The sequence below is a fragment of the Euphorbia lathyris genome, chromosome 2, assembly GCF_963576675.1.
Source record: "Euphorbia lathyris chromosome 2, ddEupLath1.1, whole genome shotgun sequence".
Taxonomy (NCBI): domain Eukaryota; kingdom Viridiplantae; phylum Streptophyta; class Magnoliopsida; order Malpighiales; family Euphorbiaceae; genus Euphorbia; species Euphorbia lathyris.
Window position 1 is genome coordinate 16,842,571 of NC_088911.1, and position 72,089 is coordinate 16,914,659.

Below are 72,089 nucleotides of genomic sequence, written 5' to 3' on the forward strand. Positions count from 1 at the left end.
GTTGAGTGCACTAAGAAGTTGAGTTCAGGAATAGACTCTAAGTGCTATCTCCTGACTCAAGTAAAGAAGCAGACTTAGTCACAAGTTGACTAAGCTTGTGTCTTAGAACTACTTAGCGCCGCTGTGTAAACCTTTTCTTAAGAAAAGAAGTCAGCCTAAACGGACAAAATTTTAAATAGTTCCTATCCCCCCTTGGAACTAAACTTGTCACGTTATAAGGGACCAACAAGTGGTATCAAAGCTTAACAGCTCACTGAGCAAGATATAACTATCTTGAGCTGATCCCCACTATGGCTGAGAACAGCACTCGTTTCCTCCCAGGAAATCAGACAACTCAGATTTTACCTGAGGGACTGTCCATTACTCGGCCTCCTCTGTTCTTCGGGTCTAACTATACCTTTTGGAAGAATAGAATGAAAAATTTCATTCAGGCAACAAATATGAGTGCATGGCTTTCTATAGTCCAAGGCCCATTTGTTCCTGTTGAAACTATTGACGGCCAAACGGTTGTTAAAGCTGAGACTAAATGGACAGAGGATGATCTCAAGAAGCTACAAAATCATGCTTCGGCTATAAACATGCTTCACTGTGCGTTAGATGCTGCAGAGTACAATAAAATTTCAGGTTGTGAGTCAGCGCAGGAGATCTGGAGGAAGCTGGAGGTCACATACGAAGGAACCAACAAAGTGAAGGAGTCCAAGGTGAACCAGCACATGAGGTTGTACGAGCTTTTTGAAATGAATGATGATGAAGGAATCTCTGAGATGAACGCAAGGTTCACAAACATTATCAACGAGCTCAAGAGACTTAGCAAGATCTTTACTGAGGAAGAGCAAGTCAAGAAGATACTGAGGAGTCTTCCTAAAAGCTGGCAAGCCAAGAAAACTGTTATTGAGGAAGCTCAAGACTTAACCACCTACAAGTATGATGAACTCATTGGCTCACTGCTGACCCATGAGATCTCAATGAAGAATTTTGAGGTGAAGGAGAAGTCTGAAGACAAGAAACAAAAGTCTCTTATCATGAAAGCTGACTCCACTGATGGGAGCTCAACAGACGATGAAGAAATGGCAATGTTCACTAGAAAGATGAAAAGGTTGTTCAGAAAGAATGATAAATATTCCAAGAAGCCTTACAAGAAGTTTGATAAGTACAAAGCTGAGTCAAGCGACAACAAGTACAAGAAGGACAACTCAAAGCCCATTACATGATTTGAATGTCATCAAACTGGCCATATCAAATCAAACTGTCCTACCTTGAAGAAGGAAAGGAAGAACGGCAAAAAGGCAATGGTGGCAACCTGGAGTGATAGTGATGAGTCATCATCATCAGGAGACGATGCCACTGAGTCAGCAAAGATCTGCTTCATGGCAGATGAGCTTGCTGAGCCTTGTGTTTCTAAGCATGCTGACCCCTCCATTGCATCTGACGATGAGGAACACTCAACTGAGGTAATATCACTAGCCTTGCTCAGAAATGAAATGGTTAATGCCCTGAGTGACCTCTACACACTTGTCAAAAAGTGTAACAAAAAGGTTAGAGCACTCAGCAGGCGATGTGACGAGATTGAGGAGGTCAAGCTGAGTGACCTTTGATATCTTCTCTAGGACAACTCAACTTTGCATAGTAATGTAGAAATTATGCAAAAGTTTCTCTCTGAGGTCCAATCAGATTCTAAGAAACTGAAAAAGGATATCACATTTATTCAGAACCAACTTAAGGTTCCGAATAAAAGAAATATTCCTCTGAACACTCAGTACTAAAGTACTAGTCAACAGAGATGGAATCCTCAGCGGAATGTCTAGTGTGACTTCTGTGGGAAGAAAGGACACACCACAAAGGTGTGCTGGCATGCTCAGCACTAGGGTGCTGACCAGTCAGTGAGATATCCTAAACGGAAGGTCAGCTGTGACTTCTGTGGGAAAAATGGACACACTGTCCAAGTGTGTCATCATAAAATGAAATATGATGCTTTACCTGTTGAATCTAACAAACAAGGACCCAAAAAGAATTGGGTACCTAAAAGCAACTAGCTATATTGCAGGTAAGCCTGAGGTGTGCTGAGAAGTCAAATATGTGGTACATTGACAGTGCATGCTCGAGGCATATGACTGGTGATGAAACTCAGTTCATCACATTTGTGCGTAAACAAGGTGGAAGTGTAAGTTTTGGAGACAACAAAAAGGGTAAGATAGTAGGGTCAGGAACCGTTGGTGGTAATCCTACTATTGAATCAGTCTCCCTAGTCAGCGGACTCAAATATAACTTACTCAGCATAGCTCAGCTATGTGACAATGGGAGAAAAGTTATATTTGATAACACTAGATGTAAAATATTTGAGGGTAAAACAAATGAATTGATTTTAACTGCCCCTCGTATTGATAATGTCTTTATGCTGAACTTAGAAAAGAAGTTTTCAAAAACTGTATGTTTAGTGTCAAAGGAAGAAAATTCATGGCTATGGCACATGAGACTTGGTCATGTAAGCATGGACCTCCTGGCCAAATTAGCAAGAAAGCAATTAGTTGAGGGACTGCCAGAACTTAAGTTTGAAAAAGATCAACTATGCCACGCTTGTCAAGCTGGAAAACAAACCAAACAATCTTTTCATAGTAAAAACATTGTCTCAACTAAGCGTCCATTAGAGTTTCTACACTTGGATTTCTTCGGTCCAGTCCAGCTGCTGAGCTTGGGTGGTAGAAGATTTTCCTTGGTTATTGTAGATGACTTTTCTCGGTACACTTGGATCATCTTGCTGAGTAGCAAGGGTGAAACCTTTGAGACGTTTTCAACTTTAGTAAGAAAACTTGAAAATGATAAAGACCTTAAGTTAGCTCACATCCGAAGTGATAATGGTGGAGAATTCAAGAACCAACAGTTTGTTGAATTCTGTGAAGCCAACGACATTGGCCATAATTTTTCTGCTCCTAGAACGCCTCAACAAAATGGGGTTGTTGAAAGGAAGAACAGAACCTTGGTTGAAATAGACAGGACAATGCTGAGTGAGCATATGCTTCCAAAGTACTTTTGGGGAGAAGCTGTCAACACAGCGTGCTACATACTTAATAGGGCTCTAGTTAGACCCATATTAAAGAAGACCCCCTACGAACTTTGGAAAGGACGAAAGCCCAACATTGGATACTTTCATGCCTTCGGTTGTAAATGTTTTATCTTAAATACCAAAGACAGTCTAGCTAAGTTTGACTCAAAAGCTGATGAAGCTATCTTTTTAGGCTACTCAACAAACAGCAAAGCATACAGAGTTTTCAATAAACGAACTCAGGTCTTATAAGAGTCAGTACACATTGAGTTCGATGAAACTAACCCTGCAGGAAGAAACATGCAGCTGACTGAGGATGATCCCCACTCAGCTCCCGCTGACCAAGAAACAACCGCTGAGTCATTGCCTCAAGGGCTGACCAAAGGTAAAAGCGAAACTCAAATTGTTTTCACTAACCAATCTACACCTGCAAAGATTATTGAAACACAACCAGCATAAGACATCAATCTACCAAAAGAGATCAGAATACCAAGAGGACACTCAGAGAGTGCCATTCTTGATGCCGCTGAGAACACCCTGATGACAAGGAATCAACTCAGGAGATACCTCAGCAACGTAGCATTCGTCTCAATTCAGGAACCAAAGAACTTCACTGAGGCTGAGTATGATGAGTTCTGGATGAATACAATGCAAGAAGAACTTGATCAGTTCAAGAGAAATGAAGTATGGGACTTAGTGCCAAAACGAAAGAGTCAGAAGACCATAGGAACAAGATGGGTCTTCTGCAACAAACTGGATAAACAAGGGAACGTGGTCAGAAACAAAGCAAGACTTGTAGCTCAGGGCTACAGTCAGCAAGAAGGTATTGACTACGGTGAGACCTTCGCCCCAGTGGCAAGGCTAGAGGCTATAAGAATTTTATGTTCTTATGCAAGTTATATGAACTTTAAACTGTTTCAAATGGATGTTAAGAGTGCATTCCTTAATGGAGTTATAAACGAGGAAGTCTATGTTAATCAGCCTCGAGGGTTTGAGGATCCCAAGTTCCCAAACCACGTTTATAAACTCAAAAAGGCTCTGTATGGTCTCAAGCAAGCACCACGTGCTTGGTATGAGAGGCTAACCAGTTTCCTGCTGACTAGAAATTATGTCAGAGGTAAATCTGATACAACCTTATTCATTAAGAGAAAGGGTAAAGATACCCTATTGGCTCAGATATATGTTGATGACATTATTTTTGGTGCCACTAACGAGTCAATGTGCAAGGAATTTAGTAAGCAGATTCAGACTGAGTTTGAAATGTCAATGATGGGAGAACTCACCTTCTTCCTTGGACTTCAAATCAAACAAGGGAAAAATGTCATCTTCATCAGTCAAACTAAGTATGCTAAGGAGATATTGAAGAAGTATGAACTTGAAAATTGCAAGCCAATATCTACCCCTATTGGCACTGACACTGTCCTCTGCGCTGACGAAAGTGGTAAGTCAGTAGACAACAGATTGTACCGAGGTATGATTGGTTCTCTACTTTACTTAACTGCTAGTAGGCCGGACATTCAGTTCTCAGTATATTATTGTGCTAGATATCAATCTAACCCTAAGGAATCTCATTATATAGCTCTAAAAAGAATCCTTAGATATTTGCAAGGCTCAGTGAATGCAGGTTTGTGGTATCCCAATACTCATGATTTTACACTCCTTGGATACACTGACGCTGACTACGGACGAGACAAGCTTGAACGAAAAAGCACCTCGGGAGGATGCCACTTCCTTGGAAGCTGTCTTGTGTCCTGGTTCAGCAAGAAGCAGGCGTTAGTAGCCCTGTCAACCACTGAAGCTGAGTACATTGCTGCTGGAAGCTGTGTTGCTCAAGTCCTATGGATTAAGCAACAGCTTGAAGATTATGGCGTTCGGACTAAAACAATTGAAGTCAAATGTGACAATAAGAGTGCCATTGACTTATCAAAGAACCCAATCCAGCACAGTAGGATAAAGCATGTCAGCATAAGACATCACTTCATCAGAGATCATGTACTCAAGAAAGAGATCAAGCTGACCTATGTCCCAACGGATGAGCAGCTTGCTGATATCTTCACAAAGCCACTGGCTCGTGAGCAATTCAACATACTTAGAGAAGCCATTGGTATGTTTAATCCTCTTCAATAAATTCCAAGTATAATATGTGATATGTGCATGCTGAGTGAATTACCATGCTGAATATTTTGTGTTGTCACATGCTGAGTAGATATACATGCTGAGTTTTTATCTTAAGCTGAGCCATTAAGCATACGAATTACTTCTTTGCGTAACACTGACTTCTCAGAACCTTAAACGTTTGGAATTCTTAACACTGAGTAAACATCCGTTGCAAAACTTAATGCAAAACACGTGAATTAAATAGCCACCTAGGATGATGTAAGCGCAATAATTAGAAAATACACGCGCCGAATGTGTCATAAATGCCAGAATATTTGTCGATTGAGTATCTCGAGGTCAAACGGCCACCTCAAAGCGTAGGATCAATTCGACACCTCTATAAATAGTGGATGATTTCCCACTTTTATCTCTTTACGCTTAGAAATTTCTGGTATTCTCATATTCTCTCTAAAATCTCCTAAACATCTCAAAACTTCTCTAAGAATCATGACGAAAGATTCTCAGAATGTCTCCGGTGCCGTTAATCGCTCCGATGAAAATCCTTCATCTCCTGCCCAGCGTGACCACTCTAAGGTCACTACGCCGAGCAAGCAAACCAAAGCTGACCAAGCTGCCTCCTCAAGAGGAAAACAATAGAAGGATAAGGCAAAGAAGCCTGTGGAACGCACCTACACTCAAGTTTACGAGAGTGTGAGGGGGTATAAGGTAGACCATTCCAGATGGTTCTCACAGGGTTTTGTGGAAGCTGAGCAACCCTTTTGTGACTGGATAAAGAACAACGGCTGGACCGAGCTGTTCTCTGTTCGTGAAGAAACCTACCCAGAGTTAGTTAAAGAGTTCTACGCTAACCTAAAAGTCGCGGATGATGACCGGGACTACATGGTTACCAAGGTTAAAGGGAAGGACATCTTCATTAACCCTATTTACCTGGCCTTGCTACTCAAGCTGAAAAACGAAGGAGCAATTCTTCGTAAATCTGGTGACCAAGACAAAACCAACTACTCCGCTGAGTTATATAAACCTCCTGGTCATGTAGGAGAAATTTCGAGTACCTCCATGGGTCGGAATCAAAAGATGGCCCACTACATACTGACCAATTTTCTTTACCCCAAAATCAACTGCACCAACTCAGCGACAAATTTTGAGCAGTGCTTTATCTGGCGCATGCTGACCTATACGCCAATAAACATGCCTATCTTCATAATCGGTGGATTCCAAAGAAGTACCGAAACCCTTAGGCTGGGCTCCATCATCACCAAAATCCTTAAGGATCACAGGGTGAGCTTAGTTGAGGAAATCCACACAATAGGGACAGAGATCACTGCTGTGGCACTGTTTGGTCTATTCTACGATCGACCAATAGTGCCCAAGAAAGGGAAAGGGGCCGCTGTCCAAGAAGCTGAGGGGAAGGTAACTCGAAAGGGAAGGACGGAAAGAAAGAGGAAAGTTGTTCAAAGCATCTCCAAAGAAGCTGTCTCTGCACCAAAGAAGCTTAAATTTGTATCCAGAGGAATTAAGCCTCAACCTCAACAAGGTCAGGATGGACCTAGGTCAGCTGAGAAAAGACCAAGGCAAGCTGAGCCTGAGGTAGAAGAAAGAGAGAATAACGGTAAACTACACCAATGGTACCTGAACTTTACATAGTTTACACTTTGGTACTTAGATTACATTTTGTCCCAAAAATATACCTGGAGTAACGATGATCGGACAATTTAGTATATTTTTACCGGTTATGACCGGTCAACGTGAGTTTCATGAGTTAATTACATTAATGGTACCCAAACTTTACCATAATTCACACTTCGGTACCTGAATTTTATTTTATCCTAAAAATATAACACAAGTAAAGGTGACTGAAAGGTTTAGTTCATTTGATCGATTAGTGACCGGGTAACATGAACTAAACATTAGGACTCGCCATACACCCAATTAACGTAAAATTATAATATTGTCATTTATGAGCTAAATGAAAATATTATAATTTTATGTTAATTGAGTATATGATTGTCTCAATTTTTAATTTAAAATGGTCAAACTCGGGTTGATCAATCACTAATCGGTCAAATATACTAAATACTGAGTCATCTTTACTTGAAGTGTATTTTTTGGACAAAATGAAATCTAGGTACCAAAATATGAATTCGGGTAAAGTTCAGGTACCATCAGTGTAATTTACTCGTCAAAATCGCATTGACCGGCCATTAACCGGTAAAATATACTTAATTGTCCGGTCATCGTTACTTTGGGTATATTTTTGAGACAAAATGTAATCTAGGTACCAAAGTGTGAATTAGGGTAAAGTTCAGGTACCATTGGTGTAATTTACTCGATATTGATGAGCAACCATCAACAAAGCAGAAGAAGATCTCTTCTGAATTAAGTCCTATCGATGCCCTTCCAACTGACGTCGTCATTCCTCCTAACTCACATTATGTACAAAGTCAAGACATTGACCCTGAACAACAGTCAGATGAAGAGGAAGAACAAGACCAATTGGATGGTCAGTTTGAAGAAGAGGAAGAACAAGACCAATTGGGTGGTCAGTTTGAAGAAGAAGAAGAACTGGGTGGTCAGGTTGACACTGAGGAGACAGCTGATGATGAGCTGGTTGACGAAGAAGACGATGAGCAAACGGCAAATCATCCCGCTGTTCAAAGGGAACTTTCACCTACCGACTCTATTGAGTCCATTCCTGCTGACCCTACTCCTCCAAAGCTAAAGAGACTAAGAAGACTTAAGAAGAAGGCATATCGAGCCCCCATCATTGACCTCATGGGTGACTCACCTCTGAGGGATGAGATCACTGACCTAACAGAAGTACACCTAAAGTTCTTCTCTAATCCTCATGAGTTTCAACCAGAGCAACAGGAAAAGCAATCCTCTGTTTCTCAGCCTAAGGAACATGCCGACTTATCTGCTTCCTTAAACCAAGAAGATCCTGAGCAAGTGCTCGAAGTTCATGCTCCTCATCATGTTGAGCATTCTAAGAAAATACCTGCTCAGGACGATACTGAAGTTCCTCAGCTTCCCAAATCAAGTCAGCTTCAGCCTGACCCTGAGCAAGTAACACATTCTACCGATCCTCCTCTTCCACAAATCCAAATGCAGAATTTAATCCAGTCAGCTTCTACTGAAAATCTTAATTCAAGACCAACCGCTGATCATGTTGGCACTTCTAATGTTGAGCAGAACCAAACACCGCCTCCATTCGGTTCTACTCCTCTTTCGGTATCTGGGCCAACAAATGATGGATCCTTCAGTTATCTCACTGCCTCTGAGTCTGGTCGAAGAATCATTGACTCAGCTCAAGCCCTTCTCCAGGACCTTCATCAAACAAACGCCGATGCCGCTGGGTCTATTAATGTTGAGCCAACTCAGCTTTCATCTGTCACTCAGCTTCTTACTGAGATCAAAGGTCTGAAGGATCTTCTGAGTGTCATGACTTCATTACAATCTCAACACCCCAGGTAGGACTCTATTACAAAGCTGGCCGAACTCCAGCTGACCATGGTTGATCACATGAACTCTCTACAGGGTCAACTTCATCAATTGTCAGCTGCGAACACAATGTATGCAACTTCTGCCGAAGTTCATCAACTATTCAACCAGCTTCACACTGAGCAGGAGAAAACCAATCACCAACTCTCTTCCTCCTCCCAATGCTCCATTGAGCAAATTAGTGAGGCTGTGCGTCTGCTAAACTTAAGCAAGGAAGAGATGGAAACTGACCAGCTCAAAACCAACAAAATCCTGAAGTACTATCGAGTTACTTTCAACCACGTGCGACACACCAATGCTCAGCGTCAGTATTTTGATTTATCTTTGCTAAAGATGTTTCATCAAGCTTTTTCAATGCTCACTGACAGCATACACTGGGTTGGCAAGTCTCAAGCATATGTTCTGAGTATGCTGAGTGCTGCAGCTATCGGTATTCCACATCCTATTCTGGATGATGGTGTTCCAATTTTCGACGGTATAAATACAAGCACACGAAAACTAAAGGCATTCTCTAAACGCCTAACTCAAGCTGCCATTGAAGACACCTTCATTCCTCCTCCTGCCGATGGTGGCAAAAAGGGGGAGAAAGAACAAGTACAAAGAACTCAGCATTCAGAGGAAGCTTCAGGTAGTCAGTAAAAATACAAGGGAAAGGGTAAAGCTAAAGAGCATGAAGCCCAACTTAACTACAAGAAGAAATAGCTTGACTAGGATTGACTAGATTCAATTTTCTTTATTAAACTTGTAGTCTTTCCCTTATGTTTTTTTTGTTATGCTGGCCTGAATACAAAACTATGCATGCATCTATCTTTCCAACATTGACCAATCTTATGTGATGCTTACTTAAGTTTTGTGCTGAATAGTTAAACGCATCTTCACTAAATCAACTGTGTTATTTGTCTACATTGCTTTATGATTGTATGCTGTGTTGATCTATAAGTTGACCTATTTTATATGTCTTCTTAAACACATTGAACAAAGAAATACTCAGCGCTCTCTGATATCTAAACCTTCCGCATAAACTGAGTTAAAAAGAATATGACTTATAAGCTGACCTATTTCTGAAAACTGACCTTAGACTTACTTGATTAAACCTTGAAATGTTTAAAGTAAAACTAAGTCAGTGGCTCAACCCTTACGAGGGAGTATACTGAGTAATATAAGGTCAACTATCATGGGGGAGCTCAACACTGAGTTCTTCAACTAAATATTTTTGCCAACATCAAAATGGGGGAGTTTGTTGAAACACTTTTCCACATGATTTTGATTTGACAAAATTATTTAAGTAAATTGATAAAAAATATTCTAACACATTAAATTTAAATGCTTTGATTTATTTATACTAATGTGTTTGTTCAATGTTGAGTTTATTTATCTATAAGACATTAAGATATAAAGTCTAAAAGCCCATGAGTGGAAGTCAAGCCCAAGTCAACATAATCAAGACCTCACGGCCCAAGAAGACGAAACGAAGTCGTATCAAGCAAAACGACGAATCAGCATGAAGAAGGATCGAGAAGCCTTCTAGCAAAAGCTTCAAGAGGAAGCTGTTGAGTTAAGCGACAAGCAGTCAGGACAGCGGCAGACAAGAACCAACTTGTAGACAAAGTATTTCTACTTTGGGTAAAGTTCAGAAGGCGCAGGAAGCTGTCTGGAAGACTTTGCCAAAAATGTGGAAACATTCTGTTTGCCAGATGAAAAGTTACCGAGCACTGCCGTGGACAGAAGATGCAAGAATCTCATTGGCCAACGACACTGAGCGCGTACTGAGTGACAACGACAGGAAGCCGTTTCCCTCCAACGGTTATTTCGAAATTCGAAATTACCGGTGTCTCAAGTGTCACTATAAATAGGCCTCTCATTTGCTTCAATCTATGCAGATCTTCAATTAGCCGAAACGCTATCCAAATTCATACTTGAAGTTCTGTGAGAAAAGCAAAGCAAAAACCTTACACCAATTTCCAAATTATTGTGTAAAAGTCTAGAGTGATTTTCAATCATCTAAAGTGTCTTAGCAATTGTTGTTTAGGACAAACACCTTATCATTTCTAGAAGAATAGAAAGGAGAGGCTGAGTACTCGGTTATAGTACTCAGCGGTAGATATAGGAGTGAGTAGAGGTATAGAGGAAGGTACTCTTATATACCCAGCTTCTATTGTAAAAGGTTTCGTGCTCTACCTTTAAAGAGCTCATTAGAGAATTCAAAAAGCTCGAACGAGTTCCGGGGACTGGACGTAGGTGGAGAGGCCGAACCAGGATATGTCTGCTGAGTAACATATTTCTAACCCTTAAACTCCTTTATATATTGCTTGCTATAAAACTGACTAAGTAACGAACTCACGCTGAGTTGAGTGCACTAAGAAGCTGAGTTCAGGAATAGACTCTAAGTGATATCTCCTAACTCAAGGAAAGAAACAGACTTAGTCACAAGTTGACTAAGCTTGTGTCTTAGAACTATTTAGCGTCGCTGTGTAAACCTTTTCTTAAGAAAAGAAGTCAGCCTAAACGGACAAAATTTTAAATAGTTCCTATCCCCCCCTTGGAACTAAACTTGTCACGTTATAAGGGACCAACATACCTTTCATTCGAAGCTCCATTAATGATGTTGTTGCGATTATCTCAGCAAAATGGTTCATTAATGCCTATGGATAAGATGCACCTCCTGACTTCTCCTTACGATCTAGTATACTGTTAAAGTCCCCCAAGATAACCCATGGCATAGTAGTGTTTCTCGCCAAACTCCCAATCAATTCCCAAGATTCTTTGTGTCTATTCCTGTCTGTAAACCCATAATATCCAACCAATCTCCAGTCCCACAAACAGTATCCTTAACTACAGCTTCAAAATGATGGTTTGAGTATGACTGAATGACGATCTGGCTTTTCTACTTCCATAGCATGGCAAGACCCCCGCTGTGTCCTCGTGCTTCTATTATAAAGCCACCTTCAAAAACAAATTTCCTTTGTAAACCTTCCATTCTTGCATTGTTAACCAGAGTTTCAATTAGGAAAACAAAACTCGTGGCGTGAGCTTTCATAAGCTCACCAAGAGCCTGAACTGTCTGGGGGTTGCCCAAGCCCTGATAGTTCCGGCTTAAGCAACTCATGATGCTCGGCGGACTTGATCCTCAGGTCTCGCCGAATTCGTAGTAGGAGGAGCCGAATTATCCAACTTTTGATTAGAAGAATCTGCCCCCGGAGTAACTTTGATTTATTGAAGTACCTTCAACTTTTCCTTATCCTTACTTTGTGTCGTTGTCTTCATTTTCTAAACTCAATTAATTCCATTTCCACCTCCTCATTAAGTTCCATATTTACTGCATTATCTATTTCTGACCCTCCCACAACCTTTGAAGTCATCTGAGTGTCCATTTTCCCTCCCCTGAGCCAATTACCCCCATGTATCAGACATGCTTGTCTGTCCGCCTGAATTACCATACCCATTGTGGTCCCTCAACCACTTTGAGCCACTAGCATCACTGCCTCGCCTAATGGGAGCATGAAGCCAATCTCCCCATTCCCTCGTTATTTCCGTTAAAGGCATGCGAAATAGTTTGTCACAAAATCTATCTGTGTGCCCAAGGTGGCCACAAATATAGCAAAAGTTGTAGAGGCGCTCATATTTAAAATGGATAAAGGACCATTTTGTTGCTAATTTCCAGATCTTCATGCAACGTTTGAGAGGGCTCCTCGTATCAAGGGATACCCGAATGCGCATGAACTGTCTCCTTGGGCCACTATTGATATTCAAATCATATTCTAGAAATGTACCAATAAAATTACCAATATATTTCCCAATTTCTTCAGACATACACCCAATCGGTAGCTCGTGTACCTGACCCAGATGTCGATGTAATGCAGAGCAACCTGTTTAGGGAGTTCTCCCGGCTTCCATCCTATATATAAGTATCAGCATATTGTTGTCAAAGGACCAGGAGCCTCCAGTCAGGACACGATCCCTGTCAATAATGTGGAAGAATTCAAAGGTAAGTTGGTCATAGTGTACTTCAGTAATGGCTATTCCTCGACTAGGTCTATATAGGTCGGCCAATTTGGTTTTCATTGCCACAGAATTCACTGGTCTTTCAGTTAAGAACTTGCCTATCAATGACAGGCCATTTTCGTTTGTTAATCCCTCTTGAATTACCTTCAAGAGGTCGAACAACTCATCCTCCTCAGTTGTTAGGGCCAATCCTGTGAATTCCCTTTCTATTGCAAGCAGAGCATAATTGCAGAAACAGACCACAAAACGTAACATAATAGCACTTACAATAAACACCCACAAGTCATATCAGCCCAACCATAGTCATAATACAGGGCACACTCATAGTAGACAGACCATAAGTCGTGGAAGGAACTAGGGAAAGAAGAAAAATGGTAAAGCACGTGAACAGTGAGAAACAGTAGCAGACAAAATCAGACGATTGAGGCTTAACAATGGTAGATCAGGAGAGCAGTAACAGATAAGAAGCAAAAAGGAATGAAATCCACCGACGATTGGTAAATAACCTCCGGCTCTGCCACACTCTCACACCGATGGGTGAAGAGACACTCTCACTTAAAATAGATTTGCATAATTTTTTAACCAAACAAATTAATATATCTCTTTAAACATATTGTCAACTTAAACTCCTTTTTAAGCATGCAAATTTATGAAGATGATCATAATGTAAATATTTGCTTGTATATAAATTGACAATAAATAAAGAGTGTAGAGTTGGAAATATTAGACTCAGAGCATTTATCAAAGTTTAGTGACTCTCGCTTACATACTCTCTCAAGAGCACCTCTCTTGGGTGTTTTTTCTTGATCTGATTCTTTTATGGGCAAGAATCAAGTTTGTGTAGTCCTTACAATCCCAAACAATTATTCAAGTGAATATCTACTTAGTACTCATTTCTCTTAAGTTTATAAGGTACTTGAGAAACACCCCCTTAACGTTCTACAAGATCTAATTGAGAAACTTATCACACTTTCACACAAGATCAAGTTGGAAACTTATGAATACAAATATTGATTTAAGAAATATTTTTCTTCTTCTTTGCAAACACTTTTCAAGTTTTTCGTCTCTTTTAGCACAAATAGGAAAGCTTCTACATAAGTCTCCAAGCTTTCAAGATGATGAAGATGTTGTATCTATAGTTGAAGGTTTAATTACCATTGAAGAAATTTGGATTGAGTTAATCAATTTAGCTTTGCTTGTCATGTATTGTATTCGTTGGAGATGTCTCTTTCCTTCATTTACATTTCCTCATTTGAATTTCAAATGATGGGAGATAGATAGAGAGAAAAAGAGAAAGAAATCTTAAGTCGTAGCAATATTACAAGATTTAGACATAAATTACAAATAAAGGTGGACGCAAGATTTCCGAATAGGGGGGCTAATTTTAGCCCAACATTAGAAAAAATATGTCAAAACATTATATAGTTCTATAATTAAACAATACCAAACAATATCTCTAAATTATGTTATCCAATTGCACAAAAACAAACAATATGTCAAAACCCCTAAATTAACAAGTTTAATTTAAACCCCTAAATTAACAAATTTAAACCCATAAACTAAATCCCCAAATCAAAACCGTAAATTAAATGCCCAAATTACCTAATTTAACAAGTTTAAACCCCTAAATTAAATCCCCAAATCAAAACCCTAAATTAAATCCCCAAATTACCTAAATTAACAAGTTTAAACCCTAAATTAAATCCTCAAATCAAAACCCTTAATTAATTTCACCTAAATTTACAAGTTTAATTTAAACCCCTAAATTAATTTCATAAATTAAAAACCCTAAATTAAGAACTTAAAAAAAATAAACCTAATTTTAATTTAAAAAAAAAGAAAGAGAACTTACCTATATTGCAGTGGCTCGCGGTAGTTCAAGGAGGAGAAGAGGTGGTGGCTGGCTAGAAATTAGGGGAAGGAGAAACAAAATGAAAAAAAGGAGGGGGCAGGAGCTTCTCTTCTCTGAAGAAGAGAAGAGAAGCAGGGGGAAAAATAAAAGAGAAAGGAATGAGGATCCCAATCTCTTTTATTTTTTTCAAATTACCATAGTTCCAAAGCCACGCTGTTTTGGAACTGGGGTAATTTGGAAAAAAAAGATAAGAGATGATCTCTTTTATTTTTTTAATTTGCCCCGATCCAAAACGACGTTGTTTTGGATCTGGGGCAAATTAAAAACCCTTCTCCACAAGAAGGAGATGATTAAAGGGGGCTAATTTATGAAAACCAAAAATTAGCCCCGCACAGCTCCGGCGTCGGGGGCTGGAGCCCCCCTAGGCGATGGGCTGCGTCCGCCTCTGTAAATAAATATTCTTTTTTGAACTTGCTCACTATGCCAAATTATTGAGTTTCCTCCAATAAGCAATGTTATTTGTCTCCTTTGTGGAAGTAGATTTCAGAACACTATGTTGAGTTGTTTTAGAATTCCTTGAATGACAAGTTTTTCCACATCACTTTTAGATATTTATTTGATCAATATATTGAGTTGTCAAGATAATCTTTCAAAATCTTTTTTTCTCACTATGTTAAGTTGATGAGCTTCCTTAAATCCAAAAAATGTTAGTGGTCTCCTTTGTCTAAGTAGATTTCACGATATTATATTGAGTTGTCTTGCAATGTCTTGAATGATAAAAAAATTCACGTCACTTTTAGATTTTTATTCGATCACTATGTTGAGTTGTAAAGACAGTCTTTCAAATATCTTCACTATGTCAAACTATCTTAAAGTGTCTCATATGGCAAGTTTTGTCACATCATTTTTAGACTATTTAATATTCATTATTTTATTATCTTTTACTTAATCATCATAGTTAACTAATCCATTCATATTAATAGGTTGATTAGAAATGAGATTTCTCTTGATTTCTTCAATTTTTAATGGATAAATATTCATCATATTTTCTCATCTTTTCTTTGTAAGATAAATGGATCCAAATCTACTTCATATGTTTCAATGTTTTTTCCATTTTCTTAAGGTGATCAAGAATAATTAATCATACTCATAAAAAACGTTATTCATGGTTTTTCTTAATTGAAGATCATAAAACATGAATCTGGTATCTAAAAGGTAGGAGGACACTAATTTGATTCGTATTTAATATGTAATTAGCCCCAAAACTAGATTTTGAAGCATGTAAGCCCACAGGAGGCCTAAGCCTCATAGAAACTATCTATTTGAGACTGTCCCTTTACCCGTAGGTCCTAACATAAGGTTAGAATTCTAGCTCTTCCAGAGTGGTATCTCACTAATGGATCGGACCCCCCCAAAAAGGGGCCTTCTTCATCTTCCACATAAGATGCGCAAGAAAGGTCCAAAGCCAATCCCATCATAAAACAAATATATTTTATTTAATTAATCAAAACATGTTTCATCAATCTCCCCTTTTTGATAATCTGCAAAGTAGTTTTGTTTTATTGGAAATACTCCCCTTTATTTTACTCGTTTTAGAAAGCATGGATATTCACAAATACAACTAGTTTGCATATTTTTTTACTTGTTTTAAGTTCGATTTTCACTATATATACTCGTATAAAATAAGTAAAGATCGCTTTAAACCATATTAAATTGTGTATCTTTTTATAATAATTGGTTAAAAAGATGAGTATGATTATTGTTGGAAGTGAAAATTAAGCAAAATGAAAAGTAAGTGCATTTATAATCTTTAAAATTGATATATTTTTTGATTTATTTAGAGAATGTGAAGCAATTTTTTATATATATAAAAAAAACCGTCATGCAAAAAAAGGAGGATACAATTACATTGGGTATGGTGGGTAATTTAGTGTTTTTTTTTCTTTTCCATGGAGGGTAGATTAAGGTTTTTACTCTAAGTTCCTTGGTAAATTCAAATATTCTGCATACCGAACTTTATTTGTTGGAAAATTTATTATATTTTGATTATTTTGAAATTATTTGTAGGATGTGAAACTATTTTAATATCACACTAAAGATTGTAACAATAAGTATTTAAATAAACAACAAGTGGATTTTATATATTAACAAATGAGCCTGAAAAATATAATCAACAAGTGATGTTAAAAAGTAAAATGGCAGATTATATGCATTGATGTATGCAAAATATTGTATATTATTTATAATTAATTTTATCAATGAATTTATTTAGTATTTATAGATTAATGAACAAAAAATGCTAGAGAAATATGTGATAATAGATTGAAATTGATTGATAAACATTTTGAAATAAAACAAATAGTTAAAGCCATAAATGTATTTAATTAGATAGGTAGGCAATTGTGTATATACGTTGTTTCTATAAGTCGCTTGAAATTGATGCTCCATCTTTTTCGAGTTGGTTATTTCAGATGGTGATTCAATTTACTTCTTGAAATAAAAGTTCAAATATCACAAAATTCTTGGTGTTATGACTGACCTCACTGAAGCAAGGACTAAAACTATTTACCGCTCACTGTGCAATGGTCTTAAGAATGAGCACATATAGTAAGTCTAAATTCATGGAGGGAAAAGTGTACCAAAAATGTTGCAGATGACGATCATAAACACAAATTAAAAACAAATTGGGGAAGCTTGGTGCGATTTTGTTCACATTAATATACACACATATATATATATATATATATATATATATATATATGTTTTATACATTAAATACTAGTGAGTAGAGCCTATTGTGTTAGTTTATACTAGTATGAACACCTGTGCAGTGCACAGGATGGAAAATGTGTTATAATTTTCAAATGAAAAAAAAAAAATCAAACAACCATCACTACACCATAGAATGCCTATTGCAACGATGCTGATTCGTTACGTTTGGCACCCAAAATTGTTGCAATTTGGTCAAAAATGGCCAAAGGCAACGATTTCGGTCAATATATTTTTGTTGGTTAATTCACGATTGCCTTTTCTTTCAAAGGCAACGAAAATGTTCTCGAACGTAACGATGAAGATATCGTTGCTTTAGTTTTCAGCATGTGCAATGATCGAAGGATACACTTTAAGGCAACGAAAAATAAACCCTAAAGCAACAATCTTACACTTATTAATCGTTGCCTTTCTAAGTAGTGGCAACACTATTTTAAACCTTAAAGCAACCTTTTAATCCCTAATGTAACACTATTTCGGATCCTAAAGCAACAATATTTTATAGGGAATGCAACAACTTTTTAACTTTAGCAACACGTTTTGTTATACTTATGCAATGACTTTATTTGGCAAAGGCAACAAATATTTTTCTAAATCAATGGTTTTTTTATTAACAAAAGTAACACAGTTCATAGCATAAGCAATGAATTTAATTTATTGCAACAATTTTAGTTTACTAATGCAACAATATTTAATATTAAAGCAAAAGGCAATGATGTATGTAACATAAAGGCAACGATATAATCCAAAAGGCAAATGCCGAAACATCCAAAAGTAACAAAATCCAAAAGTACCTAAAATTAACATCCAAAAGAATCTAAAAATTAACATCCAAAATCCAAAAATACCATCACAATAATAAATAAATCAACCTTCACGTGCATCTAAATGGATGGAGTTGATACCAAAAATTAACAACACCGTCCAAATTTAGATTGAGCAATGGGCTCAAAAGGCTCAATTTTTGTATAAGAAATTGAAAATTAGCTGATTGTTCTCTAATCTCATTGTTCACTTCCTCTATGATTTCCATTTTGAATTGCTCCATTACAACCTATCAGCTTTTGTTTTCTTGACGTGACCTATCCTACCAACTAGCCATTCACACCCATGAGATGATACTTCCCCCATTATTTCATCAATCAGGTCAATGTTTTCCTCCCAGATGACAACTCTTCAATCCTTGCCTATAGAATTAGAAAAATGAAAACATAAAACCATTAATAACTGTGACTGCATGGAAGAAGATGCACATGCATGGGTGTGGACATAAATCTGCACAGTAGTTAAATGAGAATTAAGTGAGAGAGTCTGGCTACCTATAGCAAATAAACTCTGAAGTGAAATGGCTCCAAGGAAGCTCAGAATCACCATCAACATAATAACCTATTTGATTACAAAAGAGGAAGTTATATAAAACAGCAAATAAAATTTAAAAGCAAAAAAGCTACATTCTTTGTTTACAACAGTTCAAGCGATTCCACAGCACACCGAAAAGTTAAAAGCAAATGTTTACTAGGCTGTTACTTATATGATGTAGCTTCTAATATTATAAAACAATGTCATTTTTCCTGTTAAAGTTATTTAAGGTTTCATTGCAGCAAAAGAACTGCATAAATACAAGAAGATTGTTACAAAGAATGGCAAAAACCTTAAACAACATCTAGTCCTTCCCCTTGCAAAGAGATTTTAAAACGTGTACATCATTATTTCACGATGAAGCCATTGAAACGACATATATGTGAGGGCAGAGAGGAGTTATTTTTATTTTGAGGATAAAGTTCTTCAAATTGTGATCACATTTACAAATGTGCACCTCCAATTCTAGCTAAGCGTTATATACTAAGAAATGAATAGCAATTCCTTTCAAGAAACACAAGTTGTATAGAAGCACAAGTCTAACACATCTCAACAATTCCTAACTTAAATAAAAGCTCATACCAGCTAGAATTAACGAAGGATGAAAGCTTTTAGATTAATGTATTAGGATTTGCAGGGAATAAAAGAAGGTGACAGATCTTCAAAAGGCTTCTACATTCGATTTGAAGTCGCTGCCAATATTAAAAAATGCAACCATTGAAGATGAATGAAACTGTAATATAGTTGATTAGTTATCCTTTCAATCATTTTTTGTTGAGCACTCACGAAGAGTGATATATGTGAACTTAAAATGGTTTCTAATCAACTTTTGAGTTGAGAAATTTATTAACTGATTTCTTGATGAAGCTGGAAACTTGAATAGGTTCAATTAAAGACACAACACTAGATTTCATATGTATGTATATGGATATGGCATAAGGAAAAACTTCAACTCATTAGTTGATACTCCATGATGTGACTAAAGCACTGGAACATCACATGCCACAAAAAGTTCCCAACCCGAGCATATGAATTTACGAAATATAATTATGATAAATAAAACTAGGAGAATAAATCTAAAACAAAGACAATCAAAGTGCAAGGATATGAATTTACATTATAATTACTTTTAAAACACAAACTTGGTTAAAGTTGTAATTTTAAGAAAGGATAAGATGCAAAAAGACCCCTAACATTTACATATAGGAGCAATTGTACCCTTAACGTCTAAAATACTGATATTTTGTTCTTTATTCTGCACCAATTGCAAGTAAGTTGATTCTAAAAAAAGATTTCATATTTTTTATGATTTAATAATAGAATTGGAGATTAATATTTTTTAATTCGGCGAAATATTTGAATATTTTTTTTGTACAATGAGTGATAAAATGATGCGCATGTGTACATGACAAAATTCATGATTGAGAGACAATTTGATCAATAATTTCTCTAATTGACCCAACTTGTCAACGTTAGAGGTAAAATTGCTCTTGACTACCAACGTTAGGGGTAAAATTGCTCCTAGGTGTAAACATTAGGGGGTATTTTGCACCTTATTTCTTTAGTAAAAGAGAGAAAATGATTAGATAATAGTTAAGATTTTGATTTATCCAGAAGTAGCAATATGAGGAATTTTATCAGCACATATAATTTATTTTCAAGCTTAGTTTGTAAATTATTCACCACCAAAACTTCACTCATTCACTATACTCTTCTACTATTGTGCACCAAGACTTGATATCAGACAGAATTCAGAAGCAGCACTATTATTTCTGATCCTAGATGCTTTCATTAAATTGTTGGGAAAAATAAATAATTATTTGCATGTTAAAAGACAGATAAGCAAATAGTTGTCTAGGATCAGAAATAATATAAAATGCTAGCAAAATAGTTGCACACATCCTAAAGACCAGTAATTCTATCAAGCAGGCAACTATGATTAGGAGCAGAAAATAATAAGCATACCTCCACTCTTGCATCTCAAAGAACAAACCACGAGCCTAATCAGTGCGATTGTGCCCGACATGCAGCCTGATTATCATATTATACATATCACTACAAGCATAGTAATTCTTTTGATTTTTCATCCAATCGAATGCTAAAATGCTAAGCTCCAACAAGCCCCTTTGCATTATCTCCTGCATTATTTAATCCAACAAATAACAATAAGGCATTCGCTACAGAACATTCTTCCAGTATGGTTCTTGTATCGGAAATTCAAAATGTGAAGTGAAAAATGTTAAACTTTCAGGTTTTAGTTATATAATTATTTTGCTTGGCATTAACTTTTTGACAATACCAATTGACATGGGGAATAAAAGCAATGGAGGATTTATGGCAGGACCTGCAATGTTAACCGTGACAGATAATCTCAATGTAATCCCCATATCATCTGTTTCATGTGTGAATATTTTGAACAAATTGGATGTTCCCTTGAATGATGTCCAGGAGCATGTCGCGCATGTCCAAAACAAAGAGGTAACTTATTCTAACTTATATGATTTGCATCCTTCTTTTTAAGGTAAAAAAAAAAACAATAATAAACACTTTAGTATACTTACTATAGGTTGTCTCTCTCCTGGTAGCCTTATTTGTATATGAATCTGCTCTGACTGATACTTTCTGAAGAAATAGATAAGCCAATAGTATAATTAATTAGTGTGGGAATTGTTGTTCTGTTTCTGGGAAAATTGAGGCTTTGGCGTATCTACTTTTGTGCTACAACCTCTAACTCTATGCATTATTCATGTCCTGTTTTGCTTTTGTATTGAATGTTTTCCATTTACATTTTATATATTCTTTTCCTTGCAGATTCTTATTTCAACTTGACTGTTTTCCATTTACATTATATAGACTTAGTTTCAGTTTCAGACCATCAAGAACTTTCTACATCATTATGGTTCCCAAACACTTCCAAGGAAACCACCAAGAAATCTAAAATATTTAGCCTAGGTTGCAACATCATATATTTTAACTTTTTGAAAACCATACCCTGTAAAATCCACTCAACTTCAGTTGTGTTCTAAATATCTAAAGTGAGGAAGCAATTTTTTACACCCCAATCGTGCTTATGCAGAAACAAATGTGAGTTGAAAATGAGTAGCAAAGGCTATAGTGAAACTAAAACTAGTTAAGAAAAGACTTAAAACTCAATTCACAAAGAGGATGTATTGATGATACCACCATTCAATATATGAAATAGATTTAAAGTACGATAGGGGCATCCGAGAAAATGCTCCAAAAGAAAAGATATATTTCAAGCAAAGTTCTCCACTAGCTTTTGCTGCTAAAGTATGGTAAACATAATCTGCAAGTAAGGAAAAAATGAGAATCCTACCATTGAAGAGTTGGATAAAGTACTCCTATTTCCAAGTGGAAGATGCTTGAGAAGTGTGAACCAGGATCGCACCCCCATAAGAAAACAAGGGAATGAATCTGATGGAGAGTGAGGTTATTAGAAAAAATTACAACTAGTCAAAATTATAGCAATATAAACCCTCAATAATTAAACTAACAAATAGATCAACAATTATCAAAAACACAAAATTAGCAATTAAATTGAAGTCTGGGATAGGGAGAAGAGAGAGTTGTTAAGCTTACTTATTTGCAAGGAATTGGAGGATAGAATCATTGGGAATGCAAGAAGCAAAGAGCTTGTTAATCGAACCAGAGCTTGTGATCAATATTCGAAGTATTTGCTAGAATTTTCTACTCCATTCCTTAGTTTTCATCTAATTATTAAAGGTAAGAACTCTAACCTTTATCAACTCTTTCTTGTGGATTTTTTCTCAACTCTTTCCTATGGATTTTTCTTTGCTCACTGTGAAAGGATATATCAATATTAAAGAAAAAATTAAATAAAATCAGAATCTTTCTCGAATTCATATTTACCTTTCTCAATTATACAAAATGTTTGTTGATTTGAGGATTTTTTAGTTTTCCATTTCTTCCTTTTGGATTCTCACGAGATAAAACAAAAAAAAATAGGCTTTTATCTTTTGGACTTCAATATAAAAGAAAATTATTAAAAAGAAATAGGTGGAAATTGGGATTTCTACCGAAGAAAATTCTACATTCCTCCTTCCACAATTTATTGGTTCTGCAAATTAAGCATCAAGGATCCAATTAATATTTCTACGTCGTACACCACCACCTCCGCCCTCGGCTTCCACCTCTTTAGTCGTTTGTCGTCTCTCTGCCAAGCCGTTCACTCTTCTTTTAGAGGTCTACACTAATCGGATAGCCTAGTTGTGAACTTAAAGAAGAATCAATGGAGAAATCTGAAGGTTGTCGACAATGGTTCAGGTACAACAAAAAAAAGGTTGGAAAAAAAATCAGAGTGCTTATTGGTAAAAACTCACTATGGAAAAGAATTAAGAGGAAGGGATGGAGAAGATGGGTTGTTGTTGGGATTGAGATATATTAAATATTTTTTCTAATTATTAGAATTTTTTTATTAAATGTCAAGTGTCTAAAATCAATTGGGTATGGCATACCACATCACAGTATGATGTGGTATGCCCGACATACTATCTAATTTCTCTTTTTACAAATTCACAAATCACGCCCCCATCTAGAAAAAACCCTATCTTCACCCCCTTGCTCATCTTCTTCACTAACGGCTGCTTTTGCCTCTCACTCATTAACCGACACCGTCAGAGAAAATTAGTTCTTTTCTATAAGATGTTTGAAACCAAATAAAATTGATCCTTCCTACTATTTCTGCTTGGCTAATAGTTGGGTCGATATTTTAGTGGAAATGTTACTATATAGGCTAACTCAAGGATGTTGTAACTAATTATCAGATCAACAAGAAGTTCATCATTGTACTGATATTTTTCTTCTTCTAGAAACTTCCAATTTCAACATAAAGAATAGAAAGTTCAAAATAGTGATGGAGGAAATATGCGATTAGGTAGTACATCAATTCTATAAAGAATTAATGGAGGGAATATGCGATTAGATAGTTCAGAATTGTTTGGAAGTGAATATCAAACTATAAAGAACTAATGCCCAATATGGAAAATTAGATAGTACAACAATTCTATAAAAATGGTTTAGAGTAACTGAATAACCCAAGTAGATAGGTCTTTATATCCAATAATGGAATGGAAAAGCTTTTGGTAAGTTCTCTCCTTCATTTGAATGATGCACTCATGCTTTTCCTATCCTATAACATAATACAAAGCTTTGATCACATTTAATGCATCAGTGAACTGCCTATTTGATTAATTTCAACTCCACTTTGTGCTTGTCATGTGAGATCATTGTGTAGGGCTTTTCCCACTATTACATGTTTCCTACAACAATGGTTTACTTAGGCTCTATAATTAATTAGCTATCCATGATCCCTACAATTTTCTTATCAATTACTGATGTGCTTAGATAACATTTTAATTTTCTTATATTTAGTTGGTTTTTTATGTAATGAACTATCTTCCAAAGATTCATTGCTTTTAATTAGAAGTTATTATTATAACTATTTTAACTAGTTGACTTATGATAAACTAATGCGGATTTTTTATTATCTTCAGATGTCAAGTATCAGAGATAATTCAGGTACAATTACTAATACCAATGAACAGACTAGTACAGAGCCGAAAGCGAGAGAGGAACAAACTAAATCTCCTACACCTTCTACTGTTATGGCGAATAATATTGTTAATGCATCAAAACCACCACATCCAGAAGAAAGGAAGCAAAGATCATAGGTTTGGTCACATTTTAACAAACTTTCTTGTTCAGTTCCTAAAAATCAAAGGGCCACATGTAACTACTGTAAGAGATCTCTTTCATGTCCAACTTCTAGGGGTACAAGTTGTTTAAGTGACCATTTGAGTAGATGCAAGAAATATCACCCCAATATGCATAAGAATAATCAAGGAACATTAGCTTTTAACCTGGAATCAAGTGTTGATGTTAGTTCACTTGTACCTTGGAGATTTGATTAAGATTAAGTGTAGAAAATATCTTGCCTTGATGATCATGCTTGATGAGTTACCTTTTAGGTTTGTTGAACATCAAGGGTTTAGAGATTTTTGTCGTGTAATGCAACCACTTTTTGTTGTCCCTTCACGCACAACAATAGCTAGAGATGTTTACAATTGCTATGAGGGAGAAAAACTGAAATTGAAAGGATATTTAAAGAATTTGTCTTCAAGGGTTTATCTTACTACTGATTCATGGACTTCCAATCAAAATTTATATTATATGTGTCTCACTCTTCATTTTATTGATGATGATTGGAAATTGCATAAAAGAATTATAAATTTTTGTCCAATTTCTGGTCAGAGTGGTGAGGTGATTGGTAAGTCTATTGAGAAATGTTTGCTTGAATGGGGAATTGAGAAAGTCTTGACTATAACTGTTGATAATGCAACTGCAAATGATGTTGGTGTGGGTTACCTGAAAAAGAGATTGAATAGTTGGAAAGGGAGTGTCTTGAATGGTGAATACTTGCATGTGAGATGTGTTGCAGATATTTTGAATTTGATTGTCAAAGATGGTTTGTCTAAAATAGACGATTCTATTGTAAGGATTCGTTCTTGTGTTAAGTATGTGAGATTTTCTCCTGCTAGGTTGCAAAAATTTAAAACTTGTGCACTTCAAGAGAAATTAGATATCATCAAACTTTTATGCTTAGATGTGGAAACTAGATGGAATTCCACTTACTTGATGTTAGAATGTGCATTGAAATTTGAAAAAGCATTTGAATTGTTGATATCTGCTGATGATAAATATGTTAGTGATCTTAGAAGTAAACATGGTATACCTAGTGATAGAGATTGAGAGTATGTCAGAACTTTGTTGCCTTTTCTTGAAATATTTTATAAGAGTACATTGATTGTGTCTAGCTCATCTTATGTGACTAGTAATAAGTACATGACACAAATTTATGGTCTTGGGATGATTCTTTCTTCGATGTGTGAGAACATCGAGTTGGGTTTGAGGTTAATGGCTTCTAAGATGAAGAAGAAATTTGATAAGTATTGGGGTGATGTGAATAATCTGAATATTATGATGTTCATTGTAGTAGTCTTTGATCCTAGACATATGATGGAATTAGTTGATTGGACTATTGATCAATCATATTTTGGTCTAGATGCTATAAGCTTGAAAGAGAAAGTGAAAGTAGTTTTGTCTATAATGTTTGGTTTTTATTGTGAATCAAAGATCACAAACAGTGTTTCAGAAACAAGTGGGACAAGTCAAGTTTGTAGGAATGAACATGTTGAAAAAGTGAAGGATGCTTCTACCTATATAGTAGGTATGTTTAAGAAACAAAAGGTGAATGCTTGGGGGTTAGAAATGAAATCCGAATTGGAGAAGTATTTGTCTGAAGATTTAGAGGAAAATAATCCTAATTTTGACATCTTGAATTGGTGGAAGGTGAATTCCACTAAATATCAAGTTCTTGGTATGATGGCTAAAGATGTATTGGTTATTCCAGTGTCCACTGTTGCTTCTGAGAGTGCATTTAGTGCTGGAGGTCGAGTACTTGGCTATTTTAGGAATTCTCTTACTCCTCATTTTGTGGAAGCACTAATTTGTGGGAAAGATTGGGTGAAGCATCCTACAACTGCATGCAATTTAATGGAGCAAAGTTCAATTGAAGAAGAGATGACTCAAATAGGTATTAATAATTTTGTTACTTCATTTTATTATGTTTTAGTTTTATCACTATTATTTATAAATATTTGATATGGAATATTTATTAACATTAGGGATGTAAACGGGGCGGGGCGGGGATTTGGTTTCCCATCCCCATCCCCGTCCCCACTAGCTAAATAGGGACAAAAACTGTCCCCATCCCCGCTCCATGGGGATCCCCGCGGGTACGGGGAATCCCCATTTACCCATTTGGTACAAAATTACCAATTATAATTTATAGTAAATTCTAAATCACCTAAAAATTAAAATGTTTCATAATTCCATTAAAAAAAAAAATACCAAATCACACCACAATCACCAAAAAATACCAACAAAATTATCCATAATTCATAATTCCATAATTACCTAAAAATACCAACAAAATTATCCATAAGAAATTAGGGTTGTAAAATCTGTGAATCTTATTTTAATTGTTTGAAAATATTTCAACATTATAAATTAATATATTTTACATAATTAATGGTGAACATAAAATGGAACGTGTTCGGATGGTAAGACGTTTGATAGTGTTTGAATTGGTTACAGGTTTGAACCTCCATATCTACATTTTAATTTAAGTAAATGTTTTTGCATTTCACTTATAAACGGGGATTAATCGGGGATCCCAGGTGGGGCTTCACGGGGACCGGGACGGGGATCCCCATGGGGCGGGGATACCATTTCCCATCCCCATCCCGTACCTGCCTATGGGGACCATATTGGTCCGCATCCCCGTCCCAGTTACATCCCTAATTAACATTTGTATATTTCTTATTTTTCAGAATCTTCTTGTGTGACAGACGATCATCCTATAATCTTGATTGATGAATGAGCTGACATGTTAGGTAATTCTATAGTTGTATTAAAGTTACAAGGTTTTTTTATTATATGAACTTTGAATTTGATTCTTAATTTAATATGCAGGTTTGACAAGCTTGGTAGTTTGAACAATGAAGATTTTACCCTATTATGTTATGTTATTTTCATTTTAATTTGAACAATGTGTGTTATTAATATTTTTTTAATTACTATGTCCATTTAAATTTATGAATGTTTGTTTATGAGTCATTTTGATACATTATTTATAACTCAAACCAAAGACGTTGCCTTCACCATGCAATCTTTTAGTCGTTTTTTAATCTTTTTTTCATCATGTTCATTTATTATTTCAATATTTATTTACTAATTGTTAAAAACTGAAATAAAAGGTTAACCGACCGAATAATTAGTTAACCGGTTAATGGTTAACCAAATTTAATGGACTAGTGTATGGTTAGTATATTTAAAAAACTAAAAAAATGGTTAACCGACCAAATTAATCTTAATAGATTGGTTAACTAACCATGTCCACCCCTATTTACAATGTGTAAGGTGATTCGATTGCACCCCATTGCGCATGAGGGAGCATTTCATCAGGTAATTAGTTAAAGGCTTATAAATTCTATTTACTTATAGACTAGTGTAAATTCTCATTTCTTTCCTATGTGGTATGTGAAAGCTTAATTTTCTCTTAAAAACCAGTTCAAGTGGTTCACTTTGATTATCAATTTCTCATTCATCACTTGTCCATTTTAAGCTTATACTATATCGTTAAAAAGATCCCATGTCATAAAATACGTTGACATATTTCAAGTTATTTTAAACTTTATTTATCCGTTATATATTTAAACCTCAAGTTTGACAAAAAAAAAATTAACAAACCAAAATTATTATTTTAACTTCCAACATATACAATCCAAAAATTCTCTCAAGTAACATACACAATAATGTAATCTCATCTCAACATATAAATCAATCAAGATTAATATTGATTCATCTTCCAACTCAAAAGACAAAGAAAATGATCATAATCTAAGTTATAAAAGGAGACTATAGCCAAAATCCAGACAAAACCCAACATTCAGGGTATCAAAAAAATGTAACGTCGTAGTAGGGTTTTGTTGTGCATATCCTAAGTTGGGGTTTGTTTTTTCCGATTTCTTCCTTCCCACTGCTGTTTGGTTGTACTATCATGGTGCTCGATCGATGCCTCTCACCGTCTTACTCTTTTGGTCACTTGATTTCCACTCTCGGTATCATTGGTCATTTTTCTCTTGTCTTTCTGATTTTACCAAATTGTTCTATGGAGGACCTGGCGAACAACTGTCTTCAATTATCACTGGATATCGAGGATGTTGTGCCGATAGTGATCCCAGAGGAAGTTTTGTTACCTGATTATGATTTCCACTTAAGTTGTGTGGGACGGTTTGTGACTTACAAACCTATTAATATTGAGGGTATGAAAATCACGTTGTCTAGCCTTTGGAAACCGGCAAGAGGCATGTCCATTGTGGAGCTGGATGGAGGTCACTACTTGTTCCAATTTAATCATGTCTTCAATGTGAATGCAGTCCTGACTAGTGGTCCTTGGTCGTTTGACAATAAATTGCTGGTTGTAAAAAGGGTGTCTAGTTTGGAGGACATTCGTGTTGTTGAATTGAATGAGGTTGCGTTTTGGGTACAACTACATGGTCTACTTATGGGATTTCATATAGAGAAAATTGCAATGACTTGTGGTATGTTTGTGGGTCTAGTCCTTCGTACGAATCATTGGGATTACTTAGAGTCTTTTCATGGATATGTATGTGTCCAAGTGCAACTGGATATTGGGGTACCCCTCAAGCAAAGAACAAAATTGGGTAAATCAGTAAAAGAATGGGGCTGGATTAACTTTTAGTATGAACGACTCTTTGTTATTAATCACCATATTTTAGAGAGTCTAAAGTGTAGTTTTAACCCTATTTATATGATTTTCTAGCCTTATTACCTTGGTTTATAGTGGCTTCTGCCTATTGCTTATCTAATAAGTGTTTTGAGATGTTTTAGGAACAATCGAGCATGAAACAGAGCAAAATGGGATAACATTAGAAGCACTACTGGTGCTACTCATCCAGTCTACTCGGTGAGCAGAAGTAGGCTAGTAGCAATTCAAATCGCAAAAAGGTGTGCTACTCGTCCGGTCTACTCTGCGAGTAGAAGTCGACTAGTAGCGATTCAAATTCGTTTCTATCATATTTCTATCTTAGGAGTTCCAATTTGAATCAACTCAAACATCATATTCCGATCTAAAGGAGGCTAGAAGACCTAATTAGACCAGAGGATGACCTAAAGCACTATAAATAGGGGCTTTATCTTTGTAATTAATCATCGAAGATTAGAAATCATTAATTAGCTTAGTTCTTAGATTAGCTTAGTCGTAACTTAGTTTTACTTTCTGTTTTTACATACTTCGATTTCTATTCCGTTCTATCTTAGTTTAGATTAATGTTTTTGTTCAATTATTAGTTTAGTTAAGCAAGCTTTGACATTGGTTTATTTTCTCACCTCTTATTCTCAAGTTTAGTTCATTTAATTCGAGTTTTCTCTTCATCTACATTCTCTTCGTCTTTTATTCTTGAATTAATAAACCTAGCTTGTTGAACATGAGTTCATCTTCAATCCATCTCATTATGCCCTCATGTCTTAGCTCAGGCATGAGTTAAGCCACTATAGGCTAGGATGATGGTGAACCGTGTTTAACGAGTATGGATCATTAAATAGGCATTTAGGTTGTGTTGTAGGATTTAACTAGAGAATTAACTAAAAGTATTGCTTACCTCTATCTAAGAAACCTAACCAAGTAATTAGGTAGAGAAGTTGAATTGTGAAACCTAATCAAGTAAATGAGTCAATTTAGCATATTAGTTAATCTTATACCTTAACCGGATAGTGCTACTTCGTGGTCTATGTTACGGCTTAGCCTTGGTTTTCATAAACGTCTAATGACTTCAAGCATTATTAGGGATTTTACCTAACCAAGTATCAGCCTAATAGTGTTTGAAGTAGATCTAGTAAGTTCTTAACCGGAATTACTACTTTCTAATAGAAAATCACCATCTCAAGTTAATCTTTAAATTCACACAACATACACTTATCGATTCATAGGAGTTAGCACGGGGATCCTCAATCCAAGTATTCCATTCATTCATTTAAATATATTAATTGTTCAATTTCTTTGCTAATGTAATTGCTTTATTAGTAGTTAAGGCTACATACTTATCACGTCTAAATCAATCCTTAGATAATACAGAATTCGAGTACGAATAGGGCATTAGATACTAGTCTCTGTAGGATCGATATTGTTCTTTAGAATATTTACTACTTGATACGATAGAGTCCACTTGCTTTCTAGAGTTAGGCATATTTTATCTCTATCAATCCCGCACTTTTGCTTTTTCTATGGATTGCTAGGACATAATGCCAGAGATTGCTCTCTGTTTTGGGCATTGAACGATCTGGACTTGCAAATGATGCATGGCTCATTTCTACGTGCTGCCTTTTGCTGTTTTTCACAGAATATATCCCCTTGGTTGAACAGTTCACCTATGTTGATTTCCCAAATATCCTTAATGGCTGCAGGTCAAGGGTCTCTAATCTTATTGGCACAAACACATGAAAGGTTGAAAGAGCAAGTTGAGAGAGAGGAAGTTGTTCACTTTAGTCGTTGATCTAGAGCATAAACATCGTGTTAAGGAGAGTAGTGACAAAATTGATATGGAAGGCATAATCAATGAAATAGAGATATCGAAAGAACATAGTGCATGGGTTAGCTAGAAGCCATGAAAATCTTAAGTTGGAACTATCGAGGCGTGGGTAACCTTAGGACAGTTCTTAAGCTCAAGGAGCTCGTTTTTACCCACAAACCATCCATCGTATTTTTGATGGAAAGCATGATTAGTAAGGAGGCGGTATTACAAGTTAAAGATGGAATTAGCTTTGATAGGTGCTTTGCAGATTGGGAGTTGCTCTCTTCTAGACGATGGAAGATGGGGAGTTGCTCTCTTCTGGACGATGGAAGTAAATGCGCATTTAGTAAAATTTGGTACTAATTTTATCGATGTGATAGTATCAACTGAGAATCTGCCAAGGTAGAGGTTCACGAGTTTTTATGGATTTTTGGAGAGAAGTAAACGATCATTTTCTTGGCAGTGTATGAAGAACATGTATAGAATTTTGGATCTCCCATGGTTGGTAATGGGAGATTTCAACGACATGTTGTTTTTGTTTGAGAAAAGTGAAGGTCGTGGCCATTTGTTTGCACTATTATTGGGTTTTGCTGAAATGTTAAACTTTTGTGCACTCTTAGAGGTTCTTATGTGTGGACGCCCATTTACTTGGATCCAAAAAAGACGGGTTCATGATGTAATTGAGGAGAAGCTCAATAGGGGTGTAGTGTCTCAGACCTGATAGGATTAATTTCCACTGGCAACAATTCAGAACATCTACACAACCCAATCAGACGATTCTGGCACTATTACTGTTAATATCGAAAACTCAATCTGCATTCGCGGCTCCCTTTCAATATGAGAATTCTTGGGGCTTGAGGAATGATGTCGAGTGGTAATACATCAAGATTGGGAAAACTCAGTTGCTCTTACGTTCACAAACAGGTTAGTGAAGTGCCGCGTGAAGCTTCTGCAGTAAGGGTCAAATCATAAGTGGCAATTTCAGGGCAAGTCGTCCTAATTACGACTTCGACTAGAAGGGCTTTGGGGTTCGAGTAATGTTGCAGAACTTCAACGAGTCAGTGGAGAGTTAGATGATGTGCGACTGACATATGAACATTATTTGAATTAGAGAGCCAAAATTAAATGGCTGCAGGAAAGGGATAACAATTCCCGATATTTTTCATGAAACGTCTAAACTTGAAGGCATAAGAATGATTTTGGTGGACTATACATGGTTGGCAGTCAGCATCTGACATGGTCGACTAGATTAGAAGCGGTGTAGAGTCATTTTTAGGGACTGTTCATGTCGCAAGGTGTAGAAGGACTCGAGGTGATTGAGTCGGTCAGTAGTAGACTGCCGCTGGTACAGAAACAACTCCTTTTGCATGACTTTTTAGAGGAAGAAGTTAAGTAGGCGATTTTCTCAATGCATCTGGATAAAGCTCCGAGACCTGATGGACTTAACCCAGTCTTCTTTCAACAACACTGGCAGAAAATTAGTACTACGGTTTCCTCTTATTGTACTATATGTTTGAATATGGGTACCATTTCGATTCACCTCAATATTACTAATATTGTCCTTATCCTGAAAAAAAAAACTCCATGTGGCAATGATAAATCTTCGGCCTATTGCACTCCGTAATGTTCTAATGAAAGTTATGACTAAGGTGGTGGCCAATAGACTGAAATTGGTACTTGATACTGTGGTTTCTCATGCTCAAAGTGTGTTTGTTCCAAAGTAGTATATTATGGATAATATCATGATAGCTTATGAAGGTGGATATGTATTGTGGTTAGGGAAAGGAGGGAGAAAGGGTTATACGACATTAAAAGTGGATATATCTAAAGCGTATACAGAATCGAGTGGGACTTCCTTCGAATAGCGATGATTCACATGGATTTCTCTATACGGATGGAGTTGATTATGGTATGTGTTTTGTCGGTGAAGTATGAAATAACTAATCGAAATGCATCTTTCGCTCATTTCAAACCTTCAAGAGGGCTCCAGTAGGGTGATCCATTGTCCATCTATTTGTTTATCCTATGCATAGAGGTGCTAACATCACCCTTATAGAAGGCAGAAGAGCTCGATAGTATTCATAAATGTCGTATTTGCAGGGCCCCCCCTTCTATATCTCATATATTATTTACTGATGATAGCTACTTCTTCTTTTGGGCAATGATTTCCGAGTGTGGAGCGATCCAACAGATCTTCCAAGTGTATGAGAGAGCATCCGGATAGAAGATTAATTTTGATAAATCAAAGATCATGTTTAGTGCAAAAAATTTCCACATGATCGTATGGTAGAGCTGGCACAGTTTCTGGGGGTCGAGATTGTAGGCAGCTAGGATACTTACTTGGGATTGCCTTCAGAGGTTGGAAGGAGTCGCACTTCTACATTCTCATATGTAGTGGACCGTTTGAGCAAGAAGTTGAGAGGGTGGCCATGGAAGAAGATTTCACAAGGTGGCAAAGAGGCGCTGATTAAAGTAGTGGCTCAATCACTTTCGTCCTATGTCATGCAAGTATTCTCTCTCCCTAAGTTTATATGCGATAGAATCGAAGTTTTGCTAAATGGATATTGGTGGGCCGAGGGGTGAAATGGAAAGCGTGGAAATATCTCTGCACTCGTAAAGAATACGGGGGATTAGATTTCAAACATTTTCAAGAATTTAAAGTTGCTTTCCTAGGCAAACAGGTTTGGGAATTCCTTACTCGTTCATAGACCTTCGTGTCCCTCATTTTTAAGGCACATTATTTTCCTAATTCGAACTTCAAGGAGGCACATTTTGAATATAATCAAGTGCGATTTGGTCCAGTATATATAAATACTGCGAGTTAGTAATTATGGGTACCCAAAATCGTATTGGAAATGGTCGGGGAACTCGGATATGGCTGGATTTGTGGTTTGATTCGGATGTTGGGGGCCCTAGTAGTTTAGTCGTCCTGGACGAAGAGTGGACGGTTGACAGGTTAATTCACAATGGGCAATGAGATACTGATATTCTTACTGAGTTATTTTCACAGGAAGATCGACAACTCATCTTGCGCATCGCGATATCCTTACATGAGATTGAAGATAAATTGTGTTGGCGGTGGGAGAGGAAAGGTATTTACAGTGTTAAATCATCTTACTATACTTTGGTGTCGTCATACCCGAAGCTGTGAGGAGACGTGTCGAGCTCCTTGGAATAAGTTATGGCAGTTATCTTGTCCCTCCGAAAGTCAAAAACTTCCTCTGGTGTGCAGTTTGGAATATTCTTCCAACAACTGATAATCTTCAATTTCGATACGTTCATGTTGATATCATTTATGCCCTATGTCAGCAGGTTGTAGAGTCAGTATCACACATACTCCTTGACTTTCCGGTCACTACCAGTGTGTGGAATCAGTCGTTAATGGCGGGAAGTCATCAAATTTTGGTTGGGTCGGTGTTTGAGCACTAGTGGCAAGTGTCGGTGGCTAGGAGTTGATCTGAAGCAGCAGACAATTGGACTATGTTACTGTAGTTTGTCTGGCACAGACGTAATAAGCTGGTGTGGGAACGAAGATCTTTCATCCCTTCGGAGGTAGCATCCAGAGCTGTGAGGTTCCTAGAGTCGTGGAGACAAACACAGGTTTGACATGGTGTTAGTGTTATGGATGACACGAAAAATCAGAGAAGGGCGTAGCTTCCACCAGCTTCAGGTATTAAAATCAATTTCGATGCCTCTGTCCGACCTGGAGACGTAAAACCAATATTGGTGTTGTGATACGCGATCCCTATAGGTTGTTTGTGGCTGCTGGGAGTGAGTCGATTGCAAGGGATTTCTCTCCGACTATGGCGGAAGCAATCTCCTGCCAAGAAGCTCTTAGCTGGATTAAGCATCGAGGAGACGATGTAATCTGTGTAGGGGGAGATTTACAATCGATTATCAATGAGTTACTACAAGGTGAAGAGGACGATTTCTTGAGCTTAGGATTAATTTTGGTGGATTGTCGTGATCTAACAAAGCAGATTCCAAGTTGTAGTTTTCATTTTATTCATAGAGGATCAATCATACAGCGGATAAAGCTGCAAGATTGGGGCTCGACGCCTCATTTTTTATTATAACTTCCTTTTCCCCTCTTTCTTTTGTAAACCTGATGATTAATTTATATTCCATCATTGTTATTTTTTTTTTAAAAAAAGTTCTAAAAGTTTGAGAAAAACATGATTCGGGAATAATTTTGGAGATGTTAGAATCTAAATCCAGAATTTTTAGAATTTGTTTTGGTTCCCTCAATCTATTATTGGATATTTGAATTTATTGTAAAGTGGAAGTCTGATCCAATTATTTATTCATGGGCCTAAAAAAAGAGATCAATAAGCTCTGCCTATTGGCTTCCTCAAAAAAACCAGTGTATTCCTAATTTCATGGAAGACTTAAATGGATCAAATTGAAAGATTAGAAACTTAATCTATAAAATTTAAAATATTAGATAAAATGATAAGAATTGGGTAGATTACACTCATGGCAACACTATGACCACTAAACTTCAATTATTAACAATCTGACCCTTAAATTTTACATTTTTTAAACACACGTGGTTACTCAATTTTAACTAACTCTTCACAATAACTGCTAATGACCTCAAAATGTAAATATTCAAGAATTAAAATTGTTCAGAACGAAATTTACCATGAAATCACATTTTCTATTTTCTAAAATCACTTTTTTTTGGGATCTTTATCTCTCTAAAAATTCACCCTCTCTCCTAACCAAACAACACTTAAATAACCTCAAAACGAAAATTGTCAAGTAGCCGCCGATATTAAAAAGTGTAAAGTTCAGCAATCATACTGTTAAAAATTGAAGTTCAGTTCTACCCGGAAAGAAGTCTAGAAGTAGCTATTTTTCTTGTTTTATTCTTAAATAGGTTGTGGTATCCATCAATTGAAATATTGAAGTAGCTATTTTTCTTGTTTTATTCTTAAATAGGTTGTGGTATCCATCAATTGAAATATTTTAATATGATGTGATGGCCACAAATTCCTTTATTACCTTTGTACACTTGCATTGGAACAGCATCAACCTAATCTTCATTTCATAACAATGGCCGACAGGAAGAAACAATTTATGGGCAAACTTTCCAAACAAAATCTCTAAAATCTTCCACCAAATTTCAAAAGTAACAAAGCATGGTTATGGTGTCTGTATTCCCTTTTTTTTTTTTTTTCCCTGTGTTAAAATTATTCATAAAACATTACACAAAACAACCATAGCTTGTGTTAATGGTGCACACAACACTCTGTGTAAAATCACCCCCTATATTACAACTAACTCGTTATACTTACAAACTCACAGAAAAAGAGACCCCCCAAAAAAACCTGCTAAGAAGAAGAAGAATTAATGAAATCAGGATAAAATTAACAAGAAAGACTAGCACACAAGTCGAATTCTGATGTAGTTGATCGAGAGCTGAGTAGTCTTTTGTTTCGATTGCAAGAAGTGCTTGCGGATTGTGATTCCGAAGTTTTCTGTTTCCTGACAATGAAGTATGAATGCATTCTTCATTTTTGAGATGTTTTTGCCTAAAAGAGCTTTCGGGGCTCTCTTAGTTTTACCGAACTGTTCTTTATGTACATGATTGTAACGATAAGTTAGGGGGAAAAGTCCGTCTAGAGTCATGTTGGGGATACTCGAAAGTTTTATTACCTGTAGCTGCTGAGATGCAATCTGCTGCATGAGTGATGAATGAATGACTTGCTTTCCTTCTCGCCTAGAAAGGAAGTAGGTCCGTTATTGTTATGAACGAATTAAGAGCTGTGGCTCGTTGTTTACGAATCGCCAGTGTTCTCATCCATCAGCTCAACTGGAATTGAAGTATTCCCATTTTCTGAACTTTCGTTTATACAGCTTAACGTTGTTTCTTCCAACAGATCACTTAAAATGGCTTCACCTATCTCAACAATCATGGTTTCGCAATCAGATTGCATATCCATCCACGTTCCGGTTTTCGACATGTCTTTCTTGACAATCTGCTCTAGCGTGCGAGGCAGTGGCAATGGGCGCAGGTACCAACACACTCCTCTCCAGACCTCATAAATAGCATGTTTCAAGTCAGGAGCAGGCAGGGTAGTAGATTTCGTAAATGACAGCCCGAGGGGGAAACCGAAGTAGCGTCCATATACCTCCATGAGACCCTCATTGATACAATCAAATAGAAGTTGCTTGTCTTTACAAAGCTCGTTGGGCAAGAACCCTACCTCGTCGAATATCGATGGGTCAAGAAGCGGATCTGAAGAATTCGACATGGTATAGAATTCATCCCAATTCAGTTCAGAGGCTTGCAACACTGCTTTTACGTACTCGAATATCGAATCCTCATACTGTATACAAGCTTTCAAAGGGGCGCCGGGATCTGCAGCTGATTGGACAAGCTCTTCAAACTTAATTCTCAAGGGTTGGATAGGTAAATCAGCTGAATATGCATATATAACTGGTATTAGGTAAAATACAATTTTATCATGCATAGCTATAAAACCGACAATTAGAAGAAAACGAGCTTTTGTATGATTGCCTACCCGGTTGTGATCTGATGCTTGCTGGGCTAATGTCCTCCTCAATAAAAAGTGGCTCGAGAACAGATACAGGACTCCACCGCTCTGATACCTCTACAGCACCATCAAGATTATAATCCTTCTTGTTGACTGAAGCGGAGGGCGGGGATGTTAGTATAGAAGGTGGAGACTGATGTTCTTCATGTAAATCCTACAAAAGGAGCAATAAGGTCCGTTAGGTCAATGTTTCAAACACTTCAAGTAGCAAGGACACAAAAACCAGCAAGTTAATTACACGTTTCGAGCATTCAGAAAACCCTTCTGTATCACAAACTTCAAAAACGTCAGCGTTCTGGTCATGTCTGGTCATCACAAAGTCATTTGGTTCAGAAAGAGTATCAACGATCTTGTTGTCTGCCAGGACTAAGATTTCAGTTGTTTTTGCAACTTCCACATCACCTGCAAAATTAGAAGGACGAAAATTAAGGAAAGATATAGGCATAATGTTTTAGCACTCTATATAGTAGACAGCTACAAATTAATACCTTGGAAAGTCGTACCATCTCCGATCGTGCATGAGGTTATTTCCACTTCACGATCGACAATTTCATGTGAGACGCTTGTATTTGAATTTGAAAAAGCTTCCGCCTTTTTATGAGTGCTGTCTTCGGAAGGGCATAACTCAGCATCCGAGTTTCTTGTCTCCTGACCAAGAGGGTTAACATTGTTTTCTGGTTTCGGAAATTTGTCGGTGGTAGAAAATCTTGTCTGTGCAGCAACAAAGCCTTGCCCCCAATCCCTTCCAGGACTGCCAACAGGAGAATAGTTGTACTCAGGAAGAGACAGAATCCTCCCAAGGGATTTCGGAACCTGTCTATTCGAAAAATCCGAATCCCCAGTCCCACTAGTGAACATCTCGGAAAGATGTTTTTTGGCCTCCGTATAAATGTTAGATAATCTTTGCCTCGGATAAAGAACAGTTGCATGATCTTTACTTATTTCACGCTCTTTCAACTTGTCAGTCCTCTCCCCCTTTTTCATACCAACTGGCGGCCTGGCAATTTTTTCGATAAAGAAGTGGTCTTTAGTCGGAGAGTTTCTTCCAGCATTTTCCTTGTATCTTTTTACATCATCTCCCTTAGCCTGATGTTCTTTAAAAAATCTCTTCGAAACACCATTCGGAGGCATCTCCTGATGTTCTTTTCCCATAGCCTGCTTTAGCCTTCTTTTGATCTCAGTTAAAAAAAAGTGGGAACCAACTCTTTCATTCGGTCCATTGTCGCTGACATCAATATGACATTCTGATGCTGGCCTATGGCTTCCTTCAGCATCAGGCTTTTCCGAGGCTCCAGCTGCTGGCTTTAAGATAACAATCGTTTTTGAACTTTGAGAAACCTTGTCTCCCTTTGATTGGTATTTGTCTATAGATTTGGCTTTCCTTCTAAAAAAATTGCGATCTTTGCTACGAGTGACCTTCTCGGGCTGTTTTAAGTCATGGATCTCCTGCTCCGACAAGTTAGATCCTCCAAGTGGCTTGGAGATTCCATCTTTCTCAACCTGCGCATTCCATAAGTTCTCAAAATATTGCACCAGAACCGACTTTGGACCTTGTAAGAGTTTCATAGAAAGCTCCTCATCCAAACTTAGAATTTTAAGGGCATCCATGAGCTCTTTGGAAGGACGGTCAGATTCTCCTGTTTCATGTTTTCCATTGATGAGCCTCTGACTTATAAAAAGTTTGATGGCCTCACTCAATTTCTCTTCAAAATCGGGATTTTTCTGTTTCCGGCAGTTGTAAGTTTCTTCGTGCTGGCCATGCTTTGTGCAACTAATATGATGGATCTGGCGGAAGAATTCTTCCATAAGAACATCCATATCAATATCACTAGTAGATTGCATTTCCGAATTCTGATGACCAGGCTTTTCAAATTCCGCATTACGAGCAGCCTCCATATCGTCTACGTATATCTCACCACTTTTTGTGCGATTTCTGCTTGTTCTTTTGCGGCTTTTCTTTTTGTATCCTTTATCTTCTGGGTTAGATGGTTTTGGTTCCGCTTCGGCAATATTTATCTCCTTAGTGTCTTCCTCACAGTACATCTCTTTTTCCATCAGTTTCTTCACACTTGGCTTACCAGCATCGGTTCCTCGTACGATGTTTTCTTCGCTGCCCTGATATTTTCAAATGAATAATTATAAGTAATGTACAAAAGACGGCCCATAATCTTAAGGATGAAATAAATTCGAAATAAACATTTAGTTTTGATGCATAATCGACACACTTACAGAAGTGACTTGACAATTTTCGCCAAGATCGATCAATAAATCAGGCTTATTCATTGCTTTCCCAGCAGCTGCAGAAGAAAAGACAGCCACCAATTAATCTAAGCATTCCAACTTCTACGAAAAAGAACTTAAAGCAGTAAAAATTTGTAGAAAAATGCTTCGTATACAAACATGATATCTAGGAAACTGTCGATTGTATGAAAAATGTTTGCAGACCAGACATAATTTCTAGATTTCTCTTTATCTTATTAAAATTCATTACAACTTCTATAGGATCTCTAACAATGTGCCTAAACGACGGTACACATGATTAACTTTTAAGATTCATCTGGAGTTAGAAGAGAATTTCTTACCATTGGCATGCTTGGTCCCGCGTCTCTTATCTGTAATCAGCTTCTGAGTTGTTCGACCATGGCGGAAGTCAAACATACTAATTATACCCCACATACATCCAGATTGGTCTCTTTCCTGTCTCACAGCACGTTTTTTAGATTTCTTTGCCATGATGAGTGATTTGTTACAATTTATGCTTCGCTGGTCCAATGATTCTCACTAGTTCGAGCGCTAGAAATCTGGTAAATGGCAAAGCAAAAACCAGCTATTCAAGTTAATTCCTATAAACACTTTCAGCTCAAAACATCAATATATGGATTGAGAGATACCGAATGCATTCCTCATCAATATAGTTCTGAAAGGAAATAAATAAGAACAATGACATTTGATATGATTGCATACAACATAGAAGAAGAAGTTGCACATAGAAGCGAATATTCATGAAGATGCTCAATAAAACCGATTATTGTGTTATAATCGTGTTATGCAATTTACATACTCGACATGATTATATATGATAAAAACGCAACAAAAATGATCGGATTGTCTATGGCAATCATGTTGTTGTGTCAAAATTGACAGCCCAACAATCACCCAAACCCAAATGCTATTAAGCAGATATCTGATACGAAATCTAATGGCCTATGTCGTATCAGTATGACATTGCAAAATAGCAAAGAAGTCAAAAAATCTTATCACGTAACAAATTGGCTATAATGTTCTGAAAGGCATCATCTTTCCCTCTAAGGTCATAATCAAAGAAAACTAATGAAACACAGAAGCAAGTAGAAAAATCTACAGGCAGGCTCAATTTCCCCCCAATTTTAGGCAAAGAAAGCAACTACTACAAGGAGAATAGGAGTGAAAACAGGTTATCGTATTATAATCATGCTATTTCTACTATAAATCACACAAAAATGATAATCGTGTCAAATGAGTCGGGTCAAGAGGTTGTGTCCGTAATTGTGTTGTTTTGTCAGAAATTAATAGAACTAAACTAAGGGAGAGAGTATCATTCTCATCTTGGAAAAGACCTAACTTCTTCAATGAACAAAAAGATGTTCTAATGACAATCATGAATCCTCAACATACTGATGATCAATCAACTGACAGCATTCAATTGAACATCACATAAGATCCTATACCAGTGATCTAAGAACCCTAGCAATAATTTGATAAAGCACAGACATTACATACTGAATTTTCAAGATCATCCAAAATATCCAGAAACAACAACACCCAAATCATCAAATTGTTCCAGGAAGAAGAAGGAATGAGAATAAGGAGGAAATCAAGCCTTAAAACAGATACCTGAAATTCGATAAGGCCAAGAAGAAGAACAATGCAGCTGGATAAACTTGAAGAAAGGAGAAATAGACAAAAATTCCAATTTCAGCGCCTGAAGCATCCCCAGAATCGTCAAGCACAAGATAGTCTAAGCTTACTTAGGAAGTTAATTGGCAAGATTGTTAAAAAGGGTTCTCCACAAGCGCCAGAAGATTCTCTGAACTTTCGGTATTTTGATCTTCCCCCAAATTGAAGAACAATTCAATTTCAAACTTCCACAAATAACAAAACCACACCAACAATCTAACTTGCTGAATATCAATAGCTCAAATCCAACTTCAATAAAACCCCCAATCGGAGAATCAATTTACTTTTTCTCGTTGGCAATCAGCACAGCAGCGCTGAGCCAACCTTTTCTTCAACACTCAAAACAGTAATCACCAAGTTTCTCGATACATGATCAGGAAGAAAAAAGGTTCCTGAAAGAAATTTATATGAAGAAGACGACGAAAAAAGAAAAACCCAAATGAATTTTCAAAGAAATTAAATAAAATTCAGCAAAATCAGACGGTAAAACAGGGATTTCCCCCTCTTAGTGGGTAAGTGGGCATCTTTTGACAAGCATAAAGAGAAAGAAGCTTGAATAAAAGACTTAAAAAAATGCTTATCTAGCACCGACCCATTATTTTTAAGGACAAATTCTTCTCGTATCGGCAGACATTACAGGCTAAGTGTGAAAGTGAAAGAAAGTTGAAAGCTTTAGAAAGTGTAGAGGAAGAGGAAGAAGATGAAGAATACATGACAGTTGGGTAAATGGGCCCGTAAAGAGAGAGCTTTGTATTGAAGAAAAACTTTATCTTTTTTTTTCCCCATTTTAATTTCTTTCTCTTCTCTGCAATTCCATGTTCAACTATCATCATCAAAGTCACAATCTTTCTCTCTCTCTCTAAAACCCCCTTTTTGGGGTTCTTTTCTCTCTCCTCATGACGTTTTGGGGGTTACTTTTTCATTGTCTAGAGAGAGAAAGAAAAACAATGGAATGGACTGTCAATCGCTCTCTGAGATGAAATTAGAGGAGAGTTTGGAGACAAACGCAAACAAAACAGAAATCAATGGCTGTAGCTGGGGCACAAATGTAAATATATGATAATATAAGGGTGCTTTTGTTATTTCAGTTGTGAAATAATACTTTTTCCTTTTTCTTTTTTCTAACGGGGTTTTTTTTATTGGTGGGGAAAATGGGTAAAGGTTAATATTTTCTTCATTAAATCAACAACAGTTTCAACAAACAATTAAATTCTTAAAAAAAAAAACAATTAAACAAATATATGGATTTATCGATAAAATCAATAACAATAATAATAGGGGTAAAACCCCAAAATTATTTTGATCAATTATATTTTTATAAAAAGAAATAGGAATTTTAGCTTAAAATTTTTCTTTTTTAAATAGATATATATTTTTTTTTTGATAAAATGCTTCTATATATTCATTAGTCCAAATACAATCAGAAAACCATAAGGAATAAAACCTTACAAAATCCACAGATGGATAAAGACGATTACAAAGAGCAAGAAAAAACCATAAAAGGTATAAAAAACACACAAAAAAAAACAATGAACCATATATTTTTTGGAAATCCAAATCCGTAAATGAGTAACTGCAATCCGATCTTCATCATTCAGGCCCTTTCGAACATTCGGATCAAAGTCCTTTCTTAAATAGATATTGAAAGAATTTATCGAACGACTTAAAAAAAGTAAAATTAAAACTATATTTTCTTTATAAAATTTAATATAAACTGATTCTAAGCTTGTTCATGATGCAATTCATTTTGATGTTATTGATCATTCTGAGTTTGGAAATATTATCGCCAACTGCAGATCTTTGTTATCAAATAATAACGGGGTCCGTTATATTAGAAAACAAGCAAATAATCTGGTCCATGTGTTTACTAGATCGACTTCTAATTGTGCTAGTTCAATTTTTTTTATGTTTTATCGATTTTTATTTTCTCTGCTATGTTAAACTATTATCGGTTTACGGTCCATTAATGAAGTTTATATTTAAAAAAAATAATATAATTTTTAATCGTAGAATTAAATTAATCGGTATTTCATGATAATAAATAGTAAAGCTATGGATATTATCATCATTATCTTGAAAAAAAGAAAAACAAATCTACGGATTTAATTTAAAATCTATGTGTTGTATTTATATTTTATTAACCAATTTTGTTGAATTAGGTCAATGTTTGGAGAAAAATAATGGAAGAAAGTTTTGGGTTATTGGTGTAATTTAAATTTAATGTAAATGGAAATCAAATTTGAATCTTAACCATTGTATTGTTTAACCAAAAAACTATATCTTGTTTTTTAAGGAAAGAAAAATGTAAAAAAAGGTAATAATTCCCTACACATTATCTTTTTAAAAACAATTGATTTTTTTTTTCATAAAAAGGAAAATTGAATTTATTTTATTTTGTGAATATAGTGGTACGAAATTAAGATAATGGGATGTTGTAAATGATGGCTTGTTTTTTACTCAAGCACCTTTGTCATGGTGCTATAATTATATTTGTTATGGTAACGATGGTTTTTGTCTTTTAATTTAAATTAATCTTGCCTCTTAAAATTTATAAATTTAACTCTTTTACATTATGTATCTTGAATATCATAGATCGTGATAGAGTAATAATAAACCGTGTTTAAAACTTTTTTTGGTATAATGACGGAACACTCTATCCAGGATTGACTTGAGAGTCTTTCTCTAGGAACGACTTCATAATCTTTCAATGAATCAGATCTAGTAGATCAATTCTTCGGCTTTTCTATGAAGGAAAACATGATAACAATCATTTAGGGAGACAGACCACAAATACTCATATAAGGAGATGGACCACGACCATTCATATAGAGAGAAATACAAAAAAGAACAAAAAAAAAATTCAAATAAAGTAGAAACTATCAAATCTATTATAGTAGTAGATTGATCATAAATTTTATTTAATAAAGAAAAGACAAATCAAAGTAAAGAAAGGATGTATCTTCTAGCTAAAAATCAGAAGAAAATCTCAAAATTTGAATGAAGAAGTTGAGAGTTATTATTTGCTCGAAAAAAAAGTTGAGTGTTATTATTTTTTAGTTGTAAGACATTATTTACGAAATTAGCATGAAAAATCAATTTAAAATTTTAATTATTGTTAGTATGTGATAATATTACCATTACTACTTTTTTTTAAGAGGAAAGATAATTATTTCATTTATATGAAAAATAATACATTTCGACATAAATAATTAAAAAATTACAATCAAGAAGTATATAATCAATACCATATATCATGATGGAGCAATAGTAAAGAGTGTTTGATATTGTTTTTGGCACAACGGCGAGAAATAAATTATAGCCTCTTTTTTCAGGAATGACTTCATGATCTTTCAATGAGCTAGATTTACATGATAATAGACAAAACTCTTCTATTTTTCCATGAAGAAAAATATGAAGGAGACGGAGACAACCACATATATAGAAAGATATAACACAACCATTTATAAAGAGAGAAATAACAAAAAAGAACTACAAATAAAAAAGAAACTATAAAATCTATCTTAGTTTGATGAATCAAAAAAATTATTTAATAAAGAAAAAGCAAATAAAGCAAATAATGAGTTTGTCTTCTAATTAAAAATCGAAAGAAAACCTCAAAATTTGGATGAAGAAAGACAATATTATTATTACTATTGAATGATCCTATTCATCTCGTTTTCATCTTATCTATTCAAACTACAATTAAAATTAAATAATACATAAATATTAATATATTTATTCAAATTATTATAATTTATTATATCATTAACAAAAATGTTCGTATAAAATAATTTTATTGAAAGATCATATAAAATATTATTCAAATGGATGACATTAATATTGCTTACTATTTACTACTGTTAATATATTATAATTATTTTTTTTTTAAACAAGAAGAAATTCATTCCTTAAATCGAATCAGCAACAATAGTATCCTGCAACCATACCGGAGCAGAAAAAGATACGAACTCGCTAGCATTGGACAGGACATGTCGTGCAACAACATGGGCGCCCCTGTTCGCTAGGCGTGGAGAAAAAGACACTTTATAATCGTGTCGACTACTTAACAACACCTTACAATCCTGAATAATTGATCCATAAACAGACAAGTCTAGATCAACCGATTTGACACTATTAACCACACTCAAAGAGTCACTTTCAAACAAGACATTAATACAATTAAGATGGACACACCAATGCAATGCCTCACGTAGAGCTAATGCTTCAGCTTCCCTAATATCATCAACAATTGGGAATATGCGACTACGACAAGCCATGAAGGATGCATCAGAAGATCTAAGTAAAGCTCCCACCCCACTTCGAGACTCAGCTTTAAAGGTAGCCGCATCACAATTGCATTTGACAAAGCCGAAAGGGGGGCGAGACCAGCTAATATGTCGTACCTGTGGCATTGTCGCCCGCGCTGAATGTTCAATGCGATGGGCAGTAGTGTTAACGTTGGCGTTGGCGTCGCTGGTGATGGAAGTGGGCAACCTTCGTAGCGCAGCTGGGCGGACGGTGACCGGTTGGCTTGCCCGAGGAGCTGGATTTGGGCGATTCTGTGCGATGCCGGCTTCGGATTGGACCACTGAGGGCGTGGACAGGTGACAGACAGCCACAGGGAGGTTCTTCAGCTGGGACTGGCACCAGACAGCAAGGTAGTTACCCGCAAGAGAGATTGTCGTTTCTGGTAGTTGGATTTTGCTCTCCCAGACTATCTGATTCCTTTGATTCCAAATGACCCAAAGCGTCATTGCCATCTTGGTTATGGTCTCCTGATCATTGGACAAAAGTACCTGCAAAATAGAACCCGTTAGATAATCAGGTTGGAATACATCCGTATTGATCCCGGATAGGTTCCAACATTCTTGGGCGTATACACAATCCACAAAGAGGTGATGGTCATGCTCAGTATCAGAGTGACAGAAGGGACACTGCGTTGGGATTGACAACCCCCTCCCTGTCAGTCTATGTCTAGTGGCCACGCAACCCGAAGCCAACTTCCACACAAACATTCTAACTTTTGGAGGAACATGCATCTTCCAAATTCTACTCCACCCATCATCCTGATTCCCACCACCATATCCATCACAAAGCGCTCTATATCCTGATTTACTTGTGTACATGCCATTTTTGGTAAAATTCCACATTGGTCCATCTTCTACTTCTCTTGTTGGTAATACCATCCTACACACAATTCTGGCATCTGCCTCAGTCAACAGCTCTTCCACCTTTCCTCTATCCCAGATTTTCCTACCCTGAATAAACAGGTCAGCCACTTTTGTATCATCCTGCTGCATGACAGCATCACCCTGGGTCCTAAAAGGTGCCACAGTATTCACCCATGGGTCTTTCCACACATATATTGACTTACCATCCCCAATTCTCCATCTAACACCCAGTCTCAATACCTCAATGGCTCTCCAAACACTCCCCCAAACAAAACTAGGATTATTGTCCAATTTGGAGGAAAGAAAATGGTCTCTAGGGAAATATTTAGCTTTGAACATTCTACCCACTAAAGAATTTGGAGTAACCATCAACTTCCAGGCCTGTTTACCTAATAAGGCAAGATTGAATTTTTGGAGGCTCCTAAAACCCAAACCTCCCTCTTTCTTATCCCTACTAAGCCTATCCCAACTTTGCCAATGAATCGATCTCCTGCCCCCTGGTTTCATACCCCACCAAAAGGAATTCATAATCTTCTCCAAGTCCAGGCAAAGGGATTTAGGAAGTTTAAGCACACTCATACAAAAAGTTGGCAGAGCCTGAGCAACCGCCTTAATTAGCACTTCCTTGCCCGCAGCAGTATTATTTAATTATATATATATATATAATTATGAAAGCATGAAAGAGAGGGCTATTTAGTAATTTAATAGTCCTAATATATTTCTAAACCAGTATTTATGAAAAAAAAATCAACTGTCTTTTTATATTTTACAAAGAATCTGTTGAAAATGACTTGTTGATTCTTTAAAATTTACGTGATAAAGCAAAATGAGATTTTAGATAAAGTAGTATGCGTATCATTTAAACAAGTTTAAAGAGTAAATAGGCTATTTAAAAAAAGTTGAGAAACTTAATATGTTAACTTAAACAAGTTTATGCGGTAAATGTGATGCTTCCAAATTATATGGGGTTGTTGATTTTTTTGAACGAGTTGAAAGAGCTAAAAGTACATTAAGTCAAATGTTAAAAAAAATGCAATGAGTCAACTTGTTTAAAAAAAAAATTATACAATTGCGCTTATATTAAATGATAAAGAAAGTTCTACCAAAAAAAAATGATAAAGAAAGAACTCACACTCCATATAATTCAATGACTTCCTTAGAGCACCTCTAATGCATGTAACTTTGTTGTTACTTTCATTGAATTGGTTGTTACCAATCAATACGGAGGTTGTGAACAAATTTGGTTACATACTTTATCTGCGCCACCTCAAAATGCTACTTCCACAAAATTGATTTTTTTGTGCCAAATCCCACCTCTAGTCCTCATTATTTTTTTTAATCGCTAAAAATTATGAAGTAACAAAGGCTCCTTAATTATGTCTAAGTGGCACCACCACTAGACTTGCTCTTAGTCATAAAAACTCTCAATCACTGGACTAAAACTTTCACCACCATTAAATCGATGTAATAAGCTATTGATATTTGTGAAAAATAACCTTGACCAGAGTTCTGCCCCATGGGGTGCCGTTGGGATTGGTGAAGGACACTGCGATGCTAAAATCAGTATATTGATTGAGAATAATAAGGATGATTGACAAGAGTTCTTTAAGGAATTAGAAAGAATACCTTGGGATTGATGTATTTATATAGATTTTTATAACCTTTGAGCATTGATGATACTAGATTCGAACAATTATGCTATTAATGCTCTTTATTATGATTATTGATTGCTCCTGGAGTTCATTTGTTTCTATCTTTAATGTTATTAATGACAATAATCTTTGAACTCCCTTGAGACCGTTTTAGGAGAGGCGTGAGGGCGGATCCTCGTGGGTGGAGAATGGATGGTGGGTCCTACCCATTCAACTCCGTTTGGCGCATGTCTTAACATGACGTATTCTACTCCATGTCACGCGACATGGTATAACTCTGGTGAGCCATTCCTTACTTTTATTATTATGTTTCTGCCCCCAATAATAATATGTAGATGTTATCAGATATACTTAACATATAAATGATAAAAAAAACTATTATATCTCACATTCATTAGTTATTAATTATAGGTTCATTTATATATATTACGAAAAGTTTTTATATGTCAGAGGTTGGATGGAGCTCATATGTCTTGAAAATGTTCTATCATACTTTTACATTGGAGAGAGTATGACGAAATATAAAAATTACCAATCGGCTGATAATCATGAAAACACCATCATGGAATAAAAAATGTTTCAGATTTTTTTAACCTGTATGGTAGAAGTTGAACCTAAGACCTACATTGAAGCTATAAGCTCCAACGAGAACCCTTTATAGAAAGAGGCTATAAGAAGTGAAAATGACCCTATCTCGCATAACCATACGCGAGAGGTAGTCAACCTTCCTCTTGGAATCTACACTAAGTTCTAAATAGATTTTGAAATCGAAAATGAAAGCAGATGGAACAATTGATGAGTATTGGTTATAAAATGATATGGACAAAAGGATGACCTTTATTACTTTGCGGAATCTTTAAATACATCAAATGGATTTTGAGATGGCTTTCCAGAATGAAGATCTAGATGAAGAAGTCTATAAGTAATATTCTGAAGGTTGTGTAGCTCATGGGTCAGGAAATCAAAGTTTTGTAAATTGGTGAAGTTTTTATATGGATTAAAACCGGCACCAAAACAATGACATAAATACTTTTATGATGTTATGATGGCTAATGACTATCAAATAAACAAGTGTAACAAATGTTTTGATCTCAAAACTATAAATGAAAGGAAGATACATCATTTTGTGTTTGTATATTAATGACATACTCATTGTGGGAAGTAATGACAAATGATGAAGAGTACCAAGGACATATTAAACTCACAGTTTGATATGAAAGATATATGACTTGGAGATGTGATTTTAAGCATCCAAATCAAACGTTCACCTAACAGTCTCATCTTGGCCCAATCACAGTACATGGACAAGATACTTGGAAAGTTCAGTAAGGACGGTTCTAGTAAATCCAGAACTCTAATCAACACTAACGAGCATTTATCTAAAAATAAAGGTGAAAGCAATGAGCGAGTGGAATACTCACAGATTATAAGCAGTATGATGTATCTCATGAGTTGTACAAGACCTGGTATTACTTTTGCTACCAACTGTTTTAAAAGATACACTAGTAATCTAGGGGAGAACCACTAAAAAGCCATAGTAAGAATATTTAGGTATTTACGGTATACTCGTGATAAAGAAATTTCACTATACGAGAGAACTTGTTGTGTTAGAAGGATTCTCTGATGCAAGTTGGATAACTGATATAAAAGATTCCAAAGGCATGAACAGATACATGACTCGGTAGTATGAGCAATGAGAAGTTCAAAGAGATGACGATGAAGACGTGAATTAATTAAATCCCACATCGTACATGAAGAATCGTCTATGATACCAATTGTTATAACTTGGTCTAATATATATTATATATATACACATTTTAAAACAGTGAGATGTTCAAGGTGTTAGAATTGAGTTAAAGCAAACAATACCTACGTAATATTGGATCAGACTGTTGCATTCTGTGTGTCGGTTTGAATATATCGGATTACCCAACCGAGATGAAATTTTGTCTTTACTTTATTTATATTTCGGAATCTTGCTTTATTTATACCATATTTATTATTTTAGATATTTATCAATTATTATCTTACGAAACAACTTTCCCATTTTAAAGTATTTATTTTTTATTTATTTTTTACTGAATGGGTGTTTGTGTGCGTACAATTTTTGTTTTAAATAAATAGTACAAAATAAGGAACTATTTAATTCACAGGAAAGTCCAATTATTGGAATTCTTGCACCAAAAGAAACAAACTTATACTGTTTTATTATATTATAAGAGATGGATTAAATGCAAAATTGGTCACTAATATTACATAGTTGTTTCAAAATAGTCACTCAATTTCAACTTATTTCAATAAAATCATTAAATTTTAAGTTTTGTCTCAATTAGATCATTCCATCAATTCCAGTGGTTAAAATGCATCGAAATAATGATATAAGTAACACGTCAACATGAGTCAACTCAGATTAATGACCAAAACGAACGTGACAGCCACATGTTAGTTATTTTTATGCAAAAATAAATTTTATTTTTTCCGTAAAAATAATCGACAAATGATAGCTAGGTGGGACATACATGGATGTCATATGTCGTTTCAGTCAGAAATCCGAGTTGACTCACTACGTCATCATTCTGATGATTTTTAATCACCGAAATTGCTAGAGTGATCTAATTGAGACAAAACTCAAAGTTAAATGATTTTATTGAAATAAATTGAAATTGAATCACCATTTTAAGACACCCATATAAATACAAGGATGCATTTAATCCTAAAAGATATTTGAGGAGGGGACAGATCAGCAATGTAACGGAATGCCAGAACAACACAAAAATGTCTAAAATTCATCCAGAAATTAATAGAATTGTGGAGCAATTGGTTGGTCCTTTTAAGAGGAATTTAAAAGAAAAATTAAATTAAATTACAGAATTAAATGAAGTTTACATATTAGGTCTCTCCTTCAAATAGAAAAAAAAATAAAATAAAAAAAGATTAGGTCCTGAGTTCGTAAAACTCAGTTGGATTCATTTTGTTTTGTATTAGATATACATAAACATAGATTAAAAAAATGCGGAAATTGTGCAAATTTGCTTTTATTTTTTTTGGTAGGAAAGGAAAGAAAAAAAAAACAAACAAAACAACTCAACCGGGATCAGCCTAGAAAAACTGACCCCCACCACATCCTCCAAGATCAAAGAAGAAATGAAGCCCGGTGGAGAAGAAAATGTAGAAAGACCCAACAAACCAGAGTGCCCTTCCATTGCAAAATGGTTCGCGACGCGGTTCTGCTCCCTATAAATATGAACAAACTTAATAGACTCAAAGGAGGACCCAATCCTTTTAATGCCTTTAATAATATTCAAGCTATTCCGGCAAACAGATTTGCCCTCAGAAATCATTTTAACCGCTTCTTGGTTATCTGACTCAACCAGAAGCTTCTTCACCCCTAGATCCTTAGCCAGCTTCAGGCCAGAGAGAATCCCCCAAAGCTCTACAGAAAATGAAGAACCAACACCCAAATTCTGAGAGAAGCCAGAAACCCACCTGCCTCCATCGTCTCTAAGGACCCCTCCTGTAGCAATTCTCCCGTCTCTCAGACAAGAACCATCAGTGTTGAGCTTAACCACACCTTCACTCGGCCTACACCAGCCTAAAAGATTGACCTCCTTCCTCTGAACCACCCTAGCTAAGGGGTCCTCACCAAAACTCTCAACCCAGGTACTAATCTTCTTAGAAAAGAAATCAAGGACACACAAATTTGCTTTTATGGTTTTAAGAAAAACATGAAATTATTCATAATATTATCCTACCGAACAGAAAATTTAAATAGATTGATTACTATTATTTGATTAATTTTTAGAGTTTTCAAATATCAATTATTTTAAAATATTTATTGTATTACTAATATAATTATAAATATCCCATCAAAATGTCAATAAATAAGTTGAATGTTTACTATGTTATTAGCACGTATAACAATTTTCCAAAATACATAAAATTGTTTCATTTTATCGACAAATTTATTTAAAAGATTCAAAAATCAGTCTGTCAAAACTTTTATTAGGTAGAGGTGAATTCATCTTGCTTTAAACTATTAAAGAAAAAAATATCGTTTGATCATACGTTAGGATAAATCTGCTACAAATTTAAACTTTATCTCAAATTTTTAGGGCTTGAGGTACAAAAAAGTTGTTACTGGCGCTTAACTAGCGTTTTATAAGTGTTGGGTACGCTTCAAGCAATATCAGTTTTAGGGGTGTTTGGTTCAGTTTTTTGGATAAGCATTTAACGTTTCACTCCAAACCGTAGAAAATTTAGTGCTTGATTAGGTATATATAACAGCAACGTCTAACATTTTTTTATGGAAACTGCAGTATTTTGAAATTTTTTTATGAAAAACTTCTTTTTGAAGCTTTTCATGAACAATTATTTGTAGTTATTTAGTATTAACGAAATTATCATTCTTATTTCTACAAAATATTTTTCTTCTTTAACATTATTTCTATTTCTATAACATCATTGTCGAAAGAACAATGTTTTGTTGCGTTAAAAAATTATTTTAAATTATTTATTTAGATTATTTTTTTATTAAATTATTTATTTTATAATTTATTTGTTGATTAGTTTAAAACGTGCCCATGTTAGACATTTTACATACTAACAAAAAAAAATTTAATATAATTTTACCAAACACTAATAATTAAACAGGTAATAACAAATAGCTAACAATAACGGTAACAACAAACAGTTTACTGTAACAACAAACAACTATTAGCTAACAGCTGAACCAAACACACCCTTAATTTTTAATTTTTAGTTGAAATGATTCATTGACAACCTACTCCCACATATCTCCACCCCAATTTGCAACTTTGCTCCCATAAATCCCAATTAATTGTTTGATTTTGATGAGTACTTTAAGGAAAAAGAAAACTAAAAAAAAGTATAAACTTTTAGTGATTTTTCCGTTAAAGGCTAATGATAATGATGATATCAATTAGGGTTTGCTAATAAGACAATTCAAATACGAATCTATTCTATAGTCATATAGAAATGGTCAATAAGTTGCAAATTAGCTTCAAGATAAGGATCTAATCTAATCTATTAGACTTAATTAATACCATTTTATTTCTGCTTAATTATGGGTAGGGGGACCCCAAATCAAAAACATTGCATTTTATTTTTAGGATTTTCCAACTTTTGCTTCAAATGAAATAAGATAAAGAGTGTTGGGTTTTAAATGCAATAAATGATTTTTTTTTTTCTTTAAAAGCACCTTCTAATCTATCTAGATTAGGGTAAAAAAGAGAAGAGTATTTTTAGCTTGTGTAGTTAATGGAAATTTTGATTTTTTTGGATCTTAAAAACTCATATTTAGTGAGATTTGACCCTCAATTTTTCGTTATTATAATTTATGGCATGTTTGATTTAGTTATTATTTTTTTTTTTATGTTTGTTGTTGACTGTTTTTTCTTCCATTTTTTTTTTAAGAATTTCAGAATGTTTATTAACAAACTAACAAAATATAACCAAATTGTCAATATATTTTTTAAGAATTTCAAAACATTTATTAGTGACACCTTAAAATTTTGCAATACACATAATCAAGTATTCAATGTAGCACTTTTTTTAACACATAAGATATTTAAATGTTACTTTTATAAAAAAAAAAATATTACCTGTTACATTATTATTATGTAATTAAAGGGTTAAAAAAAAGTAAATGGTGCTAAAAGAATATCACAAATAATATCCTATATGTATTATAATTTGTTTTATTTGTTGATCTGTTTACAAAGGGTTAAAATCTGAACGAGTATTTAGGCTGAAAATATGATTTCCATTATAGCTGATATCACAACATATAAATCAGTTACATTACATGTGACTAATAAGAACAATTCCTTCAAAAAAACAACAACAAAAAAACTGTGAGTCCCACGTGGAACGGTTAAAGAGGAGTCTCGTGTCATGCGCAGTCAACTGTAATTACGTGATTTGAATTAGGGGTGAACAAAATGAACAGTAACTGATTACCAAACCAAAATATTATTTTGGTTCGGTTATTTTAACATTTTAGTTCTGTTCGGTTGTAATTTTGATGTTATTTGGTAATCGGTTATCGGTTCGGTTAGTAAAAAAAAAATTATTGGTATAACCGTTAACCGAACTAAACTAATATAAATATACAATATTTTTCACGTATAATTTATCTTTACAAATAATAAAAACTTACAAAAAATTATAAAAACTTATAAATATAAAAAATTACAAAAATTCACTTTAGTATATGATTTTTGTGTTTGGTCTGGCTTTTAATTTTCTATAAAAATATACAAGAGAGTTTTCGGTTATTCGGTTGGTAACCGAACCGAACCAAAAACTTTCAGTTTGGTTATATTCGGTTACTGCTCTTATTTGGTTCGGTTCGGTAAACAAGTCATAATTTGGTTCGGTTAACTGATAGTTCGGTTCGATTAGTAACCGAACCGAACCGATGCTCACCCCTACTTTGAATCGTGGACAACAGTCTGATATACAAACATTTAAGGTTGATAGTAGAGATCTTCCACATTAAGCAGTTGGCATGTGGAATCCCGCTCCTTTATGACGTACATATTGTCACTATATAAATAGAAAGATACACAGTACAAGATAAAAAGTAATATCCTCTTCAGTATTATTTCTTTTTCTGACTTTGCTGACTTAAGTATCAAAGTGGGGTCGTCAGTCCCCCGGCCCCTCCTTAATCATTTTTATCTTATCCCAGATACCAATATCACTCTAAAACGCCCATCTCAAATTATCCCCATCAAATTGGTGCGGTAAACGTGGACGAAGAAATGTAATCATGATTAATGACCAAAATCTTTGTCCTTAAGATACCCTAGGGAGTAGTAAAACACTTTTGATGGAGTTACTAACTAATATTATTGTTAATGACCAATTTTGGTCATTAATTAATGACTGATTCACGGTTAATCTTTAAATTCAGTCATTAACTTCTGTTTTTCTTGTAGTGTCATAACTCAGCTAAATAGGTCTTGATCCCTTCATCATCATATCCTCTGCAAGGGTTTGGAACTTTTATGGATGTGACAAGAACTCCAATCAAACTTTTGCATGTCACTCCAAACTTAGATCGACGCATGGAAGAATGTTTAGGATCGCTGGAGACCGGACATAGGAAGTTTATGTATGAAATCACTAAGAAAATCATGTATAATATTGCATCCATGCAAGAAATAATGAATACGTTTAGAGCTGAACATGAGACAGAAATGACAGATGTAAGAGAAGAACTTAAAGAAGCAAGAGAGGCCAACAAATAAGCAGGATTCTGTTACTTGTTCTACCAAACATTATATTGTTTGAAGTTGTCTTCATGGGAGAGACATATGTTGAAACACCTTTCCACATGATTTTGATTTGACAAAATTATTTAAGTAATTGATAAAAAATATTCTAACACGTTAAATTTAAATGCTTTGATTTATTCACACTAATGTGTTTGTTCAATGTTGAGTTTATTGATTTATAAGACATTAAGATAAAAAGTCTAAAGGCCCATAAGTGAAAGTCAAGCCCAAGCCAACACATCAAGACCTCACGGCCCAAGAAGATAAAACGCTGTCGTATCAAGTGAAACGACGACTCAGCATGAAGAAGGATCGAGAAGACTTCTAACAAAAGCTTCAAGAGGAAGCAGCTGAGTTGTGCGACAATGCAGTCAGGTCAGCGGCAGAACAAAACCAACTTCTAGACAAAGTATTTCTACTTTGGGTAAAGTTCAGAAGGCGCAGGAAGCTGTCTGGAAGAGTTTGCTGTAAATGTCGAAACATTCTGTTCATCTGACGAAAAGCTGCTGAGCACTGCCGTAGACAGAAGATGCAAGAATCTCATTGGCCAACGACACTAAGCACGTCTTGAGTGACAACGACAGGAAGCCGTTTGCCTCCAACGGTTATTTCGAAATTCAAAATCACCGGTGCCTCAAGTGTCACTATATAAAGGCCTCTCAATTGCTTCATTCGATGCAGATCTTCAATCAGTCGAAACGCTGTCCAAATACATACTTGAAGTTCTGTGAGAAAAGCAAAGCAAAAATCTTACACCAATTTCCAATCATTGTGTAAAAGTCTAGAGTGATTTCAATCATCTAAAGTGTCTTAGCAATTGTTGTTTAGGACAAACACTTTATCGTTTCTAGAAGAATAGAAAGGAGAGGCTGAGTACTCGGTTATAGTACTCAGCGGTAGTTATAGGAGTGAGTAGAGGTATAGAGGAAGGTACTCTTGTATACTCAGCTTCTATTGTAAAAGGTTTCGTGCTCTACCTTTAAAGAGCTCAGTAGAGAATTCAAAAAGCTCGGAACGCGTTCCGGGGACTGGACGTAGGCGGAGAGGCCGAACCAGGATATGCCTGCTGAGTAACATATTTCTAACCCTTAAACTCCTTCATATATTGCTTGCTATAAAACTGACTAAGTAACGAACTCACGCTGAGTTGAGTGCACTAAGAAGCTGAGTTCAGGAATAGACTCTAAGTGCTATCTCCTGACTCAAGGAAAGAAACAGACTTAGTCACAAGTTGACTAAGCTTGTGTCTTAAAACTACTTAGCGCCGCTGTGTAAACCTTTTCTTAAGAAAAGAAGTCAGCCTTAACGGACAAATTTTTAAATAGTTCCTATCCCCCCCCCCCTTGGAACTAACCTTGTCACGTTATAAGGGACCAACAAGTGGTATCAGAGCTTAACAGCTCACTGAGCAAGATATAACTATCTTGAGCTGATCCCCACAATGGCTGAGAACAGCACTCGTTTCCTCCTAGGAAATCAGACAACTCAGATTTTACCTGAGGGACTGTCCATTACTCGGCCTCCTATGTTCTTCGGGTCTAACTATACCTTTTGGAAGAACAGATTGAAAAATTTCATTCAGGCAACAAATATGAGTGCATGGCTTTCTATAGTCCAAGGCCCATTTGTTCCTGTTGAAACTATTGACGGCCAAACGGTTGTTAAAGCTGAGACTAAGTGGACAGAAGATGATCTCAAGAAGCTACAAAATCATGCTTCGGCTATAAACATGCTTCATTGTGCATTAGATGCTGCAGAGTACAATAAAATTTCAGGTTGTGAGTCAGCGCAGGAGATCTGGAAGAAACTGGAGGTCACCTATGAAGGAACCAACAAAGTTAAGGAGTCCAAGGTGAACCAGCACATGAGGTTGTACGAGCTGTTTGAAATGAATGATGATGAAGGAATCTCTGAAATGAACGCAAGGTTCACAAACATTATCAACGAGCTCAAGAGACTTGGCAAGATCTTTACTGAGGAAGAGCAAGTCAAGAAGATACTGAGGAGTCTTCCTAAAAGCTGGCAAGCCAAGAAAACTGTTGTTGAGGAAGCTCAAGACTTAACCACCTACAAGTATGATGAACTCATTGGCTCGCTGCTGACCCCACAAGATCTCAATGAAGAACTTTAAGGTGAAGGAGAAGTCTGAAGATAAGAAGCAAAAGTCTCTTGTCATGAAAGCTGACTCCACTGATGGGAGCTCAACAGACGATGAAGAAATGGCAATGTTCACTAGAAAGATGAAAAGGCTGTTCAGAAAGAATGACAAATATTCTAAGAAGCCTTATAAGAAGTTTGACAAGTACAAAGCTGAGTCCAGTGACAGCAAGTACAAGAAGGACAACTCAAAGCCAATCACATGCTTTGAGTGTCATCAAACTGGCCATATCAAATCAAGTTGTCCTACCTTAAGGAAGGAAAAGAAGAACAGCAAGAAGGCAATGGTGGCAACCTGGAGTGATAGTGATGAGTCATCATCATCAGGAGACGATGCCACTGAGTCAGCAAAGATCTGCTTCATGGCAGATGAGCTTGCTGAGCCTTGTGTTTCTGAGCATGCTGACCCCTCCGTTGCATCTGACGATGAGGCACACTCAACTGAGGTAATATCACTACCCCTGCTCAGAAATGAAATGATAAATGCCCTGAGTGACCTCTACACACTTATCAAAAAGTGTAACAAGAAGGTTAGAGCACTCAGCAGGCGATGTGACGAGATTGAGGAGGTCAAGCTGAGTGACCTTCGATATCTTATCCAAGACAACTCAACCTTGCATAGCAATGTAGAAATTATGCAAAAGTTTGTCTTTGAGGTCCAATCAGATTCTAAGAAACTGAAGAAGGATGTCACATCTATTCAGAACCAACTCAAGGTTCCTAATAAAAGAAATATTCCTCTGAACACTCAGTACCGAAGTACTAGTCAGCAGAGATGGAATCCTCAGCGGAATGTCCAGTGTGACTTCTGTGGGAAGAAAGGACACACCACAAAGGTGTGCTGGCATGCTCAGCACTAGGGTGCTGACCAGTTAGTGAGATATCCTAAACGGAAGGTCAGCTGTGACTTCTGTGGAAAAAAATGGACACACTGTCCAACTGTGTCGGCATAAGATTAAATATGATGCTTTACCTGCTGAGCCTAACAAACAAGGACCAAACAAGACTTGGGTACCTAAAAATAACTAGCTATATTGCAGGTAAGCATGAGGTGTGCTGAGAAGTCAAAGATGTGGTACATTGACAGCGCATGCTCGAGGCATATGACTGGTGATGAAACTCAGTTCATCACATTTGTGCGTAAACAAGGTGGAAGCGTAAGTTTCGGAGACAACAAAAAGGGTAAGATAGTAGGATCAGGAACCGTTGGTGGTAATCCTACTATTGAGTCAGTCTCCCTAGTCAGCGGACTCAAATATAACTTACTCAGCGTAGCTCAGCTATGTGACAATGGGAGAAAAGTTATATTTGATGACACTGGATGTAAAATATTCGAGGGTAAAACAAATGAGTTAATTTTAACTGCCCCTCGTATTGATAATGTCTTTATGCTGAACTTAGAAAAGAAATTTTCAAAAACTGTGTGCTTAGTGTCAAAGGAAGAAAATTCCTGGCTATGGCACAGGAGACTTGGTCATGTAAGCATGGACCTCCTGGCCAAATTAGCAAGAAATCAACTAGTTGAGGGACTGCCAGAACTTAAGTTCGAAAAGGATCAATTGTGCTATGCGTGTCAGGCTGGAAAACAAACTAAAACGTCTTTTCATAGTAAAAACATTGTCTCAACTAAGCGTCCATTAGAGTTGCTACACTTGGATCTCTTCGGTCCAGTCCAGCCACTGAGCTTGGGTGGTAGAATATTTTCCTTGGTCATTGTAGATGACTTTTCTCGGTACACTTGGATCATCTTGCTGAGTAGCAAGGATAAAACCTTTGAGACATTTTTAACTTTAGTAAGAAAACTTGAAAATGATAAAGACCTTAAGTTAGCTCACATCCGAAGTGATAATGGTGGAGAATTCAAAAACCAACAGTTTGTTGAATTCTGTGAAGCCAACGACATTGACCATAATTTCTCTGCTCCTAGAACGCCTCAACAGAATGGGGTTGTTGAAAGGAAAAACAGAACCTTGGTTGACATAGCCAGGACAATGCTGAGTGAGCATAGGCTTCCAAAGTACTTTTGGGAGAAGCTGTTAACACAGCGTGCTACATACTTAATAGGGCTCTAGTTAGACCCATATTAAAGAAGACCCCCTACGAACTTTGGAAAGGACGAAAGCCCAACATTGGATACTTTCGTGCCTTCGGCTGTAAATGTTTTATTCTAAATACCAAAGACAGCCTAGCTAAGTTTGACTCAAAAGCTGATGAAGCTATCTTTTTAGGCTACTCAACAAACAGCAAAGCATACAGAGTTTTCAATAAACGAACTCAGGTCTTAGAAGAGTCAGTACACGTTGAGTTCGATGAAACTAACCCTGCAGGAAAAGATAAGCATCTGACTGAGGATGATCCATACTCAGCACCCGCTGACCAAAAAACAGCCGCTGAGTTACTACCTCAAGGGCTGACCAAAGGTAAAAGCGAAACTCAAATTGTTTTCACTGACCAATCTACACCTGCAGAGATTGTTGAAACACAACCAGCTCAAGACATCACTCTTCCAAAAGAGATCAGAATACCAAGAGGACTCTCAGAAAGTGCCATTCTTGATGCTGCTGAAAACACCCTGATGATAAGAAATCAACTCAGGAGATACCTCAGCAACGTAGCATTCGTCTCAATTCAGGAACCAAAGAACTTCGCTGAAGCTGAGTACGATGAGTTCTGGATGAATGCAATGCAAGAAGAACTTGATCAGTTCAGGAGAAATGAAGTATGGGACTTAGTGCCAAAACCAAAAAGCCAGAAGACCATAGGAACAAGATGGGTCTTCCGCAACAAGCTGGATGAACAAGGGAATGTGGTCAGGAACAAAGCAAGACTTGTAGCTCAGGGCTACAGTCAGCAAGAAGGTATTGACTACGGTGAGACCTTCACCCCCAGTGGCAAGGCTAGAGGCTATAAGAATTTTATGTGCTTATGCAAGTTATATAAATTTCAAATTATTTCAAATGGATGTTAAGAGTGCATTCCTTAATGGAGTTATAAACGAGGAAGTCTATGTCAATCAGCCTCCAGGGTTTGAGGATCCCAAGTTCCCAAACCACGTTTATAAACTCAAAAAGGCTCTGTATGGTCTCAAGCAAGCACCACGTGCTTGGTATGAGAGGCTGACCAGTTTCCTGCTGACTAGAAATTATGTCAGAGGTAAATCTGATACAACCTTATTCATTAAGAGGAATGGTAAAGATACCCTACTGGCTCAGATATATGTTGATGATATTATTTTTGGTGCCACTAACGAGTCAATGTGCAAGGAATTTAGTAAGAAGATGCAGACTGAGTTTGAAATGTCAATGATGGGAGAACTCAACTTCTTCCTTGGACTTCAAATCAAACAAGGGAAAAATGGCATCTTCATCAGTCAAACTAAGTATGCTAAGGAGATATTGAAGAAGTATGAACTTGAGAATTGCAAACCAATATCTACCCCGATGGGCACTGACACTGTCCTCTGTGCTGATGAAAATGGTAAGTCAGTAGACAACAGATTGTACCGAGGTATGATTGGTTCTCTACTCTACTTAACTGCTAGTAGTCCGGACATTCAGTTCTCAGTATGTTATTGTGCTAGATATCAATCTAACCCTAAGGAATCTCATTACATAGCTGTAAAAAGAATCCTTAGATATTTGTAAGGCTCAGTGAATGCAGGTTTGTGGTATCCCAATACTCATGATTTCACACTCATTGGATACACTGACGCTGACTACGGACGAGACAAGCTTGAACAAAAAAGCACCTCGGGAGGATGCCACTTCCTTGGAAGCTGTCTTGTGTCCTGGTTCAGCAAGAAGCAGGCATCAGTAGCCCTGTCAACCACTGAAGCTGAATACATTGCTACTGGAAGCTGTGTTGCTCAAGTCCTATGGATTAAGCAACAGCTTGAAGATTATGGCGTTCAGACTAAAACAATTAAAGTCAAATGTGACAACAAAAGTGCCATTGACCTATCAAAGAAACCAATCCAGCACAGTAGGATGAAGCATGTCAGCATAAGACACCACTTCATCAGAGATAATGTACTCAAGGGAGAGATCAAGCTGACCTATGTCCCAACGGATGAGCAGCTTGCTGATATCCTCACAAAGCCACTGGCTCGTGAGCAATTCAACATACTTAGAGAAGCCATTGGTATGTTTAATCCTCTTCAGTAAATTCCAAGTATAATATGTGATATATGCATGCTGAGCTGATTACCATGCTGAGTGATTTATGCTAAATCAATATCTATTACATGCTGAGTAGATATACACACTGAGTGGTTATCTTAAACTGAGTCATTAAACACACGAATTGTTCCTTTGCATAACACTGACTACTCAGAACTTTAAACGTTTGGAATCCTCAACACTGAGTAAAAATCCGTTGCGAAACTTAATGCAAAACACGCGAATTAAATAGCCACCTAGGATGACGTAAGCGCAATAATTAGAATATACATGCGCCGAATGTGTCATAAATGCCAGAATCCTTGTCGATTAAGTATCTCGAGGTCAAACGGACACCTGAACGTTTCAGATCAACTCGACACCTCTATAAATAGTGGATGATTTCCCACTTTTATCTCTTTACGCTTAGAAATTTCTTGTATTCAAATACTCTTCTCTAAAAATTCCCAAACTTCTCAAACCTCTCTAAGAATCATGACAAAAGATTCTCAGAATGTCTCCGGTGCCGGTTACACCGATAATCGCTCCGATGAAAACCCTCAATCCCCTGCTCAGCGTGACCACTCAAAGGTCACCACACCAAGGAAGCAAACCAAGGCTGACCAAGCCACCTTCTCAAAAGAAAAACAGCAGAAGGATAAGGCAAAGAAGCCCGTAGAACGCACCTACTCTCTGGTTTATGAGAGTGTGAGGGGGTATAAGGTTGACCACTCTAGATGGTTTTCAAAGGGCTTTGTGGAAGCTGAGCAACCTTTCTGTGAGTGGATCAAAAAGAATGGCTGGAACGAGCTGTTCTCAGTTCGTGACGCTACCTATCCCGAGTTAGTAAAGGAATTCTACGCTAACTTGAGAGTCGCTGATGATAACCGGGACTATATGGTCACCAAGGTTCGATGAAAGAATATCTTCATCAACCCTGCCTACCCTGCCTCACTACTCAAGCTGAAAAACGAAGGAGCAATACTTCGTAAATCAGGTGACCAAGATAAAACCAACTACTCCGTTGAGTTCTGTAAACCTCCTGGTCATGTAGGGGAAATTTCGAGTACCTCCATGGGTCAGCATCAGAAGATGGCCCATTACATACTGACCAATTTCATCTTCCCCAAGATCAACTGCACCAACTCAGCGACAAACTTTGAGCAGTGCTTCATCTGGCACATGCTGACCTATACGCCGATTGATAGGGGTAAAAAACCCCTATCTTTGGGTACGGTTTTAGGACGGTTTTTAGTGTTATTTCATGAATAAGCGAGCAATTCTCGCATTTATATGCCTTTGTGTGAGTTAGTTAGGAATTGGAAATGTTTTTATTAACTTTTTATTGTTTAGGCTCGTTTTCTGATCATTTTAGGCAAATAAGGCCAAAATGGCATGTATGATATAATTCCGTTATCTTTTATAGCTAATTGATCCGCCAAAAGTCGCACCAAACGGAGCGTTTGCTTAAAATGAGCGATTGGCGGGTCAATTTAGCCTCGAGACTAATGTTATTTGGAGTTTTCGTGCATGCGCAAGGATAAATTCGGGCGAAAATTACATCATGGAACATCGAGCAACTGTGCGGAAGCGTGCAGGGCAAAACAGCTCATCGAACTGACCTTTTTAGGCCAGCTCGCCGATCAGCGCGCCCTGCTCGACGAGCTGACCTGCGGGAATTGGTCAAAATAAGCAGTTTTAACCCCACGACTCCACGACCGGTCCCACGACTTCCCACCTGCATAAGGATACGAAATAGGTCAAAAAGAGGGCCCGAGCTACAACTATAAATAGAACTTTTCCATTGTAAATTAGACATCTTTCATGATTGTAATTTACTTTAGCTTTCCCCTTGAAATTCCTCTCCATCTCCTCCATCTTCTTCAACCTCCATTGAAGCTCCTTCAAAGCTGTTCTCCGAGGAATATTCAAGGTCCGTCCTTAAGACCTAGGAAGCCAGCTGCAGAGTAGACAGGTTCCCTAAAAGGGATTTTCGTATCTCCTTTTATCTTTCCTTGTTTGTACTCTTTGATACAGTCTATGAATCCTAGGCTAATTGTATCATGTGACATTGTTCTTCGCCTTTAATAATATTTTAGCTCTTGTTTTGTTCTATGATTATTTGTTTAATCTTTGTCTTACGCTTTATTCAATTGGTTTAACTCATTCAAAAGCCCCAAAATCGAGTAGGCACATATTGTGAGCTGAATCTGACCTAGTCAGAGCCTAGGAGATTGACAACCTCTTAGTTGATTAAGCCCAAATTGCTGAGCCTTAGACCTAGTTTCGGCCTTACAAGGGAATCACGCACTAGGAACTTCAGGAGGGTAAGTAGGGTTAATCGCCTTGAATACAAGTGACTTAGATTAGGTTTTTAATCAATAGACCTAATAACCTAACTTCATTATTATCGTTCATACCATGTTCCTTCGGGTAATTGCATTAGTGAAAGATCACCTAGGAGTAGCATAACTTAATTAGGAGTAGTTTAACTTAATTAGGCGTAGAATAACTTAGCTAGAATTAGTATAACTTAGCTAGGAGTAGCATAATTCAACCTAGGAGTAGATTAACTTAAACAAACAAACTCAAAACCCACAAAGCCTAGATAACACCTGAGACCAAGTAGCTCGATACTTGTGGTAAATAAGTCCTGTGGATTTGATACCTAGACTTTCCAGATTTATTACTTGATAACGACGGGGTACACTTATCCCTAAGATCGGTCTCAACCGCTGAGGCCGCATCGTTTATACCTGTTTATATATAATTCTTTAAGACTTCTATACTTGTTCATATCTTTTGTATTTGTTCATAACTGTATACTTTTACTTATCAACTTTTGTGTTAGAACTTCACTTTTTCTCAGCATTCTCTTTTGAGTTAAGTCCTATCAACGTAGCACCACTAGGAGTTGTCATTTCTGAAGACTCTCATTATGTGCGAAGTCTTGGCGTTGACATTGAGCAACCACAGAGTGAACAAGATGAAGAAGAACAGGGTGGTCAGTTTGATAATGAGGAAACAGTGGATGTTGAGGAACATGAGTCAGATGTTGACCAACATGAAACAACCTACACTAAGCAGGTTGAAGAAGAAGAAGCTGAGCCAATAGCAGAGGATCACACTGATCAAAGGGAAGCTTCACCTACTGACTCTATTGAGTCCATCCCTACTGACCCCACTCCTCAAAAGACAAAGAGACTGAGAAGACTTAAGAAGAAGGCATTTAGATCCCCCGTCATTGATCTAATGAGTGACTCACCTCTGAGGGATTAGATCACTGACCTATCATACGTGCAGTTTAGGTTCTTCTCTAACCCTATTGAGTCTCCGCCAGAACAACAGGAAAAGCAAGCCTCTGTTTCTAATCCTAAGGAACATGCCGACTTAACTGCTTCCCTAAGCCAAGATGATCCCGAGCAAGTGCTCGAAGTTCTTGCTCCTCAACATGTTGAGCAAGCTAAGGAAATACCTGCTCAGGTCAGCACTGAACTTCCCCAGCTTCCCAAATCCAGTCAGCCTCAGCCTGACTCTGAGCAAGTAACACATTCTGCCGATCATCCTCTTCCACAAATACAAGTGCAGAATATAATCCAGTCAGCTTCAACTGGAAATCAAAACTCAAGACCAGCCGCTGATCATGCTGGCACTTCTAACATTGAGCAGAACCAAACACCTCCTCCATTCGGTTCTACTCCGGCAACTGAGCCAAGTAATGATGGATCCTTCTCATATCTGAATGCCTCTGAGTCTGGTCGAAGAATTATTGACTCAGCTTAAGCTTTACTCCAGGACCTCAATCAAACAAATACCGATGCCGCTTGGTCAGTTCCTGTTGAGCCAACTCATCTTTCATCTGTCACTCAGCTTCTCACAGAAATCAAAGGTCTGAAGGATCTTCTGAGTGTCATGACTTCATTATAGTCTCAACAGCCCAGGCAGGAATCCATAACAAAGCTGGCCGAACTCCAGCTGACCATGGTTAATCACATGAACTCTCTACAGGGTCAACTTCATCAACTGTCAGCTGCGAACACAATGTATGCAACTTCTGCTGAAGTTAATCAGCTTTTCAACCAGCTTCACACTGAGCAAGAGAAAACCAATCACCAACTCTCTTCCTCCTCCCAATGCTCCATTGAGCAAATTAGTGAGGCTGTACGTCTACTAATCTTAAGCAAGGAAGAGATGGAAACTGACCAGTTCAAGACAAATGAAATTCTGAAGTACTCCCGAGTTACTTTCAACCGCGCCACTCAAATGCTCAATGTCAGTATTTTGACACGTCCTTGCTAAAGATGTTTCATCAAGCATTTGCCATGCTCACTGCGGTATACACTGGGTAGGAAACTCTCAAGCATACATCCTGAGTATGCTCAGTGCCTCAGATATCTGGATTTCACGTTCTGTCTTGGATGAGGGTGTTCCTGTTTTTGATGGCATCAATGAAAGCACGCGCAGGCTTAAGGCATTCTCTAAACGCTTAACTCATGCTGCCCTTGAAGACGCCTTCATTCCTCCTCCTGCTGATGGTGGCAAAACGGGGGAGAAAGAACAAGTTCAAAGAACTCACCAATCAGGAGAAGCATCAGGAAGCCAGCAGAAATTCAAGGGTAAAGGAAAAGCTAAGGAGCATAAAGCCCAACTCAACTACAAGAAAAAATAGCTCGGCTAGGATTGCTAGACTTAGATTTTATAAACTTGTAGTCTTTCCCTTATGAATTTTGTTGTGCTGACCCTGAATACAAAACTATGCATGCATCTATCTTTTTTAAAATTGACCAATCTTATGTGATGCTTACTTATGGTGTGTGCTGAATAGTTAACGCATCTTCATTAAATCAATTGTGCTATTTGTCTACATTGCTTTATGATTGTATGTTGTGTTGATCTATAAGTTGACGTCTTTTATATGTCTTCTTAAAACACATTGAACAAAGATATACTCAGCGCTCTCTGATATCTAAATCTTCCGCATAAACTGAGTTAAAAAAGAATATGTACCATGAGCTGACCTATTTTTGAAAACTGACCTTAGACTTACTTGATTAAACCTTGAAATGTTTAAAGTAAAACTAAGTCAGTAGCTCAACCCTTACGGGGGAGTATCCTGAGTAATATAAGGTCAACTATCATGGGGGAGCTCAACACTGAGTTCTTCAATTGAATATTTTTGCCAACATCAAAATGGGGGAGTTTGTTGAAACACCTTTCCACATGATTTTGATTTGACAAAATTATTTAAGTAATTGATAAAAAATATTCTAACACATTAAATTTAAATGCTTTGATTTATTCACACTAATGTGTTTGTTCAATGTTGAGTTTATTGATTTATAAGACATTAAGATAAAAAGTCTAAAGGCCCATAAGTGAAAGTCAAGCCCAAGTCAACACATCAAGACCTCACGGCCCAAGAAGATAAAACGATGTCGTATCAAGTGAAATGACGACTCAGCATGAAGAAGGATCGAGAAGACTTCTAACAAAAGCTTCAAGAGGAAGCAGTTGAGTTGTGCGACAATGCAGTCAGGTCAGCGACATAACAGAACCAACTTCTAGACAAAGTATTTCTACTTTGGGTAAAGTTCAGAAGGCGCAGGAAGCTGTCTAGAAGACTTTGTCGTAAATGTCGAAACATTCTGTTCATCTGACAAAAAGCTGCTGAGCACTACCGTAGACAGAAGATGCAAGAATCTCATTAGCCAACGACACTAAGCACGTCCTGAGTGACAACGACAGGAAGCCGTTTGCCTCCAATGGTTATTTCGAAATTCGAAATCACCGGTGCCTCAAGTGTCACTATATAAAGGCCCCTCAATTACTTCATTCGATTCAGATCTTCAATCAGTCGAAACGTTGTCCAAATACATACTTGAAGTTCTGTGAGAAAAGCAAAGCAAATATCTTACACCAATTTCCAATCATTGTGTAAAAGTCTAGAGTGATTTCAATCATCTAAAGTGTCTTAGCAATTGTTGTTTAGGACAAACACTTTATCATTTCTAGAAGAATAGAAAGGAGAGGCTGAGTACTCGGTTATAGTACTCAGCGGTAGTTATAGGAGTGAGTAGAGGTATAGAGGAAGGTACTCTTGTATACTCAGCTTCTATTGTAAAAGGTTTCGTGCTCTACCTTTAAAGAGCTCAGTAGAGAATTCAAAAAGCTCGGAACACGTTTTGGGGACTGGACGTAGGCGGAGAGGCCGAACCAGGATATGTCTGCTGAGTAACATATTTCTAACCCTTAAACTCCTTCATATATTGCTTGCTATAAAACTGACTAAGTAACGAACTCACGCTGAGTTGAGTGCACTAAGAAGCTGAGTTCAGGAATAGACTCTAAGTGTTATCTCCTAACTCAAGGAAAGAAACAGACTTAGTCACAAGTTGACTAAGCTTGTGTCTTAAAACTACTTAGCGCCGCTGTGTAAACCTTTTCTTAAGAAAAGAAGTCAGCCTTAACGGATAAAATTTTAAATAGTTCCTATCCCCCCCCCTTAGAACTAACCTTGTCACGTTATAAGGGACCAACAACATATCCCCGATTCTTAGCGAGAAGATTCAAGAGGCCGATCTAGAGGAAGAGAGCATAGCCCACACTATTACTGATGTTATCACTCAAGAACACCCTATAAACAATATAATATAGGAGGATATGAGGAAACATCCTCTCCTCCTCTTAAAAGACCGACTCAAAGGCATCAGCGAGATCATTCTAACAAATCAAGGCCTCCAAGAGGCAGCAAAACTATTAGGAAAAACTCTCTCGAATCCCATCTTCGCGTGTAATATAAAGACCGAAGAAAACTACTAGGTCAAGATTCAAGAATTGATAACATCCCAGAGAGCGATGATCTATAGAGAGGCCCGAAGATAGTAAAGCTCCCATTGATAAGGAAGATATATGCAATCTCATCCACAAGGAAACTAATTCAGGTATTGATGCTAGGATCCTTGAAGTTACTGACACTAGTCTACCACTTTGTGCGAACATATTGACAAAACTATAGCCAAAAGGATTCAAATACCATTCGCTCAAGGAATATAACAGATAGGGAGATTTCATCATTCATTTGAAGAACTCCTAAAGGTCATTGAAAACTATGACATGAACTGATGTTGTCATGTGCCGACTCTTCCCCACAACTTTAAAGGATGGAGCCACATACTAGTATGAGCATCTCCTACCTATAGCTATTTAGAATTTTAATCAGATGGCCAATGAGTTTTCTCAACACTTCATTACGTTAATACTAGAGAGCAATACCATGCAAGAAATAAATTACATGATCCCAAAAGCCGAATGAGAGCATTCGAGAATGGGTTGAGAGGTTCCAAAAGACAGCAATCCAGATTAGGCTCCTCAACCTGGACAGAGCTATGGATGTAATGGAAAAAAATTACAAAATTAAAGACCTGTCTAAAGAGCTTATGACAAGACGACCCAAAATGTCCCCTGATCTCATGCAATGCGCCAAAGATTTCGTAAAATAGGACGAACATCAGCTTAATCCACTACTGAGTTATTAGTTAGGCCTAATCAATACTCTAAAGGGATCCAAGAATTAAAAAGAGAGAGATCGAACATGAGAGAAGGCAGAGCACGACTTTGCACCACTAAATACTCATAGAAATGAGATATTGTATTGTGCAGAAAAGAACAAAAAACATATCGAGTATCCTTTGAAGCTTAAAAGTTCCAATTGCCTAAGCAATGGAATGTATTTTGAATTCCATAAGAGCGAGGGACATGAATTCTCGACAACTAGCCATTGAACTAGACCGAATGGTTGAACATGGAAAACTAGACAAGTTCTTAAAGAGACATGGAAAGGCATCAATAACAGAGTAGAAAGATAGGTGACCCGGAGAACGTGCCCCTAAAGGTGTAATTAATTTGATCACTGGTGGGTCGGAGGAAGACATATCAATATAGAGGAAAAGAATCTACGAAGACAGGGTACACATATATGAATTCATCCCTAAATTTTCATTCAGAGGCTTAAAGAATGTTCTAAACCAGGCTTATAAAGATGCCCTGGTAATTGAAATTCTAATTGAGGCTTCAAAGTTTGAAAAGTATTTATTAACACTAGCAGTTTAGGGAAAGTATAAACAACCCCAAATAACTGTCAAAACCAACATTTGCTTGCTAATCTTTATATGAAAAACTCATCTCCATCTTATCAAGCTCAGGGAATTCATCCAAGATGGCGATAAGCTCCACGATGGTCAAAGTAGAAGGTTGTTCCCAAACTTAGGGATTGGACTATTTGGAAACAGTTCGATACTCAACATTTATCTTAAATTTTGAGTTTTTAGGAGCCATGTTCGTCTTGCAAATATTAATAAAAGGAGTATATTCTTCAAAAGTCTCAGCAATAGGAGGTTCCTTAGAATTTTTAAGAAATTGAAAGAAAAAGCAAGAAGAAAGAAATAAATATTTACTAAATTCAGGAGGGGAAAGCTTATAGAAGGCTTGAGAGAAATAAGTAATCCAGAAAAAATATCTCAAGTCTTTAATCCTCATTGTAGAAGGCTTAAGGGAAACATACACGTTGGGCCATTCATAAAGATAGCAAACACGACCCAACAAGAGGATTACTTTGTCTCATGTGTAGACCGAAGCATTTCTTTGTCTCACACATATAACGAAGCTCATGACAGACCTCTCTCCTTCGGACACTCATCACATTATCGAAGCTCTAAAAGAAGTAACAAAGCCTTAAAGCACTCGACTCCTCGGCTTTTAGGGGGGACATTTGATATCACGACATCTAAATGAGCTACACTTGGCCCAATAAAAATAACCGCTCCTAAAAAAGTAACCACTAGTGCCATATGGACCGGTCAAAGAGGATTGTCACGCACATTCAACCCTGGTTTCCCATCTTGAATTGCGGATAATAGTTACAGTTGGTACAATCATTTCAGGTTTACAACAGACCATTTCCATTAAGTAGCTGACGTGTGGAATCCAACTTCTTTAGGACATACATTTTATCACTCTATAAATAGAAAAGTACATAGTGCCGGAAAAAGTAACATTCTCTTTGCATATTTAGATTACATTACCTTTAGTATTATTTCCTTATTTGGCTTCGCTGACTTAAACATTTGAGTAGAGGCGCCAATCCCCAACCCCTCCTTGATCATTATTCTATATCTTAAAACACTAAGGTGCTGTTTGGTAAAACTTAAAATTAAGTGCTGAAAAAATAAAGTGTTGAATATTATAAATACTAAAAGTATTAAATGATACAACTATTTGATAAATACTAACACTATGCCATTTTCCCTTTCACATAACACAAGATACATGACAGATATTTGTTTTCGTGTTGTCTGAATATTTTTCGTGGCAGTATTTTAACTGTATGTCATCTGAAAGCGAAATAAAAAATGCACTCGATTCTCAGATGATATAAAGATTACATAATCCTGTCATCCAAAGAAAACGCGCGTTTTCGTTAAATTTCACTTACTCAACAGATGACACTTCTAATAAATGAATGTCATTGTTTGCCGAAAACAAAAAAGCGGCAAATGAAATTTCACTTACGCGGTCAATCCCCAAATTTTAGGCGCTCTTGTTTTGACTGAAATATCAGCTGATATATAAACCCTCTCTCTAATCCCAAACCCCAGTTTAAGTCACGGAAGAGCTTCATCTCTCTCATCCCTCTCATCCCTCTTTATCGCCATGGCTGATTTGAACATGCAATCACTGGGTGAGCTATAAACACGGTACTGCTAAGTATCTATTGATTTTCATTGTTCCTTACTCTCTCTTTTCCTCATCCGATTTACTTTTGTGTATGTCGATTTCAGCAGCTGGAATAAGGATCTATTGATTTAAAGGGTTAGATCTCTCGCTTAGATACGGGTTTTATTGTATTCATTGTTAGATTCACCGCTGAAATTCTTGGGTCATTATCTTTTTTAACCTAGGGCAATACATTGCCGGTTGCTGAAGATGTTCTGATTTCTTTTTATTTGAACATAATATTTGCAGGGATAGTAAGAATGCTACATGCGAAGGCTAACTGAAGAGATTGCCAATCGGTTCATGCCTTTAGCATATGGGAAGATTTCTTTAACTTACTGAATATATATTAATGTTAAGTTGGTTTGAACTGATTGGTCATGCCTTTAAAAGTGCTTGTGTATGTTTGATGTACTGTTTTGGAACCTAGAACTCATTGATATAGGAAACTAGCCTGATTTAGTATATATATTGTTATGTGGGTTTGAACTGAACGATTACATATATGTATGATGTTTTGGATGATGATGAAATGATTGGTATGAACTG

At 36.6% G+C, this 72,089-nt stretch overlaps 1 protein-coding gene across 3 annotated transcripts; it reads right to left on the reverse strand.

Annotated features, from left to right (window-relative positions):
- Positions 1-35,949: 35,949 nt before the first annotated feature.
- On the reverse strand, positions 35,950-42,308 carry LOC136216959 (uncharacterized). Of its 3 annotated transcripts, XM_066003507.1 has the most exons (8): positions 41,924-42,307; positions 41,269-41,723; positions 39,978-40,196; positions 39,625-39,692; positions 37,884-39,510; positions 37,634-37,797; positions 37,363-37,549; positions 35,956-37,259 (listed from the first exon to the last, which is right to left on the reverse strand). In XM_066003507.1, exons 3-8 carry the CDS (start codon positions 40,126-40,128, stop codon positions 36,616-36,618), a joined length of 2,841 nt encoding a protein of 946 aa, XP_065859579.1. In that variant the 5' UTR covers positions 40,129-40,196; positions 41,269-41,723; positions 41,924-42,307; the 3' UTR covers positions 35,956-36,615. The 3 variants fall into 3 exon arrangements, with proteins under 3 accessions (XP_065859580.1, XP_065859581.1, XP_065859579.1); XM_066003508.1 differs by having other exon boundaries at positions 35,950-37,259; positions 37,899-39,510; positions 41,269-42,308; XM_066003509.1 differs by having other exon boundaries at positions 35,952-37,205; positions 41,269-42,308.
- Between the last annotated feature and the right edge of the window lie 29,781 nt (positions 42,309-72,089).

Bases quoted from the DNA above. Each gene is read 5' to 3' on its own strand.
- LOC136216959 (XM_066003507.1), bottom strand. From the start codon at position 40,128: ATGGCAAAGAAATCTAAAAAACGTGCTGTGAGACAGGAAAGAGACCAA. The intron at 37,798-37,883 runs GTATTAATTTGT...CTAATTTTGCAG, and splicing joins AGATGGTACGACTTTCCAAG to GTGATGTGGAAGTTGCAAAA. The intron at 37,550-37,633 runs GTAATTAACTTG...CTCCTTTTGTAG, and splicing joins TTTCTGAATGCTCGAAACGT to GATTTACATGAAGAACATCA.